This window comes from Chelonia mydas, chromosome 3 (genome assembly GCF_015237465.2).
Source record: "Chelonia mydas isolate rCheMyd1 chromosome 3, rCheMyd1.pri.v2, whole genome shotgun sequence".
Lineage (NCBI taxonomy): Eukaryota > Metazoa > Chordata > Testudines > Cheloniidae > Chelonia > Chelonia mydas.
In genome coordinates, this window is record NC_057851.1 from 168,980,555 (window position 1) to 169,052,643 (window position 72,089).

A 72,089-nucleotide genomic window follows, 5' to 3' on the forward strand; every position below is an offset into this window, starting at 1 on the left:
TATGGCTAAAAACATTGTTTTAAATAATAAAATATGTATCGTACTGGGTCTCACTTGCTATTTATCTTTTCTTCTTTTTTTCTTTCCTTATGTTGCATCTTGGCATATCTCTTCTTTCATCATCCTGTCTCTTTTTTCTCCACTCTCCCTCCATTCCTCTTTTCCTGTTTCACTCTCACTCACTCCTTCATTTTCTCTTTCAACTTGCTCCTCAGTTTCCCCTTCCGCTTCTCTCATTTCTCATTCCTCACTCTCTGCACATCTCTTCAGCCAAATCTACTCGGTGACTGCAAGTGCGCATCTCTTCTCTCCTGGCCTTGTCCAGCTCTCTTTCTTTAGGCTGGAGCCCATCGGCAGACATTCCTGGTGTGATCCAAGGCCTGTTGAAGTCAGTGGGAGGCTCTCTACTGACTTCAATGGAATTTGAGTCAAGCTCTCTGTGAAAATGGCCTAGATTGAGTGGCTGCTCTTCATGGTGGACAGAAGGTGGTCACTCTTCTTCGGATGGTAGCAAATGTAGGTGTTAGGGTCTATTGCAAAACCTTCTGTTGGCCTGCTTAATTTGAATGGATGATCAGGTGCATGTTGTTATGAAGGAAAATTGTGAATAGTGCATGTTGGTGACAAATCAGGTTACTGGGGGCCTGGTCTGAGCAGATGACCCGGAATGTAGCAGGGGCTGAAGCTGTCTTTTATCAACTGATCTCACACCTTAGTGAACCACAGGGCAGTAGGGAATAGCATCCAATGGAAATAGCTGTTTCATTGTTTCTGGAGTTTGAGTTGTGTAAACCTTACCTAATGTGTAGTGACTGGTGGGCAGAGGGAAAAAGGCACTGTCAGCACATATAGAAAAGAATTAACAGATCACCCTGACAGGCAAATGCTTGCTTACCTGGCCTGGTCTAGCTGCAATTGTCTACAGGGGCAGTGAAGGCAAAACACTAGGATACCTGCACAGCCTGAGGCTTGAGGGAGGGAGAGCAACCAGAATATTTTAGCTGATTTTAACAGATTTGGAACAGCGCTCCTCCCTTGCACTCCAGCCTGCTTTGACCACTGGTACTGCCGGAGGAGCATACTGCACTGCTTTGGAGTTCCTCTTTTCCCACGCCCCAGATCTTAATCTTCTTATACAAGCTTTCTGTAAAGACTGCAGTCTGCTGTCGGGAGTTTCTTTCCTCCCTCATGTTTAGAACATCCTGGGTTTACCCAGCCCAAGTGAGGTCTATGGGGCTCAAGGTTATCGGGTTCCCAGTATCTGAAACGTTTTGTGAGGAGGGGATAGGAGGTGTTATGGTTGTGTGGGAGGAGATGGACTACATGACCTTATAGGTGTTTTCAATGTCTCTCATTCCTATGACACTTTCTTATTTTCACCTTTCTCAGCTCCCAGCCTAATGCATTAGGCCTAAGTCTTCAAATACCAGATAACACAGGGCCTAGTTCGGACACATTTAAAGTGAAGAATCTCTTGCTCCTCAAGTAGCCCCTCTGGGCTTCATTCTGCCACCCTTGTTCACACTGAGTAGTACTTTACACCTTGACTAGTTCCATTGAAACACACGTTTTTTGCACAGTAAGATACTACTCCCCATGAGTAAGGATGGCAGAAACTGAGCATATTAACCACAGCGAGGCTACTTGCACCATAGGGTACTACTCAGGTGAGTAAAGGTGATGGAATCGGGCTCATAGATATTTTAGTGCAACTAACTGGATGAGCCAGTTGTAACTGTTGTAGAGAGCCCTCCTGTCACTCCCAGTTAATGTCTCCCACATGTAACTTAATACAGTATATCAAAAGTGATAATCACCAGGCCCTGCCCTTCTCCTTTGTAGATGATCACCCCATATCAGCTGTCTCCCCGGTTGGGTAGAATGGATGACTTTGTTGTTGCAAAGTCATTCTCATCCACCCTTCCCAAGGTAATTAGTATATTTCACATAAAGGTTCAGCATTCCAAATACCATGATACTAATCCTGTGGATAGTCGTTGTTGTTATTTGTGCACAACCCTAATGCATTATGCTAAATCCACTTACTTCCCATCCTTTATTGCGATCTGCCATCGTACCTACAGAAAAGACACCTACGCTTTCTGGAGGATGGTAGGCTATATGAGGTAGGATGTGTATGAAAACAGAATCAAGCTCTTCCTTCACAATAGCTTCTTTCATATGGCAGTGGTCTACTGCGTGAATAGTCTCTGTGCTAAGAAGTTAAAAACCCACAAATTAAACAGTCCTCAGATATGTTGGGAACTAACAAACTATAAAGGTTCCAAAAGAGCCTGTGTGGTCTAATATAACATAATAATAGTTATTGTAGATTCTCTATTTATATAGTGAATTGGGCACACTGTAAACAACAATCTGCACACATTTATAGTCTTAAAAATAAGATTAAATTATCTACCTTTATTATAGGGGAAAAATCACAAAGCATTTTAAGAAAGTGCATAGAAAATTTTATCTGTAGACAGAAGTGTGCATTCCTTGCATCACCCCCAAACTATTTTAAACTTCAGTTGACTTCACTGAGAGTTGTCTCTGTGTGTCGAGAATATAGAACCAGGCCCTAGATAGCTACACAACACTGAATTTAAATCACATTGCAGCTTTAGCTACAGTAACAATCAGTTTTCATGTCCTAGTGCTGCATGGATGACAATATTTAACTAAACCACACAAACTTTTTTCTAAAATATAACATCAATAAATATGCCATATTTCATTAGGTTTCTTTGAGGGTATAGGATTTATTCAGCTATTCCATAACTGTCTTTCTGTTTATTTTGTAGAAGTATACTTGTATAGCACACATTTTTATGCCAGACTTGCTTTGCATTTTTACAGTCTGCTAATTAGACCATTTTAACTAATTTGTTTGCATTTTGTATGAGCAAGTTGGGCTTTTGGATTGACTAATGTAATTGCAGCCAGTTTCTGCCAAATACAAATTACTCTTTCTAGTGTGAGCTAGAGAGAAAAGTAAATATTTAATAGACATCAATACCCTTGCAGCATTTTAGGGTTTTTTTCCCCTTATGGAAAGCTTACATAAATTCTTCAGTGCTTGGTTGCACTTTAATGTTAAAATATTATTTTTTAATCTTTTTTTAAATAATAATGAATTAGACATTTTAGTGACTCCACACGGGTTTTGTTCCTGTACAATTTGCAGTTTTAAATTCGGAGTTGCTTTAAGATCTTTTAATTTCACAGGTAAAGTTGACACACGCAACTTTTTGTATCCTGGGTGCTGTTTCCTGGAACTGTTCTCCTGGTACGGACTTGGTTTTTTATATTTCTAACTGTTTACTATTGAATCACCTTAGAGTAAAGTCAGTTTGTGGTGGTGAGGCAGTAAAGGGTGTTTTTTCTTTTGGTTTTTGTTTTGTTAGAGAGCAACATTGTTATTATTATTTATTTGTATTATGGTAGTGCCTAGAAGTCCCAAATCAGGATCAGACCCCCGCCCCTTGTGCTAGGCACTGTACAGACATACAACGAAAGACAATTTAAACCAGATGCTGCTGTGGTTGTGCAAAGCCCAAAGAGAAGTAGAGAGTGAGCTGCAGAGAGGCCATGTAAGGGGGGGCTCTCTATACCATGTATACCAGGGGTCTCAAACACATGGCCCACGGGCCGCATGCGGCTCGCGGAGTTATTTGCTGCGGCCAGCCAAGCTTCCCGTGCCCCCCCCCCCCCGAGTTATTTCTTGCGGCCACCAAGCTCCCCTCCCCCGCCACCTCCCCTCCCCACCCCAGCGCGCCGCGTCCCCGCTCCTCTGGCTACCTCCAGGCGCTTCCTGCCACCAAACAGCTGTTTGGCGGTGCTTAGCACTTTCCAGGAGGGAGGGGGAGGAGCGGGGACCTGTGCGCTCAGGGGAGGAGGCGGAGAAGAGGCGGGGATTTGGGGAAGGGGATGGAATAGGAGCAGGGAGGGGGCAGAGTTGGGGTAGGAACTTTGGGGAAGGGGTTGGAATGGGGGCAGGGAAGGGGTGGGAAGAGGCAGGGCAGGGGCAGGGCACCATGGAAGGGGTGGAGTGGGGGCGGGGCCGGAGGCAGCGCGGGGAGGGGTGTCAGTGATGCGGCCCTCGGGCCAATGTACTAGTCCTCATGTGGCCCTCGTGGTGATTTGAGTTTGAGATCCCTGATGTATACCATAGAGTTTTATTCTAAGGGTGGTATGAAGAGAGAAAGTCTTGAGGTGTGTAGGGGAACATCCAGTGCATTATCCTCCAGCCTAATCTCTCTTAGCGCTTAAGGGAAGAGAAGGGGTCCCAGCTACTACTGCAGTCCATGGATCCTTTTTTTATGTGGAATCTTCTCAACAGACTTGCATGATATTCTCAGTATTGCCCAACTGTCAGGAGGGAATCTACTAAGATACGAGTTGTTTATCCATAGAAGCTGTTGCTTTCCAGGGTGGTTTGAGGAAATTTCTACATATAATTGTAAAAAGGTAATGTTTCTTCAGCTATATAGTAGCTAAGTTCTGCCCTTTGCTGTGCTAGTGTATAAGGACAGTAAGAGGGTGTAAAGAGCCTCTTCTCTGCTAAGAGAAATGTGTCTAGTTCCCAAGCTGCAGACAGTGCAAGCTGACAATAGGTTGTCGATCACTTTGCCCATGATGGATGAAATTCACCTCTTTGCACAAAGCAAATGTAACATCTGGGCACCACACTGCAGTCAATGGAGCTATGCCAATTTATACCAGCTGAGGATCTGGACTTCAAAACAGGATTTAAGTGATGCATGGGCACTCTGCTGGCCCTCAGCAAAGCTGGTGAATTTCACTCACTAGGAATAGCAGCAAAAAGGTTCCCTGCACTGCAGTGCCCTACTACGTCCTTTGAAATCCTGCTCTGACTAGTTAGATTGTTGTGGCAGGACACGCCGACTTGTATCTCTTCTCTCCATAGCTAGGTTGGCTAGGGCAGGAAATGGCTGCAAAACTTTCAGATCAAACAAAAAATTGCTTTTAAAAATCAGTTCAAGGCTTTTCACACTTCAAATTACTCTAGATATTTTGTAAATAGAACTACAGAATCATTTTTGTTGTTCCTGCTGGTTTTATAGAAAACATATGGATAAGTCAGCATAATTTAACTAAGGGTCATCTACTCATTTTCCATTAGCGATCACTAGCTATCAAGTTTGTTATTTTTATTACTGGACTGTGCTTATATCATGAGCTGATCTAGCTACCACTGAAGTCAGTGGGAGTCTTTGCATTGACTTGAATAGGAGCTAAATTGGGACCTATAAAGGTAAATGGATGTTCTAAAGTACTTTAAATTAAACCCTTTGGGCCAAATGAGAACATCAGTCATCCCTTGTGGAGGTCTGAAATTTGGAGATATTTATGTGTTTAATTTGCATTAAATTGGCAGAGTGGAAGGTGCTTTCCCAATTTTCATCCTCATTAGTTTAATAGCATCTCCCATCAAAAAATGGCAGATCTCCTATTCTTCATGTTGCCCATGTTTTTCTTCTGAGATCCCGAAAAAGGGTGTATGATCTGTCAAAAAGTGGCAAATAAAAATATTCACACTGAACGACACCATCCAAAATGGATGGGTATGTCCAAAATATGTCTCACAATCCAGGGTCCCTAGGTGGGATTAGTTATGCTCTTTAGGATCCGTTTGTGTGTTAGTCATTAGGGATGACTCTGTGGCTACCTGTGCTTTTCTAAGTTTCCTTACCTCTCAGACATCATCCTTTGTACATGATATCAGTGCCACACTGCCCTGGAAAGAAGACCCTCTCTGGCCATCTCACAGTTTTATCCGGTGAAGCTGAAATAATAAAATATCAACAGTCAGACTCAGCACTAAGATGAGCTAAATCATCAACACCTTTCAGTTGAGTCCACGACATGTCAGTACTCATTTCTTCTTCAGATAGAGTAAGGCTGCAGATGACATTAACTCACACATCATTATTAATAAATAGGATGATTTACATCTACATAATCACTGTGAAGTGACAATAGTGGTCTGTGTCATCATCAGGATATATTGTCAGGCCCCTACATGTCAGCCTCCAGCCATAACCGCCACAACCAAATTCCTGCTGACACTCCCAGCACTACGACTGTAGCAAATTTGTCCAGGAACATGAAACAATATCCTATTTATGGGTGCCTCACAATCCTCTCATCTATTTATTAGGAACTGGTAATGGGTTATGGATGTGATAGTCCTTTTGTTTATGGCATTTGCTTCATCTGGATGGATGGATGGATGGATGGATGGATGGATGGATGAGCAAACTTCACAATGGTGTTAACCTTGCAGTCCCTAAGCAAGCAGAACTTCTACCTACTTCAGTAAAAATTTTGCCTGCTTGGGGGCTGCAGGTTCAGTCCCTATGTTTTTTGCCTGGTGATATTTTGCTAGTAACCCTAACCCTGCCGTCCATCCATGTGTGAAACTCTCTGTGAGGTCAACAGCAGTTCTGAATGTGGATCAGTGATAGGATCTGGCCACTAGCGTTCAGCTGTTTATCCACAAGTGATATGTTAAATCTCTGACATGCATTTTCCATTATGGTCACAGGCACTCTTTGGGAATAAGTAGTGGTTGAATATCCAATTTTTAGAAGACGTGGCCATAGCTCCCAGATGTTGAGATTGGCTGCTTCCATTAGTTCTATACAGTCCAGTTGTTATTTTGGCACCAGCATTTAAGATATAAGGCGAAATTTTCAAACTGGATTTTAAAAATGCACTCACTAAGGTTTGACCACATAAAACCATTTTGTACACAAAAGCATATTTTCTCATATTGGTGTCGATTTGCTTATGCAGAGGCAGATTGCTCATGCGCATTTTGCAGTTCCATTTTTAGAGCTCTGAAATGATCACTTTAAAATCTTATGCAGTTTTAATTTTTCTATGTTTATTTGGCATTTTTGTAAATGTACTGCTCATCAAAGGTGACGTATGGACAGCCTGGAGATGGAAGCCTCTTACTTATCGAAAAAAATAGATACTACCTCAGAAAAGTTCCTTCTGAAGTATCTGCAGAGACCATCTCTAGAAGTGAGAGGGAGCTTCAGATTATATACTCATTCCTGGCTAAACTGCAATTTCCTTACCTCTGTCTATGCTCCACTATTCTTAACAGGCCTACTCACATGAATACTGCAATTGCACTTTAGTTTTCAGTACTTGGCCACCATGCAGATCCTTATGAGAGTGTCAGTCGATTAGTACTCACTATGAGGTGGACACGTCCATTGTGAACTGGACTGACTCTAATCAAAAGTGTTTTAGGTCACAATTAGTTGAAATCCATTTGAATTAACCTGTCATGCAAAGTATTTCATAAATGTGTTATTTAAAATGTAAACAAAATGGCAAAGTAGTCAAAGGGACCCATTTTATGGTATTGTAAATCCAGGGTAACTACCGCACGCAAGCTTCTGTTCTTAAATGTTTATGTCCTACACCTAACTCAAGGTGCACTACAAAGAGATGCAATAATTAATGATACACTTCATTATAATATCACACATACTTAACTCTTCATTGAACACCTAGATCCCTGCTATTTTAATGTTTAAAAAAATCCAGAGGTTTAGGCACCTCCCAAAAAGTAAAGTACTCAAGTAGCAAGTCTCAACGTTTTTAATATAATACTTTGGTTCATCAAGTTTCTATGTTTTTTTCTAATTTAATAGACTCTCTGAGGACAAATTATACTTTCTAACCATCTATATCAAAATATCTCACCTAAACCATCCTTCAGTCTCCATCTGTCTGCTCATAAACCCCTAACCATCCTAAATGTGTCTGAAGAAAAAGATGGTCTTTGATGATACAGCTCTAGCAGAATAATGAGGGAAACAAACTCCAGAGCCTTTGACCCCTCATATAAAGTGCCCTACAACAGCTCCCTCTCATTTACACTGAGGACGTTCTAACTCGAGTGCTTCTACTGATATCAGGTGTGGAAGTATGACACTGGAAGAGGTAATCCTCCAAGTGTCCCCCCACATTAGCCTATGAAAATGTCTGAAATTATGCATAACGAAGCAAATGCAATTTATTTGCTTTCTCTACTATGTACATTATATTCCCACAATAGTGAAGTGTCAAGAGAGAGCCTGCTCCTAATGAAGTCAATGGCACTGTCCTCAGTGGGACCAGGATAGGGCCCATCATGTTAGCCTGCAGATGTTCTTTTTCCAATATCTGAATTAACGCCTTTTGTTTTTCGCTTGTGGTTTTCTTTCTCCCATTCTGTGAATATACGGCCCAGTCTTGAGCCTGCCGACATGGTTGTGTTAGGGCCAAAGGCCTCAGAAAAAGCATGTTTTCCCCCATTCTGGTGTCTGAAGCAGCCAAGGAGCTGTGCAGCCCTACTGCAGCCACTCAGCATTTCACACAAACACAGCCTTTTTACTTCGGCTTTGTTTGCTTTTTCAGGATTGGGTCTGATGGAATTTAACCTGCATTAGAGCTTTAGAAATGCTTTTCTATGCTAGCTCTCGATCTGCACAGTGTGAACCCACATAGCTTATATTACGAATCTGAATAGGCCCATATTGTAGGCATTGAATCATAATCTGAATTAGCTTGCAAATTCTTCATAGACCAAATCAGTTTTATGTTCATAGTAGTTCTGTTACATCCTGGGTGGGCACATGCCTGTGAGGTAGGAGCTCCGGGAGGCAGGGTGTCTTTGTTCTCGAGGCATAAAGATGCTTATTACATTAGACACAATCAAAGATGAACTGATAGAAATGCAGGGTCTGATTCTCCTCTCACTTACATTGATTTTACCCTAATGTAATGGTATTGACTTCAGTGGAGTTACTCCAGATTTACATTGGTGTAAATAAGGTCAGAATCAGGTCCACATGGTTGGAATGATTTTTCAAAAGGGTAAAGCCATTTGGATAACCTCACCCAATTCACTGGCATTATATGACACAGCATACCTGAGTGGTCTGCCAAGAAGCTGGATGACGCAACATTTGCATGTTTCATAACTTGACTTCTTGTTCCAATTGTTATCTGAAAAGGAGGAGTAATAGTGAGATGCTCTGACATGAATGAACCCCCAACTGGTTTTTTGTATTTTCACAGTTTCTTAAAAATTCTTGGGCAGTGCTGCAATTCCCCAACTGGGCACACTGGGAGGTCCTTATTTCACTTTTCTTTAGGTAAACTTCTACTGAACCTAAGAGAGATTGCCCAAGTAGGGAGTAAGTGAATCTGAGTATGTTGGTCCATTGACTTCAGTGTAAATTGCAGGCTCTCTGTTTAGGTTCTTGCATGGCACCTGTTGTTGAAATATCTGAGCACGTTAATGAATGTTAATGAATTTACCCTCACAGTACTCCTGTAAGGTCGGTAAATACCATTATTCATTATCCCCATTTTACAGATAAGGAACTGAGGCACAGAGAAAACGTAGGCAACTTTTCCAAGGTCACAGAGAAGGTCACATGTGGACCCCAGTCTCCTGAGTTCCACTTGAGTGTTTTAACAACAAGGCAATCCACACGAGGACCTATTTGTGACTGGGGCCAAGTGGGAAGAGATCAAGCAGAGCAGTTGTCAGGTGAAGCAGCCCCACCATGAGGTCTGCCAGTAGTAGGGAAGAAGGAGGGACAGTCATTGCAGATAACTGCCTCTGTGACCTGGGGAAATATGCTGCTGTTTCTTTTGGCACTGAAGAGGTGATGGGTCACTTGCAGCTAATAGGAAGGGTCAGGAGGGTGATTTTACGGATAAGCCTGATGTTGAAGGATTTCATAGAATATCAGGGTTGGAAGGGACCCCAGAAGGTCATCTAGTCCAACCCCCTGCTCGAAGCAGGACCAATTCCCAGTTAAATCATCCCAGCCAGGGCTTTGTCAAGCCTGACCTTAAAAACCTCTAAGGAAGGAGATTCTACCACCTCCCTAGGTAACGCATTCCAGTGTTTCACCACCCTCTTAGTGAAAAAGTTTTTCCTAATATCCAATCTAAACCTCCCCCATTGCAACTTGAGACCATTACTCCTCGTTCTGTCATCTTCTACCATTGAGAACAGTCGAGAGCCATCCTCTTTGGAACCCCCTTTCAGGTAGTTGAAAGCAGCTATCAAATCCCCCCTCATTCTTCTCTTCTGCAGACTAAACAATCCCAGCTCCCTCAGCCTCTCCTCATAAGTCATGTGCTCTAGACCCCTAATCATTTTTGTTGCCCTTCGCTGGACTCTCACCAATTTATCCACATCCTTCTTGTAGTGTGGGGCCCAAAACTGGACACAGTACTCCAGATGAGGCCTCACCAGTGTCGAATAGAGGGGAACGATCACGTCCCTCGATCTGCTCGCTATGCCCCTACTTATACATCCCAAAATGCCATTGGCCTTCTTGGCAACAAGGGCACACTGCTGACTCATATCCAGCTTCTCGTCCACTGTCACCCCTAGGTCCTTTTCTGCAGAACTGCTGCCTAGCCATTCGGTCCCTAGTCTGTAGCGGTGCATTGGATTCTTCCATCCTAAGTGCAGGACCCTGCACTTATCCTTATTGAACCTCATCAGATTTCTTTTGGCCCAATCCTCCAATTTGTCTAGGTCCTTCTGTATCCTATCCCTCCCCTCCAGCATATCTACCACTCCTCCCAGTTTAGTATCATCCGCAAATTTGCTGAGAGTGCAATCCACACCATCCTCCAGATCATTTATGAAGATATTGAACAAAACCGGCCCCAGGACCGACCCCTGGGGCACTCCACTTGACACTGGCTGCCAACTAGACATGGAGCCATTGATCACTACCCGTTGAGCCCGACAATCTAGCCAGCTTTCTACCCACCTTATAGTGCATTCATCCAGCCCATACTTCCTTAACTTGCTGACAAGAATACTGTGGGAGACCGTGTCAAAAGCTTTGCTAAAGTCAAGAAACAATACATCCACTGCTTTCCCTTCATCCACAGAACCAGTAATCTCATCATAAAAGGCGATTAGATTAGTCAGGCATGACCTTCCCTTGGTGAATCCATGCTGACTGTTCCTGATCACTTTCCTCTCATGTAAGTGCTTCAGGATTGATTCTTTGAGGACCTGCTCCATGATTTTTCCAGGGACTGAGGTGAGGCTGACTGGCCTGTAGTTCCCAGGATCCTCCTTCTTCCCTTTTTTAAAGATTGGCACTACATTAGCCTTTTTCCAGTCATCCGGGACTTCCCCCGTTCGCCACGAGTTTTCAAAGATAATGGCCAAGGGCTCTGCAATCACAGCCGCCAATTCCTTCAGCACTCTCGGATGCAACTCGTCCGGCCCCATGGACTTGTGCACGTCCAGCTTTTCTAAATAGTCCCTAACCACCTCTGTCTCCACAGAGGGCTGGCCATCTCTTCCCCATTTTGTGATACCCAGCACAGCAGTCTGGGAGCTGACCTTGTTAGTGAAAACAGAGGCAAAAAAAGCATTGAGTACATTAGCTTTTTCCACATCCTCTGTCACTAGGTTGCCTCCCTCATTCAGTAAGGGGCCCACACTTTCCTTGGCTTTCTTCTTGTTGCCAACATACCTGAAGAAACCCTTCTTGTTACTCTTGACATCTCTTGCTAGCTGCAGCTCCACGTGCCATTTGGCCCTCCTGATATCTTTCCTACATGCCCGAGCAATATTTTTATACTCTTCCCTGGTCATATGTCCAACCTTCCACTTCTTGTAAGCTTCTTTTTTATGTTTAAGATCCGCTAGGATTTCACCATTAATCCAAGCTGGTCGCCTGCCATATTTACTATTCTTTCGACTCATCGGGATGGTTTGTCCCTGTAACCTCAACAGGGATTCCTTGAAATACAGCCAGCTCTCCTGGACTCCCTTCCCCTTCATGTTAGTCCCCCAGGGGATCCTGGCCATCTGTTCCCTGAGGGAGTCGAAGTCTGCTTTCCTGAAGTCCAGGGTCCGTATCCTGCTGCTTACCTTTCTTCCCTGCGTCAGGATCCTGAACTCAACCAATTCATGGTCACTGCCTCCCAGATTCCCATCCACTTTTGCTTCCCCCACTAATTCTACCCGGTTTGTGAGCAGCAGGTCAAGAAAAGCGCCCCCCCTAGTTGGCTCCCCTAGCACTTGCACCAGGAAATTGTCCCCTACGCTTTCCAAAAACTTCCTGGATTGTCTATGCACCGCTGTATTGCTCTCCCAGCAGATATCAGGAAAATTAAAGTCACCCATGAGAATCAGGGCATGCGATCTAGTAGCTTCCGTGAGTTGCCGGAAGAAAGCCTCATCCACCTCATCCCCCTGGTCTGGTGGTCTATAGCAGACTCCCACCACTACATCACTCTTGTTGCACACACTTCTAAACTTAATCCAGAGACACTCAGGTTTTTCCACAGTTTCGTACCGGAGCTCTGAGCAGTCATACTGCTCCCTTACATACAGTGCTACTCCCCCACCTTTTCTGCCCTGCCTGTCCTTCCTGAACAGTTTATAACCATCCATGACTGTACTCCAGTCATGTGAGTTATCCCACCAAGTCTCTGTTATTCCAATCACGTCATAGTTCCTTGACATGACCAGGACCTCCAGTTCTCCCTGCTTGTTTCCAAGGCTTTGTGCATTTGTATATAAGCACTTGAGATAACCTGTTGATTTGGGGGTCCCTGCCTGATCAGTGCATTTCCAGCATTGAGGGATGACTGAGGGCAACTGGAACTGGTCACAAAATGAAAAGAAAATGTCATTTAAATGCTCTCTTTTCAGGTGAGGTGTCAAAATCTGAAATGTCAATGAAAAATCACATTTCAGAAGCTTTGGAGCATTTCCAATCACAGTGTTTCTGTGAAAGAAGAATCAGCCTGGATTTTAACATGTTTTGTATTGTCAGAACATACCAACAGGAAAACGATTGTCCAGAATGAACATATACAGCACTTTGCAATGTGATATAATAGCTCTTTAAAACATAGCCATCCTCTCTTAGATTTATGCTCTGCCCATACCATTTTTTCCATTAAGGATAGAGACACTTATGAGGCATATCTCCATGTGAATGGTAAGGTACTTTGCAGTCATTGTGTGAACTAGCAGGAAAATGAATATTGTCAATTTTATGCCATTTCGTTTGTACTGAGCTGTAGATATTTGTAGTGTTAATGAAGTTCTCTGACCTGCCTGAGCAGTTTTGGCTTTGAAATGTTAACACAGAAGAGCTTGTAGCTTCATTTTGTGTCATCTGCACCTATGTTTTAGAATGAATAGACCTAGGGGGGAGACATGCAGTGAGGGAATAAGTTAGAGAAATTGCACACAACATAAGAACATGCATGGCATGAATAAAATAAAAACTGAAGGGGAAAATAATATTCTAACTTGTCTGATGCTTTCCATGGAACATTCATTACTCACTTCTGCCAAAAGGTAGCAGTGAAACATCTGCTCTTCCTGGGCTATTATTATCCACTTCCATTCACTGGATCTGGATTTGAAAAATCCCAAAGACTACTGTGTTTTTCATCTGGGCCTTTGACTTGGCTCAATGTAAAGATGAAGAACATTTGCAAAATGTGTGTCTGGATCCAAATCTGGGTTCAGATTTCAAAGATTCTCAGAGTTTAGTTCCAAAGCTTTGGTTTAGGTCAGTATCTTGAAATGACATAACTGATGCACTCTGACACATAGCCCTGTACATGTTGTGTGGCAGCTAAAATGAAAAGAATTTGTTTTCCATTGTGGATACTTGTCATGCCAAGTAGAGCAGGAGATAAAGACGTAATGGTTAATCATTGCTGTACTTTAAAGTAGCAGCCAGTTTTATAATGTTATGTAATCTACGAATTTTAAAAAAATCTGAATGCCAGTTATGTTTGCAAATGGCATCAATTTAGCTAGGTCAAATGTAATGCAAAATGCTATTTATAGGTTAGTGGGAAGTCTAAAGGCCCAGTCCTGCTCTCCTTTCTCAGTCCAGACAAAACTCCCAGTGACTTCAAAAGTGAAGGCTCACTTCTGGTTTCAGCTGCAGAAGTGTAAATCTAGAGTAACTCCACCGGCGTCAGTAGAGTTGGTCGATAATTACACCAGTGTAAACTGCCTAAGGACTGCCAGATTTGGCCCTAAGTTTATTGCTTCACTGATTGGTTGAGGGGAGGATGGTATTCGTTCAGTTCCTACTCTTTGCTGAAACAATAAATGTAACAGGGCGTGGAGTTTTCTGAGACTGCAAGAAACATAAAACATTTTAAATAGAATGTAGATGTTGCAAATAAACATATTGGGAATGGTAAATTTCTGTATTAAATAAGCTTATTTGGTGCTTATTATGTCATAGTAGAAATATCATTCTTCCAACAGCAATTCTGCAGCATTTTTAAATACAGTGAAGCTGCTGGATTATATTTGACAATGCATGTTTGTTAAGAGTGTAATCATCATATTCCTATTTCTATAATTGCATAACAGGACCCACACCAATGAAAAGGAGAATGTCTTTTCTCAAATGAGATTTCCAGCTAAGATAATTTGGGCAAATATATAACAAAACGCTGACTTTTGGGACTCTGTATTTTCTTTAGTAAACCCACATTATTTAGCAAAAGCTTGATAAAAAAAAAAGTCAGACTATAAATGAGGACTCTCATATTTGCATATGTTCCTTCCCAGAGGATCTGCCAAGACTCCTTCTTGGATTCCACTCTTGTTCATCTTCGCCAAAGCTGGACAAACTTCCTGGAGGTGCAGGAGCTCAAGATTAATTCTGAAACAAATCCTAGACCTCAGATGCTTATCCAAAACCTACCTGAATTTTGGCCTGCTGGCTCCCTCTTCTTCTTTTCTATAAGGCCAGTTACCCATCAAAATGTCATTAGTGATTGTAATATTCTGGCTGGACCTGCCCCATGAACAATAACCACAAGAGAAGGGCACTAAAAGAAACAGCAAGCAGATTTTATTAAAGAAGATATTAAAGGAATACAAACAGTCCCCTGAGAAAGCTGGCTAACCTTCTTCTCTGAGAATGTTCTAGCTCTCTGTCTGTGTTCGCAGCAGGAAGATCATTTTTGGGTTCATTTAGCTTTACCCACTTCCATAATTATCCTCCACAGTCTCCTTCCTCACTCACATTCTCCCTCCACGCCCCCCCAATCTCCTGTTCCACACCTGCCCTCACCCCATATTTTCCCATCTTTCCCCCTCATTCTCTTACATCTCACATTCTCTCTCCATGCCATTTCTTTACCTGCCCCCTCAGTCTTTGTACAGCTTCCCACATTCTGATCTCCTCTCAGTATCCATCTCTGAGTCCCCGCTCATATCACCCTCCCTGTCTCTCTTCCATCCCATGATCTATTTTCACCTCACAGTTCCCAGTTCCATCTCCAAACTATATAGTACAAGGAAAACAACCTTCAGTGAGGCAAGCCAGGCTTCTGTCCCACTGAAAGGAAAGAGGCCATCTGTAATAGATACAAATGCAAACACTATACAGAATTAGCAACAGTTTTAAGTAGAGGCAGCCTTGTCTTATTGTCGCTTAGTCTTATTGAAAATAATAGGAGATGGTGGCCATTTTGATAAGGCCAACAATTCAAGAGAAGAAGGCTTACTGGTCTAGAAATCATGACCACCCTAAAAAATCCCCCAAAACTCACCTAACAGTGCTTGAGTGTGGTATTCTTTCCCTTCAGTGAATCAGGATGCAGGCAATTCCAGCATGAAAATATGCACATGTGACTTTCAAATTCTGTTTTGGCAAACATTTGTGCAAATAAACTCAGTTGCTTAGATAGGAACATAAGAACGGCCATACTGGGTCAGACCAATGGCCCATCTAGCCAAGTATCCTGTCTTCTGACAGTGGCAAGTGCCGGATGCTTCAGAGGGAATGGACAGAACAGGGCAATTTTGAATGATCATCCTCTGTCATCCAGTTCCTGCTTCTGGCAGTTAGAGGTTTAGCGGTACCTGGATATTCATAGATATTCCTCACAGAAGAGATGAGAGCATGGACAAAGTGTATTTGTTTCAAAATTCAAGCAAATGTTAATAGGAGGTTTTTTTGTCCTATTCTCCCAGCAGTTTTGAAGAGATGAGATGTATGTATACATCTCATCACCATTCAACTTCACGTAACAGTTGTAATAATTGTTATTTTACTAACATACCAACCTGATCCATTGAATTGAAATTAAATGTGTGTTTGGACAATTTAATATAAAGCCTTATTTAAGTATCTTTGCTTTATTTAATTAATTATTATTATATAATAATATAATATATAATTATTATTATAATATTTCATCAGAAGCTAAATGATATCCCAGAAAAACCTAAAAATTAAAATGAATAACCCTGATCCTGTCATAGCACCATTCCCATTTTCTTGTGCACACACCTGCAATTCCCAAGGAGAAATCCGAGCTGCAGAAACATCTTAGAAAATGCCCAAGAAACATCATTAGAAACATCTGCAAAATATCACCAGCTGTCACCCACTTCTTCCTACCAATAGCACTACATGAAAGAAGAGCCTGCTCATAATAAAACTGAGGATATTTTCAAAGAGCTCTATGAGAAATTCAGGTGCAGCTTTCAGGGAATCCTCTTTCAGCAGGAAGATGTACAGATATAGTCTATTGGTCTGAATATGGGACTAGATGCTAATCCTGGTGCTGGCACTGACAACCTCTATGGCTTTAGGTAGGTCGCTTGATCCTTGGTTTTCCTATTTGTAAAATTAGGATGATAATATTAAGCTCACTGCTATGTTTTGACAATTATTTATTTATTGGTGCAAAACATGTAGACAGAGACCAAAATGTTCATGATCCCTTATTCACATACAGGCTAGATCCTACTGAACTTTATGCGTGCGAGTAGTGCTGTTGAATTCAGTCGGGCTGCTCCTGTATGTTCAGTGACTCATGGCTGTGAGTATTTACAGGGGCAAATTTGCCAAAAGGCAGTGTGGTCCAGTGGACAGGGCACTAGCCTGGGACTCAGGAGATCTGGGTTCTATTACTGATCTGCTGTAGAATGTGAGCAAGTCGTTTCCCCTCCTACCCTTTGCTGGCCTTGTCTATTAAGACTATAAGCTGTTCAGGGCAGGGACTATCTTTCAATATATGCAACTAGCACAATGGGGTCCTGCTCACGGTTGGGAACTCTAAATGCTACTATACTAGAAATAGTAATAATTAGATATGACATTTTCTCTGCCATAACATGAATACATTCTAAATGAGACTGGCAAATTCAGAACAACAATTCAAGAGTTAGAGTTTGAGGAGACTATTAATGATGAGAAAGAAGGAGAGACTGCTCTGAAAGGTGATTCAAAGGAGAAGTCAGAGGGCCCTGGATACAAAAGTAGAAGGAAATTATCCCAGGCATAAGGGGCAGGATGATAGTAGGGCCTAGGAGGGGAGAATGAGAAGTTTAAAGGTGGTACAGTAACAGACAGAAAATAATAAAAAGAGAGATGCAAAGGAGTGACGTGGTTAGCGTGGTAGAAGCAAAACATTGCGTTAGCAGCTAAAAGTTGTTTTTAAGTGAAACATTTTTAAGATGGAGAGTAGTATAGAAATAAGTGTGATTGCTGTTACGAAGAAGTTATCCACCACTGACATCCACATGCAGGCGTAAGTAGCTAATGAAGTGAAACAGCAAAGTTATACCAAATAAATCTGATGACCAGGAGCAATGTTCTCTCCTCTCCTCAGCTCTTTGACCTTATTAATTGCCACTTTCAACCATCCTTTTCTCTAGCCCAGAGAGCAGACAGGTCATATTCATAGCAGATGGTTACCTTACCACAGAGTATGATTATATTACCTATGTGACATACTCAATGTGCAGTTTCATTTTGTGAAATGAAATCTCTGTTAATTTGACTAAAAAGGTATTTTGTAGCAGAATTGAGATAATACCAGCAATATCATTAATCTTATGCTAAGAATGTATACCAGGACACACAATTCTCTATATATGCTTTTTTCTCTCTGCTAGATTCTGATCTCATACACATCAGTGTGAACCCTAGGGTAACTCCACTTAAGTGAGTGCAGTTTCTCTGGATTTATAGTGGTGTAACTGAGATCAGAATCTGATCCACTCTCTGCCTCTCTCATTGATACATGTTCTATGGGTTTAAGTTGTAGCAAAATTAAGAAATCTCAGTAGCTTCTTCTATTTAAAAAAAGAGATTTTTTTTTTCTGAAAGCTTGCCATTCTGCTCACATTGTTCATTAAGTTTTTGTAATTGTTCACTTTGGTTTTTACTGTAGCAAATCATGGGTGTTAGCTGCAAATCAGTACACCAGGGTATGAGTAAATTAGGCAAAACAGTGGAAGACACCCAAAATGAGAACAATACAGATCACTGAACAACTGAACATCCACATTTGGTCCCTTCTTTATGGCGATATTATCATTTTCACTGCATAATAATACTTTTTGAGACAGTAAATCCTTGTATTCTTTTCAAGGATGTGGTTAATATAAAAACAAAGCAAGTGTTGAGCATTTAGTGGGCAAAAGGTTTTCCCATGAATCCTCTGCTTTGTAAAGTCAGTTTGGAAAGAATAAAATTGGAGACATACAGACAAGTACTGACCTGTGAGTGAGAGTAAAGCCTTCAGAAATCCGATTTGTGGTGGAGAAATACTCAGGTAAGCACTGAACAAATGTTTACAGATTACATTTCTGTGGATTCATAGTGTTGAAAATAGCAGTGGTTGCCTTTTACTTAGATGTCATGACAGCAATGAAGTGACAAAGAAGACAACTGACACGTCACAGACACATACACCTACTCCTATATGGTTGACAACATGGTGTGATTTCTCGCCAAAGATAACTACATGACTTGCTGAAGTGTGACTTAAGGATGCCCTGGAGCAGCAGCAATTTATGTACCTTTTTTGTGGGTAATTTCTTATAAGCCATAGTTTTACTTAATAAGTGATACTATGTTGCCTTTGACCTGAGGGAGGGGGCTGTTATGGATGGGATTTTCAGAAGCACTCAGTGTTGGCCTAAGTATGCTCCCTTTGAAGTAAGGAGGTAAACCAGCGATTAGATGAACTTACCTCACGTCAAATGGTAAGGGACTAAGTGTATTTAATCATGTATTTTATACATCACATACTAGTTAGTAAAATATATAAGCAAGTGCATAATCAATGGTTTCAGAGTAGCAGCTGTGTTAGTGAGCTGTAGCTCACGAAAGCTTATGCTGAAATAAATGTGTTAGTCTCTGAGGTGCCACAAGTCCTCCTTTTCTTTTTGCAGAATCAATATAACTAATACAATGGGTGGACTAGTTTTTAAGGTGGGCTTCACATAACTTCTTCGGAAGGAATGCAAAACAAAGTCATCTGCGTAAGTAAGATATCCTGTTCAACTCTTGAAATGTCCTTGGATTTGAGTACAGGACAAGGATGAGGTTACAATGAGCAGTCATGATGACCCAGCCACATATAATCAAGATGAACAAGGAAAGTCCCTAAAGTCCCTGTTAGATATTCAGATTTGTCATTATTGCTAATATGTAGATAAGCACATTATATAACCTAGTATGTAATGCAGAATCTTATATTTGGTCATAGATTTTGCTAATCATTAGTATATAACAAATCAGAGACGAGGGGTTTTGATAGAAATTAGGGTGTCACCTTGAGTATAAAATAGTGTACAGAGACTTAAATCTTTGCCTTTGTGTACAGATCACTGGCTGAGTTTATACAGATCACTGGGGTGTGGCACTTTCCACGTATACTCCTTGGATCTGAGCTCTGGAGTTAGCCATGGTTTTGTCTGCTACAGCAAGCAGTAGTTGTCTGCTTTGCTAGGTTTGAAAGGTAACCTGTGGCCCTGGTAGATGGTCCTGAAAACATCCTTACAGAAGCCATTGGGAGTTTTACCATTGACATAAGTGGAGCAAAGTTAGGCCAATGTTGAATACTCTTGAAAATCCCCACCTGTATCTTTTTCTCTCCCTTTTGTAATTTTGAACCTTTTCCCATGCCAGTAGAAAGAGTGTTTTAACATTTTCAAAAAAATACATAATTTATGTAGAAAAATGCATGTTTGGGGATTTTGTTGTTTGTTTGTTTGTTTGTTTGTTTGTTTTTGCAAGCAAACTACCCATACTGATGAGGCCTCCCATGGAGTACTGTGTCCAGGTTTAGGTGCCACACTTTAAGAACCATGTGGACAAATTGGAGAGAGCCCAGAGGAGGGCAACAAAAATGAGAACAGGTGTAGAATATCTGACATATGGGAAAGGTTAAAAATGCCGGGCATGCTGAGTTTTGAGAAAAGAAGACTGAGGGGTTTCAGAGTAGCAGCCGTGTTAGTCTGTATCCACACAAAGAACAGGCGGACTTGTGGCACCTTAGAGACTAATACATTTATTTGACCATAAGCTTTCGTGAGCTACAGCTCACTTCATCGGACGCATGCAGTGGAAAATATAGTGGGGAGATTTTATATACACAGAGAACATGAAACAATGGGTGTTACCATACACACTTGTGAACTATAAAAATAATTAAGTATGGGACTAGGCTTCCAAGGGAGGTGGTGGAGGTTTTTAAGAACAGGTCAGACAAACACCTGTCGTGGATGGTCTAGACCAGAGATGGGCAAACTACAGCCCACGGGCCACATCCAGCCCGCGGGACAGTCCTGCCCAGCCCCTGAGCTCCTGGACCGGGAGGCTAGCCCCCGGCCCCTCCCCCGCTGTTCCCCCTCTTCCGCAGCCTCAGCTCACTGCGCTGCCGGCACAACGCTCTGGGCGGCCGGGCAGTGCAGTTGCAGAACCATGGCCTGATCTGGTGCTCTGGGCAGCGTGGCTGTAGTGCTCTCAGCCACCGGTGCTCCAGGCAGTGCGGTAAGGGGGTGGGGGAGCTGGATAGAGGGCAAGGGAGTTCGGGAGTCTGGTCAGGGGTCAGGGGGTGGAGGGTCCAGGTGTGGTCAGGGGGTGGTGGATGGGGCAGGAGTCCCTGGGGAGCCATCAGGGGACAGGGGACAGTGGGGTTTGGATGGGGCAGGAGTCCCGGGGGAGCCGTCAGGGGGCAAGAAGCTGGGGGGGGGGGGTCAGATAGGAGGCAGAGGCTGGGCCAGGCCTGGCTGTTTGGGGAACACAACCTCCCCTAACCAGCGCTCCAGACAATTTTGGAAACCCGATGTGGCCCGCAGGCCAAAAAGTTTGCCCGCCCCTGATCTAGACATACATGGTCCCACCTGAGCCCAGGGGGATGGACCAGCTAACTTCTCGAGGTTCTTTCCAGCCCAACATATTCTATACTATATGCAAATCTTAGATAAACCAGATGTTAATGCAAGGCCCAGCTGTGCGTGGTTGAAGATAAAAGTGCTTAGCTTGAAACACTTAGGAGAGCTGTGCATGCAACTTGGGTTGTAGGACCAAGAATATAGTTTACTCTCAGATGGTGGTGAAGGGCAGAAGGTCATACCTGCACACATGACAAAGAATGGGCCATGTCATGTTCTCCACTGGGGGGAAACCCACCACTGGCTGAGTTTCTTTCAAATCATCCTTTCGGGAGGCTGCCTTGCTTCTATTGGTTCCCTGCCTTCACCAAGGCCAAATCTTCCTGCACTGGGACCTGGATACCAAGAAGACAGGTGCATTCAAAATTCCATAGACAGATTAAATAAACAGATTAGATTAGCTAGGTGTTCTAATGCTATATTCTGAAATAAGAGGAACATAAATCACTTGAGTATAAGTAACTGGCAACTTCAGTTGGAATGATGTATGCTCTTCTGTCTACGGAGAGCTACACATGACAGAGAGTACAGAGCTACCTACTGCCCATAAGTGTGTCTCTGCCTAAGTATCTTGCTCAAAATCCTGAGTTTTGGCAATACCACTCCTCCTTTGAGGATCCTGTCATCATGATATAGATACAGTGATCTGCACTTTCTGAAGGGTAGCATAATGCCAAAGCATCAAAAGCAAAGCGCTCAGGGCCATGTACTGACTTCAATGAGCAGCAGAATTTACACTGATCTTGGGAGAGCTCTGTTTGTGACTCGAAGGCAGAATGGGGCCCAAAGGCTGCTCTAAGCTCTTCAAACAGTCAACTTAAGTAGTAGTTGTATTTATTTATCTAGCTTTCACCATGATAGATAACAAATGTATATACTTAACTCCAGACCTGAAGTGTGGATCTGAGAGTAGAATTTGGCCTTTAGGTCATGTATTGACTTCCATCCATGCACACAGCTTTCATTGACCTCAATGAGAATTGCACATGCAGATAAACAGCAGTGCAAGGTCTAGAAATGTATTAGTTAACTCAAGTGTTCTTGTAACCCAGCCTGAAATAAACCTCGAAAGCTGTGAGTTTGCTTTAGTTAAGGAAATACGTACTCTGCATGGAGGACACCCCTTTTTGACACCCAGGAAAGAATATACAGTGAAATCCAGGACACAAAGGCCATGTTCTGATGCAAACTACCAGAAGATTAAAAAACCCTTGAAAATACTGAGTGGAAAATGTATCAAGTGCATAATATATTTTTTCTTAAGGTTGACAGTGACATTAAAGAAAGTTAGCAAAGGTATTCTTCCTAAAAATAAATATTTTTTAGACCTTATGGATTAAATTCACCACTATGCAGAGGACCAGCACAAAGCTTATGTACCACTTAACTCCTAAAAATGGAATCTTGGTCCCACTGAAGTCAGTGGCAAAACTCTGTATGGGCATAAGTGGTGCACAGGTCTTGTATTGGCCCTCTTCATGGGCGGTGGTGAATTTTACCCTTATTGATTTTTATCTTGGCTCATTTATGAGAAGTTGGATAAATATTGCATGGTAGGTACAAATACAACAGTTTATCCTTTATGAAGCCTTTTTCTCATTGGTAAAGGAAATATGATGGACCCACAGGTAATGGTGAAATCAAATAAAATGACTTTTAGCCACTTTTTGTACATGGGGAAACATATTTCATTCTAACAGCATCAGCAAAATGGTGGCTCAGACAGGGAACACATCCCTTATTCATAAACATTTCTGATTGTCAGCATTAGTATTTTATTCCTTTTGCTCTCTTCAGTATTAGGTGGAAAAAGATCCCCAGATTATTACAAAGATTAAAGAATTTATAAACCTGCAAAATGGGTATAATATTTCCTTTCTCCTACCCTTGTTCTATCTAGTCTATTTAGATTGTAAATTAGATTAGTCATGGACTAATTCCTATTATGTGTCGAGCCCTGCGTGGATACAAAATTTGTATCTGCATCTGACCCGTGATCTGCGAACATGGTCCGCGGATTTAAAGTGGATATCCGTGGATTTGCAGAGCTCTAATTAGATGTTGGTACATTTCCTAGCACAATATGGGCCCAATTTCTTTTGTGGCGCCTAGATGCTACCATAATATAAATAATAATTAATGATAGCTGGGGAAGGGTGTTCAATGATAATTATGAGCAAAGTAATTAAAACAAACATAAATCCACACACACACACATATTAATGAGAATACAGTAAGGCACATTTAGCATTTGTGAATACAGAAAATGCAGTAACAAAGCATAAAGAGAGAATGCAGATGTAAAATTAGCCTTTATCAAGTGTATTCTACTTGGTTTATGCTTGTCCAGCTCTGACTGGTGTAACTTATAATTAGGCTCTGCCTGGAGTTATATGGTTCCAAAGAACTGTGGATTAAAGAGAAACTCTAGAATTTCTCAGTTACTTGACAAGTTACAACCTGAAAAGCTACACTTAGACCATTAAAGATTTTTCACAGTGACATTTTAGTGCAGCTGGAAAAATATGCCACCTTGCCATTTATTATTTTCAGAGCATGGATAGAGAAAAGGAGGTTGCTATGAAGAACAAAATAAAATGGTTTACATGTACAGAGGTGAAGTGAAGAATGCTGATAAATATACTTCACTGAATGTCTGCAAATGTCACTCGAGAAGCCATTTGCAGCTACCCTAACAGCTTCACAAACCAACAAAGAGTAGCAAAACCAGGCAAAACGAGTTGGGCGTACTCACTTCCACATGAATAAGCAATAAGCACTCTCAGAAGTTACACCAGAAAGTTGTTAAACTTGATAGATGAAGCTTTTCAAAACACCTTGTCGTGTACTGTATCTGGCTATAAAAGACTATGGATGGTTTAGAATGAAGAGACATCGTTGCTCAGAATGATGTGATTTAAGCATTTTTGTTCAAACTCTTGTATTTGACTTTGTATTAATAGGATGATTTTAACAAAAGAATGCTTCATCACAACATTTCCCCCCCATAAGGGCTGGTCTTTTTGTCTGAACGTCTTCTGACACTCATTCTATTAGATTATTAGTCTTTTCTCCTTTAAGTATCGACCCTATTTACCACTCTAACAGAAAGATTTATAGTTACACCAATTAGTTGATGGTAGATAGTAACATCACTGCAAAAAAAAGACTCCTATGTTGAAAATATTCTAACAGTAGTTATCTAAATCATCCAAATATAAGTGAAAGACCCTCCAGATATCTCCTATCTTCCCAGGAGCATCTGATTTGTAGATCAATGGATCAGCTCCATTTGTTTTATAGACATGATGACCTGGAAAAATGCTCATTGTGAAAATTACAATTCTTGAGAGAAGACATCAAGATTCCTTCAGATTTATTATTAATTTGGATTGTCTGCAGCTTCTTGAAGGTCTGCCTTTCATGATAATAAATGGAAGTGAAGATCTTTGACTCAGAAAATACCTCCATGGAAATAAGAGAGTTCTTAAAATTTCAAAAAGTCTGATTGCTTTTATAATGAATTTTTCAACATTGTTTTCCTCCTAAAATTCTCCTTCATTCCAAGTTATCTTAGCAGTCATGAGGAGACTAGATCATTTTGAGATAAGCCCCTAAATATCCCTGCCCACAGAAATTAAGGCCAATTCCGTTTTCATCAATGAAATACAGGGACATATAGCATGCATGCATAGGGTCATACAAGGCCTTCTTTGTTGAATGTATCTCATACATACTGAGGCTCTCAAAGGTGATAATGGAAATACTTCAATTAAACTTCTCTCCCTATGTTCTTGTGAATGTATAAATAACCTATTTTATAATGACATCATAAGAATTTAGGAGTTAAATATGTGTAAAGTAAATTTGCTATACTTACAGATCTTGCAGATGGATTGAGGGGGAAACCTTCATTCTTTGGTGTCGTATATTTACAGTACTTATACAGTGATTTTGTTTCATGGAAAACAAGACTTCATTGCAAGTTTCTTCACCCTGTTCTTGCGAAATCAAAATCAAGGGTGAGCTTTATTAGTCAAATTAAACCTTGTCTTACACTTTAAAAGTTAGATCTATAAATGACCAATGAAAAGTAGAAACTCAAATTTTGCGATTCGGGCATCACTTTGTGAACTTTACTGGATTGGGGGCTATGACTCCCTACTTTTTTTTTTTTTACGGTTTCTTTTGGGAACAGAAGTTGTTTCTGAAACAAAATAGACATTAGGCGACATTAATAATGTTGTCATTCTGTAGCAATTGTGAAACTTCTCTGCTTTCGTTCAGAATTTCACTATCAAATTAAAAGAGATACCACGATCTTAACCAATTATAATAAGACCGAAGGACATAGCAAATATACATTGCAACAAAGGAAAAAAGTGGATATTAATTTGTTGCCTTGTCATCAGGTGCCTGATCTAAAGAAATTTTTTATAACTGGAATGGTCAGCATCAAAAGCATGTGTTCAGTAAAAACACAATAAAACTTACCTCTTTTTGTGCACAAAAAGTCTCTCTCTTCATGCATAACTTTTTTTAAAGAAGCAGCACGCTACACACATTCATCTTTTGGATGTGCATCAACAGAGGGAATAGTATAGCTTCTTCAAAGGTTTTAAGAAATATTCATTGCCAGACTGAAAATGTATTGACCCAGTTCCCAGAACAGACCAACACTTTTAATAAATGTGCTTGTTTTGTGACAGGCACAGAAAAGAAAATGCTGCTTAGAAGCCTGCATCAGCTAATTCAGGTTCCAGTTCCTATTTCTCCTACCCTAAGCAGGTAGGCCACTCTGCATATTGTGGGCCTGATCCAATGTCTACTGAAGTCACCAGAAAAAGTCCCACTGATTTAAGGGACTTTTGATCAGGCCCTAAATCCCAAGGGCTTGAGCCTGCAGGCCTTCCATAGTCAAAACTTGATTTACAAAGCCATGTTATATTCTAACTGAAGATCATTAAAACTTCACTGTTAACATGTGGGACAAAAATCTGCAGTTCTTACTCAATCAAAATCATCTCCATTTGGAGACATGGAAGTTTTCTCTCGGTAAAGACTGCAGGATTTGGATCTGTATTGCCCCACAATAATGAAGAATCATAGTTTCCTCTCTAAATATTTTTTTGGTACATGGGGCCTTCTAGGTAAAAAGGAACATATAGTTCCAGATGGAAAAAAATCATACTTTGCCCTTTTTTATTTTAATGGCCAAACATTGTAATGCTAGCTAAACAGACATTCTTGTCTGCTAATAGGTTCCTTTAGTTTGTAATAAATAGGAATGCTAATGACTAAAATTTGGTATTTGGTATGCATTAGCTTTTGTAAGTCTTTTCTTTAAGGCCTCATTGACATTCAATATGGCAAGCTTCCTTTGAAACATATTTATAAAATAACTACAGTATAATTAAACCAACAAAGCCATCTTTTAAGTAAGCTTAATAGCTCAGTTTTTCACTCTGTAAAATTTTTATTTTAAAGAGGAAAAATAGTTATGCCTCAATTCTATGGTATATTTCATTTTGCATCTAATATTTCCTTTGCATCTGCAATCTGTGCATATCTAATTTTTGACAACTATGATTACTAATAAAGTGTTCATGAAAGATATGCTTCATAGCTTCTTCAACAAGAATAATGTATTTTTGTTAATGGGAACTGTAATATATCTTGACAGATACAATATATAAAATATGCTTTTTTCTTAATTGTTAATGTTGTGGTACTGCATATACACGAAGTGGATCAACAGATGTGGCAGGTAATAATCAAAGTGAATGCTATTTTATAAAATGTAACTAAAAATATTTTAATGATATAAAAGCAATAGATAAATAAAAGCAATTACATTTAATTTTGCTTTCAGCTAGTGATCAATTTATTGTTAGCTTTAATAGGGGAGAAAGCTCATGCAGAAAGCTAATGGTAGATTCCCTGTTAGCATTATTCATCAGGGTCTCTAAGTAGTACTTATTCTGGAATATTTCTCTGGCAGAGTAAAATGTTCTACCTAAGGGTACTTGGCCCCTGATAAACCTAATTCATAATAATACATCTCTCATTCAGAAAATTAAAGTTTACAGAGTTCTCAGCGGTTTGCAAATCTTTTCACTCTGTAAAACAATGATTGTGTTTTCTCAAGACAAACTAAAAAGTGATACATCAAATTATAATAGCATAGAATCTCTCGACTGCTTCTTAAACTCGGTCCTCAATAGTAGTAATCCTTAGACCCCTCCTACTGTATGGTGAATAAATACAGTTGACATCACTGTTATAATCTTTATTTAAAACTGTTACCAAGGTTACAAATTACCATCACTGTGTGCAACAGGTCCCTCTGAAGCAGTATCATTACAGATTAACTGTAATATGTAGGATTATAATAAAAGGCATAAGGGATTATGCACAAGGAAAAAATGTTAGTAATAACACAAATACATCTACTTTATGGAGTGCATTGGTCTACAAAAGCTGCACTCTCAAGGCTGAAAAACAAAATGTGGCTTTTTTATCACTTGGGCGTTTATGGGGACGCATAGTTAAACATGCTAACTGCATCCTGTAGTGACTTTGCAAACTTCAGAGAGGGAAGGGGAAACATGGTTTCTCTCGATGTATAAATGTGCTACCGCGGAAAGATGTTTTCACAGTCTCCACTATTGGTGAATTATCTAGCTGATGAGGAAATATGCTCCCATGATGTGGCGTTGAGCTACCGTGACAGAAAATAGAGTCATATAATGCTCAACGGAACTAGTCCCAGAGCTATTGGCCCGAGTCGACTGGCAGTAATACTGCGATATCGCTGAAGTCAATGAGGCTACACCGGTGTAAATCTGGAGTAGATGAATCTCAGGGACCGTGAAACTGACTCCGATTTATTTTGTCTCCTGTGAGAGTGGGAGAAACACCAGCCTGAAGGAAAGAGTGTAAAAGAGAAATCGAAATATTAGATAACTTTGGCTACTCTAAAGGTCATCGACAAGCCTTCCCCACCAACACCCAGATCCCAGTCCGACAGGCTGCGGCTCAATCGCTGTATTGTGCCCTCAATTTAGTGAAACAAATGCAAAGTATTAAAGTCTTTGTAACTAATTGCACGCTCCCATTTATAAATAGTTACCTCCATATAGATGTACAACAGCAACGTACCCGAGGTATTTGGGGGGGGGGATCCGATTTATGTCCACAGCTCAGCCCCCACCCCACCCCGGAGCATAAGTCTTCGCATACCTCCGCCACTGCAGCTGGCAAGGCTCGGGGGTGCAAGCCACGAAAGGAATAAAAACGAACCGGTTCTGGTCAGGAAAAGAGCAGGATCGAAGTTTGTTAGCAAGTATCTCGCCTTCCTGTTTGGAGCCCGGTGTTACTGCTCGTCCCGGGGGGCCGTGCCGCTCCGCTCCCTGTCTGCCCTTTCTTCCACGGGGGCGGCTGAGCCGGAGGAGAAAAGCCTAAAGACAGAGAAGATGGTGAAGAGGTCAGAGAGGGGAGGCGAGGGCCGGGGTGGTTTGGCCGTGACCTTTTGGAGCCCTGGTGTATTTTCTCTTCGGAGCTCGGGCTCAGCCAGTTTGAGATGAACTTGAGAGCCTAGTTTCCCCCCTTCCTCGGCAAACAATCCCTGACCAAAATTAGAAACACCCCCCCACCCCAGCCAGCCCTGGGCCTTGCGGGTGGTGGTGACGCAACAAAGCGATTTGTTTTCCTCTTTGGGGCGATTTAGGGGAACTAGAAAAACAAACATCGGTCCGTCTAATGACATAGGTGGAGAAAGCTACTAAGGGAAAGAAAACGGGGCACATCCTTTTAGAGGAAGGAAAAGGGTTCTCTGAAGAGAGAAAACAAAAGCCGTCAATAGTCATTGTAACCCCACCATGAACCAAGGACCTCCTGGACACACTCAGAGCGCTAACCTCCCAGGACTTCCCATTACCTTTTCATGACACTTCACTAATGCTCACACAATAGCCAACTGAGCAGTGCGAGTCAAGATATTTTAACCTGAACTAAACAGTGTCTCCAGACAATAGGTTGCAAAGCAACATCTGGTACTACACATTAACCATGATGTGCAACAGCAGACGCTTAACGTCTGGAAGTTTATGTCAACAATAAGCAGTTCAGGAGTCTGCTGCTGTTCAGCCCGAAATCTTAATAAATGACTATTAGCTGGTGGTTCTTAGGTGAGCATCTCAGATCCGTCCTCTCAGGGAATCCTGAGCAGCTTGATCTTGATCGAGCCGTTTGGATTCGTATTGGATTCGAATCTATAGATACACCCACGCACGAATCCAATAGGTGCGTCTGTCTCTAGGGCCAAATCATCTAGTGGCAAGTGCAGGAGTCAAATGCCCCAGAACTCCGATCCAGGCAGAAGAAAGATAGAGCTGAGTCAGTGGAAAGCATTTTGCTCCTTCGTGTATATTTTCGTGGGGGCACGAATGTCATCAATCTCTGATGACGAATAAAAGTGGACATAAGTAAATGACCAACTTCATTAAAGCGCTTGTTTAAATGAGGAGGACTCTAAACTAATGAAACGACGGGAAGTGACTATTGCGAACAGCTGTTCCTCATACATATTTCATTCTATGATCAGATAATACGTCCTACCACCTTCTCAATTATTCACAGATAAACATTTTCAAGACGTTTTGACATCTGTCTTAGTGCCTGCTATTAATTTAGTAATCACTGTAGTTAAAGGTATATGGGACTGCGCCTCGCAAACTCTCCTGTTTGATTTACGAACAGGAGATATATAATATTCGCCCCCCACAAAAGCCCCTCAAAGGGTGAAATTCTTTCCTTGTGGCCCTGGCACTCGTTTCAAGGGCGTCTCCCGATTGTTACCAGCCTAAGACAACACTGAGCGAAGCGACTATTTGCACGCTGTCATTGTGTGGTATTCTGCTGTACACAGGAGAAGTGGCGAGGGCGGGTTATTACTGCATCGTTGCATCCTTTAGGCACAATTGCGCTCCTTGATCCCAAACTGCTCTTGGGGAGCTGTGTGCTCAGAGCCATTTAATCCAAGACGATATTTTTAGAGAGAGCGCTGCACCGAGCACGCCGCCCTTTCAGACCTTGCGTCAAGCTTCGGAGGAAGGGTGGCTGGCAGATGAAATAACGTATAACCGGTGGGAAGGCTGCTGCCCCTTTACAGTCTGGCGAGGAAGGCTGAAAAAGTTGCACTCGTCAATTTGTTCCCCAGTTGTTTACAGAATTGCTTCTACTTTTCGTCTCTGAAAGCTGAAGATCATAACTATGTGCGCGCAGTAACAAACAACGCGCCATAGAACTGTCTGCATGACTGTCCTGGAAGTTTCAGAGTGGCAGCCGTGCTAGTCTGTATCAGCAAAAAGAAGGAGGAGTATTTGTGGCACCTTAGAGACTAACAAATTTATTTGAGCATAAGCTTTCCTGGGCTAAAACCCACTTCATCGGATGCTGCCTGCAGCTCTGTGTGTATATATATATATCTTATGTGTGTATATATATATATCTTCCTACTGTATTTTCCGCTGCATGCATCCCATGAAGTGGGTTTTAGCCCAGGAAAGCCTATGCTCAGATAAATTTGTTAGTCTCTAAGAGTCTCCTCGTTCTCTTTGTCCTGGCAGTAATACACTTACCGACTTTAATGTTCACAAGAATTCCACTGCGTTTGCCGCCTCTTTCCAGTCCGGGCCCCCCTCCCCAACAAATACAACCCATTAAAGCACATTTAGCAAACCAGCCTGGCAGAAGTGAATACAGGTACAGTTAATAAGGAGGATTCGTGTAGTTTGATGTGGCTTGATTTTATTCTGGGAATGAAATGCACAAGTCCCCGATCAGAAAGGTAAGTGATCTGGTCCTCTATACTCTTTGGGAAAGTATGTCCGGAAAAAAACCCTGGCTGTATGGAGTCTGAATCTACTAAAACTTGTTCTTTTGTGCCTATTTCCTGGCGATAATCCCTTTTCTTAAATAACAACTTTCCCTAAACAACCAGATGTTGCTCGTACCCATTAAAGATTGAGTCAAACGAATGCAGGGATAAAAAAAAGTCTTTCCAACTCTCTTTTCAGAAACTGTTTATTAAATGCAAGTCTTCACTGCCCTCCATAGTTTTTATCTGATAAAGTTCACATACAGAAAGAAACTGGAACCTGCATCACATTTCCAGATAAATACGATGTAAATATAGAAAGACGTGCATTTTTTCTCCCACAAAGGAACTTAATTAAAGCTAGCCTGAGAGCTGCAATCTTGCCAGTAAAATAGGGACTTGCTTTGTAAAAGGCTTAGAAATCATGTTTTAAATAGCAAAACTGTACATTAGGAGAAGAATGCGGTTCTCAAGCTAAACCTCAGATTCACATTCCATAGAGGGTTTTGCGAATGTGACACTCAGACACGCTCTTGTCCCCACAGACCTCTGCATAAACAAACCACACCCAAATATTGCTGCACAGCTTCAAATCCTGGTTATCAAATGAAATGTAGTTGACATCTTTATAGAATGAGTAAAAATAATAACAATACAGCCTTGCAAAAATGCGCCACCTTCGCTAACGGCAGCCAGAGGTTGTTCCTGAGCTTGGCTTGTGTGTTTGTTTTTGGATTTTGTTCCGCACAACGGAAGTTACAGGGAGTTCATTTCATTTTAATCACCAAATAAAAATAGAGGCCGTCCTGCGAAAAAAGAAACAAGGCAGGCATTTAGAGGTAACGGGGCATTTTGGTAAAACGGAATACAGAAAGCTCAGTCCCACCTGTTTTTGATCCTCAAGATACTACCTACAGCTGAAGACCTTCCCTTTCTTTGAATCGTCTGTACTAATAAATGGGTTAAACGGTGAACTCTGAATCTCTGCTTCTTTATATGTTTTGAATCAACGCACGTTAAAGTAATAAGGGGAGGTCGGGTGTGTCTGTGTGTTCACATTAAATTAGACAAAGTTTTTGCCATCTTCTCACGCGAGACCGTCCTACGCTTTTAAAAGTCCACTCCAAGTCTGCCTGGAAACTTTCAATTACCCCCATCTGTTTAACCACGTGTCACCGGCCTGTACCTGACCGCTGGGCTAAGCTAAAGCGCTCATCAGCCCCTGTGTACTTCAGTATTGTACCTGCATCTCTGTTTCTGCACAGTGCTCCCACCCTCCCCCCAGCTTCCAGACTTCCTTCTCCCTATTGATTGCGCTATGTCCAAACAGGGCAAAAGACGAGAATTGTATTCGACAGATGCTGCTCACTCGTGAATAACAGGTTCAGTGCATGCGGTATCTCTCGCCATTATCCTGTAAGTTAATATTGAGTAGCAATAGCTGTCTAAATATCAAAATCTATTTATAGGGGATGCAGAGCCGTGACCTCTTCATCTGACCTTCAGTAACTGCAGTCTGGAAAAAGGACAAAACTATGGGAAAGCATACAATGAACGTGTGTGTGTGTGTGTGAGAGAGAGAGAAATGGGCGTGGGTGCTTTGTTATGAATTATTTAGAGTGTATTTGATTCCTAGAATTGCCTCCAGTTTTCAGATATGGAGTGTATAGATTCTAAATGGCATTTGCAGGACTTATGATTGTACGTTGTGTTAATTTACCCGCTAACGGATATCAGTAGAACTTATTTTTCTGGGTTATAAGTCTCGGTTAAGTATTAGGCGTAATGCTATAGTCGTTTTAAAAACTAGGAGGGTGAAGAATGCTTCACAAAGCAACTCCACATACATTTCGGAAATAATTTTACAAGTTTTGGAAACTTCATCGGCATGTGGGGGGGGGGAGTTCCTTTTTCCTTAAAATAAGGACCCAGCCTCATCGTGTCTGTCTCAACAAGGCAAAGATTTTAGCAAAATCGGGATAGGGTGTGTGTGTGTGGGGGGGGGGGGGTTGATCGGTTTAATTAGCACAGTAGTTGTTTTATGAATGACTTTGGACTACTGCCTGAGTGAGGATCGGTTAGAATTTCTGAAAAGTGATTAATAAAAAAAGAGAGGCTAATCCTGCAGAGCCAGACGTTGTCTCACACGAGGACATGCTATCTCAGGGCTTCCAGTTTCAGGGTGTGCTTTAAGGCATTTTTTAAAAAAGAGCGGTAGGGCTGTTTTGCAATGTGGGGTCCCCGGGCAGAGATGACTATTATAAAGCCCATCCTCTCGGGTGGAAAGAGAGCTCAGAAAGCCCTGCTGTTCCCGTGCAGCCGTCCAGAGTTCGCCCAGTCTGAATTAACAACTGTGTAAAACTAGATCAACTGTCCAACTGCCTTCCCTCCCCCCCGTCTCCCCCCGACCCCTCCCCAGCTCAGCAGCTCCCTGCCTTAATATGGCGCCTGCAAGGGAGAGAAGCACTTTCTTGATGTTTAGCAGTTGAAAAGTACTCCCTGAAGGTCACATCAGGCAATTTGTCCGTTTCCTGCCTCAGATCTTCAGGGCTATGCATTTGCGTGTCAGGGGGGCTAGGAGGTAGCTTGGTGCGCCCTACGCACGCTTGGCTGTCAGGGTGTAACCCAGCCCAAAAGGAAATTTCATAACCAAGCAGCCATCCTACTGATAAAAATAAACGGGACAGAAACACTGGGGCAGATCTCACAAGCCAGATGTGCCATTGTTTTTAATTGTTGCATTTATTTATGTATATGAGACAAAACAAGAATTCTGCGTTGGTTCTTGTGGCTGGAAATTAAAAAGACTAAAACCTCCTTTGTGACCCTATTAAGACTCATGAGCGCCATCCTCAGCTGCTCGTGGCTGCTCTAGGGAAAAGAGCTACTGTTCTTCGGGGAGAGTAGTTTAGGAGGAAAACTCCGTCTCCCTGGATTGACTGAGCAGCAAAACACCCTCCCCCTCAGCTAGCTAAATGCTTCTACCCAAAGCAGGGCTGCTAACCACATTAGTCAAATGTTCTCTGCTTCACATTTTGGGGTTTGGCAATTAGCACTCTTCTCTTGCAGCAAAGGAGAATAACGTGCATATGATTAATTTTTTTTTGATCCCACTGAAGAAAGTGTCTGAAAAAAAAAGAAAATATTAGGTAGATATAATCTCCCTCTAACTCTCTGGTCTTGGTAATAGATTAGGCTACATGATACTACATTCCAAATAAAATAAACAAGGTCTTAGAAGAGGAATCTCCTCTTCCTAAGGAATATTTACCCTATGGTCATTACACCTTTAATAGCCCTCGCTTACCTTACCTTGCAGCAGGTAAGAAAGCTATTGCTCCCCTCTCTCTCTCTCTGTGCCTAGAACCCGGGATTTCAAACTCAATGTCCTCGATTTTAAAGTGCTATATACCAGATAATGGTGGGGGGACAGGCAGGGTTGCAATGTTATTGACTGCAGACAATATATAAGATGGAAACGTTTAAGACTTTTAACTTTTTGTTGCACTGACACGCTGTATTTTTATCAGATACTATTATGTAGACAGCAGCATTGTACTGTAGCTGCCTCACAGTTGCTGGATCGTTTCTATCAGATGAAAGATTTTGAATAGTTTTCTTTCAACAATGCATCCTTTTGGTCTGGATACAAAGAATGTAGGCATGGTATACACTTAAACAGCTCTGTCACACAGAAAGATTAAATAGAGTATATATCGAAGTCTGTCTACATCATTATACGTACAGGGAACAGAATGAAGTTTCCCTTCACCAGTGAAGAAGCCCATTCAAATCTGATGTCCTAGTAGCATCTTCCAGATTTTTCTTATCTGTGATATTCGCTAAGCTGTTAAAAATCTTTACAGCTTGGCTTTAAAACCAGCTGTTTCTTAAGGAAGGAGTGAGTCTGATAACAGAATCTTCTAAGAAAATCTACTTCTCTAGGTCTATTAAATGGCTAAATTATACCATATCTATCTATCTATCATACACATAGTATATGGATCTGTGTGTGTGTGTATATAACAAGTGTACGTATGGATGCATAGATATATAGATTTTTATACATACCCGAAAATATATCGATATAGCTACATAAATATAGCATAATTTATAAGACATACAAACCACACACATACACACACACGTGTACATCCATCCTTGTACACACACACACGTGTGTGTGTGTGTGTGTGATATTAGAACACCTATTCCTTCAATGAAATACACATTTCTTTTTAAAGACTTGCCCTGCCACTCCCAAGTCCCCAGGTTTCTTGCTTGAATACAGTTTTTGTCAGTGGCGGCTTCATGTCGGTTTAGAAAAGTTGAAGGCAGAAGGTGATTTTGCACTGAAAGGCTCTGAGCCTTGGAGTTTTTTATTCACTGCTTAATCAAGCGACTTGACCAAACTGCACGTGCTGAGTCCAACTTTTCTCTTCCCCTTTTCCCAGCTTTGTGCTATCCACTGATTGAGTCCTCATATTAAGCTCGAGTTCCTTTCTAAGCGACTGCTAAGAAGTCAAGAGCATCCTTGCTTGCTTTCTCTCTATGGCCTTTCATGCCCTCAATTTGTTATTCTACTGACACTTTCTTAAAGTTAGCGCAGAGCATTGAAACATTAGTGACAAAAGCCCTGGAAAATCTCTCACTCCTCACTGCTAAATCCTCTAATGGGTCAATGCAGGTCGAATTTTTATTTGATTTCCAATAATCTCTAGCAGTTAAAAATTAAACTTACCTCAGATCAGCGTTGTACCCATGGTGTATTTTCCTGCATTTGTACGCCATTGACTCTCTGATTTCATACCACATGTACCCACTAATTTATGAATGAGTGTATATATCTGTATTTATCTGTATCTATGTCTTTATATCTCCAGTAAGTCTTTCATTCTGTGTCAAAATACCATCATGTCACTCCATGCCAAAAGTATATTTATCCAGTCAAATAGCAACTGCAAGAGGCATCTTCTTTATCAAACCTTCATTTTTGTTGTACACGAGTGTTAAATATCTTTTCATTTCTTTTACTATTTTAAAATATGTATCAGAGTAATTGTTACTTGGAGGTCTTTTATGTATCTAACACTCCTATGGTTCATACGTTTTTTGTTCTTTTATTCTTGTGCTGGGAGATTACATACACTAATTTCTTGTGACATCTAGAAAGCATGTTTAATATTTTTTAAAATTCCTGATTCTTAAAGTTTGTCACAATGATCAAAGATTTTAGTTAACGTTCCTAAAACCTTCCACTTTTTAACTGAAGAATTCTATTTATCTTAATTTGCTGCCTCGGAGTTTGCCAAATATTTGTTTTATTCTGTGGTTTAAATAAGTTTCAGTGTGATCCACCAATAAGCATTTCCACTAACTTGGGGTCAAGTGGATATAATTTACATGATAAAGAATAATGCCTGTTTTGGCCAGTTTGAAACAACTTCACCTATGCCATCATTAAGGAGAATTTGACACTTTTAGTAAAAAAGATAAATCATTGGTTATGTATAGTGCAGTTTCCCTATTCGAGTTACTGTACAAAGGCCAACTTCTTAGGCTCTTGAATTTCTGTATCATTTATAGCCTTAAGGAGGGCAAATTTGTACCTGCTGTTATTTAAAGTTTCACATATTAGCTTGAGAAGGTCTTACCAGGCCAGTAGGTCGTTTATTTATTTCGAGTTTAAAGGCAGTCTTAATTAAAGCAAATGAAATCTAAAAAATTAAGCCATTATTATGGACCACACCAACCCAGTCCAAACTCGGAATGGATTATTTCCGGGTTGTATATAAAAGGAATTAGGTTTATCTCCTGCATATCCTCTGGCTTCTCTCCTTTTTTGGGGGGGGGGGGGCCCGCTGGGAGAATACTTTATTTAACCATGTAGATGCCTATGACCCATTGGTTGGCAAGGTGGAGCAGTGTTCAGGACAGAAAAGTTAAAAAGGAAAGGGACAAGCCAAGGTGCTCTCTTGGGGCTCAGAGCCACCTGTCTTCTGGTTTCTGACACGTTGTTTCTATTGCATTCCTTTAAGAGCAATTTTTAAAAATCAGGTTAATGCTGTTGATGTCCCTATTTCTTCTCTCTCTTCTTCAGTCATTTTCAGTTGAAGTGATACCACACATACACACACATGCACATTATATTATGGATGAGACCATCAGAGGGTGATCTTGTTCCATATATACCTTACCTTCCCGAGGATCCTCGAAAAAGTTCGAACTCTTGTCTTCTGGGGTGCAGAGTTAAGAAACAACATTTTTAGCTCGTCCCTCGTCAACAGCCTGGGTCCGGCAGGCTCTTCCTGGAAAGAAAGCCTCCTGCAGGCACCGGGCCACAAACTGGTGAGCTAATGCTCGCTAGCTCTGCTCACCACAGTTTGCAGAGGTTGTGAAAGTTAGGACAAGAGAGAAGAAGGATCTTTCCTTGTAGATCTATGCTGAGTTCGGTGAGGATCTTGAAATCTGCTAGAAGTACATAAGTAGGGGGACAAAAGGGAAAGGGCTCCAAATAGATCTTTCTCGAGAATCTATGTTTTTTCGCAGATTGCAAGCTCATTTTTTAGAGTTACAATTAGCCCAATTTATTTACTTTTTTGTTTGTTCACAGCTGAATGGTAAAGCTGGGAACACTTCATGTTTACAACAGGCACAGTCTTGCAATTGTTAGGTATAGTTCAAGCAGCGTCTTACACTGTTGTAGCTTTGCTCAGTCACTGAGAGCTATGGAAAGCATATGGGAATCAATATATAGACAGTGTGGCGGGCAGATAATGGATTAGAATGAGTGAATGTCATAATTTGTATGATGGGTTTTCTGTTGTTCAGATCGAGCAAAAATTTCTAGTGGGTAAAGGTTTTAAAAAAGTCCTGGTGCTACAAATATCACAAAACACCCGATTCTCTTCCTCCCCATTTCATTTTAAAGGTAGGATTTTCAGGAAGAAGCTAATGACTTTCATTTAATTGGCCAGGCCCTGATGTAGTGGATTGTTCTCCCAGCCCTGTGCCTTTGTTGCTTTTGGGGAAAATAAAGCTAATCAAACCTTTTGTCATGGCCAAATTCTCCCTTGGGGTCTTCCAAACATTTGTTTGAATAATTTACCTCAAGAATTGAACATACTAATTGATTTTAAAGTGCTAGTCCAGAGGGAGGAAGGGCGCAGGGGCCCCAAATCACAGGCAAAGAGCAAATGTATACCTGACAGCAGCGAAGCGTCCATAATTTGATACACCTCATTCTGCAGTGTGTGTGCACTTCAGAAGGCGAAGGAAGAGTGTGTCCGAATCATTTCAATAAATGTTTTCTTAAGGAATGTTTGATTGCACTAGTTTAAAGGGGCCACATCCATGGTGCCCTGGGGACTTTGCTTTGATATTACATTGGCGAGTAGATATTTTTCCATTCCAATAAATGCACGTTGTCATCTAGCTCTCAGAAGCTCTGCTGTCTGGCATGTGTAAACTCTTCTTTAAGAAAGAGAAAGGGGTGGGGGGGGGGCGGAATCCAGGGGGCTGCAGGTTCTATGTGCTTCAGTCCCATTCAAAGAAGAATTTTGATGCGATTCATTAGAAGTAACGAGTTGACATAAGGTAAATCTACATTGAGGGGGCCTTTCTTTCAGTGTATAGGGAAGCTTCATTAACCATCGCTAACAAGGCGTGCAAATGCTCTGATTGGGCAGCTTTCTTATAACGCCAGGGCCTTTGCAGGATGCCCACCTAATGAGGGTCACTAAAAGAGATTGATAAAATATTCAGATTTTCTGTCACACCAGGAACTTTTTATTAAAGGGGAAAGTTGAGGCAACTGTGTCGTTGTTTACCTTTTGAAGGCACAACCGCATAAGAAGAAACCCAGCTCTCTTCAAAAACCTTATCTCCGGGAGAGGATTGGGTTTTTATGGTGTTTTTTGTTTGTTTGTTTGTTTGTTTGTTTTTGGTAAACCCTTAATGGTTTCCTATCTCCTTCCCCCCTCCCCCAACCTAATTATGTTTTCCTGGGGTTACTGTTCTGAAAAATAAGAAAGAAAGAAAAAACTTGACTAAAATGTTCTGGTTTTGACAGAATTATTAAAATCCGCCTGATGGCTTAATGACATGTCAATCATTTCAGTGCTGCTGGTTGTTGTTAATATGTCAGCATCTGTACACATGACTGTTAAACATGCTACTTTCATCAGTGTAACATTTTACAGGCTGGAGGGCTTTTTTCTCCCTCTGTAATTTATTTCTACTACTTCTCATTGCTAGGTTACATTTTCTAATTAGAGCTAAGTATTTCACTTAATATTTAATTTAGATGTACAGCACATATATCATACCTAGATCAATCAATCAAGTGTCCCTTGATGATAATGCTGCATCATTAAGAGTTGTATTTAATACAGAAGCCAGATGATGTATGTATGCTTATGCTGCTAACCAGACACTTTCAAAAGGAGGAATGTGAGTTTGTCGTTAGGAGACATACTGCACGGACGCTCACTTTTGAGCTAAGCGCCTAATCGAAAAAGTTTGCTGCTTAAAGAACTCTGGACTTTGGAACGGCAACACATTTCACTCCTTAATTCCCTTCCCAAATAAATATTTCATATTTTCCACCAATGGACGTGTTTACCCAAAGGAAGGGGAGAGGTTAATCTCGTAGCTTTGGTATTGTTTCGGGCAAGTAATAAAATACCCGGCCTGCCTCTCACACCCACCAAAACCGTTAAAAATGATTTGCCCACATTTTTACACAGCATATACCGCACTCATTACATCAACAGGATTGAATTACAGGAGCCGAACGGGCCAGCCCTGACACAGACACCAAATACGCGGTCATTTATCTTGGGAAATCGTGGCTTTAAAAAGGGAGGATAATTCCAAATAATGCGGCTGTACAATATTGTCGGCACTTGCCACTTACGAATGACAAAAATTCAATTAAATCCTCATAAAAAGTAGATGGATGTGATCAGTTCTCCTTTACCTGCCTGATTCTCACCCTCCCTCTCTTAATTTCACCCGCCTCGGCCCCGTGATACTGTATTTTAGAGCTTCCCTTCTAGCTAGAAGATGACCAGACACAGATAGGGCACCGAACCCCTGTTTGAACCAAAACACTCCGGAGTGCCGAATGAGTCATTCTCGAGTCAGGCTTGGGGGGCATTTACTGGGCAGCAGAAAATCAGAACCTAGTGGGAGCTACATATCAAAGCAAGCAGTAAAGTAAAGAGCCCACCTCTCCTTTCTCTCCCACAAAAGGTCCCCCCGAAACAGGGCAGGCTGGAAACATCAGCGCCTTGAACAGAGACACACACAACTTGACATTAATTTCTTGGTGCATCAGAAAGGAAACCAGATTTCTCTCCAGCTCTTCCCTGCAAAGCCACATGTCATTATATGAGCTAAAACAATGAATCATGCGGGATAAAATAAGATTAAGTTGAAATGGAGTTTAGCTCCCAAGCTTTCCCCAGCACTGTAAAGATGTCTATCAGTAAGGAGAACACTCTTATCATTTCCACGGACGCCTAAGCCACAAAGTGAGTAGGGAATTGGGGGTGGGGGGGTCAGAAGAAAACCAAGAGTCTTCCCTGCGGGTCTTGAGTGTGTGAATAAGAAACTTACAGGATCCGGAAAGGATTTTCCGAGTCGAGAGGGGTTTGCTTTCCCAGTCCTCTTGTTTGCTTTCCCTGCTGCTGGCGATCATGGCTTCGTATCTCTTCCCCTCGACAGTAACTCACTAGTTCAGCTCGTCCGGATTCAGCGGCAATATGCAGAGAGCTCGCAAGATTCGGGGGCTCTGAATTAGCCAATTCCATTGACAGTTTTCAGCCAGCAGCTGCAGTCATTAAAAGCCATTTACACCCTGGCCTCCTCACACAAAGATAGAGCGCCAACAATTATCTGCTTGTACATTTAAGGACATGAGAATGTGTCCCTAACAGGCTTAGGGGAGAACTGAATCACCGGCTACGGTAGGAAAACACTGAGTCCCATTCCCAAGATTTGTCTAATGTATATCGTGCCATAGTAACTCGCTTTGATGAGTTAGCTGCTTCAATATCCTCAAACATTTTAGGATGTTGGATCCAACTGTGCAATAGCTCACGGGCTGAAATATCGCTTATGCTGTAAGACATGCAGAGCTCTGTTAAGACCTTCGTATTAGCTAAGAGGCACGTCCGGTTTGTTTTTTTTAATCTGATCATGGTTTGAGATTCACTCCAGAACACATCTTTTGCAAACAGAATTCTCAGTAGAAAAGCAGTTTGCTGGTCTCGGATTATACCTGAAACAAGCTAAAGCAGATTCTGGTGTGAGTTTTTGTAGCTTTGCAAAGTTCAGCGGGAATCCTAGTACCAGGAGCATCGTCTAAGCATGTGCACAGAATATGATTGTGTGAAAGACTAGAAAACAAGAAGGGCCTTTTTGATATGATCCTTGAAATGAAGTTTTGGGGTAGTTTAATTTTCAGCTTTAAGAAAATCGAATCAAATATTAAGAAACCCCTCTCAGAAATCGCCCCCCCCCCTTTTTTTTGTAATCCTTTACATAAAAGGAAAGGATTACAAAGAAAAGATTTTTTTCTGTATTAAAATCTTTGGCTAAACATATTGTTGTACAATTCATACTTTCAAGTCGATTGGTAGAGGGGCTGAGTCGCCTCCTTAGCTGTGTCACTGGAAATATGAGCCAGAAAGGGAAGGGAGAGGGGGAAAAAGTTTCCCCCAAGTATGTTAACAGAAGTGTGTAAGCAGATCACTAAAAATTAAGAGGGCCAGTTATTTTCATTATGAATAACATAGCACACCGATGCCAGTTTAGTGAAAATGTGATGAATGTGTAATACAGCGAGGTTCTTCCAGTCCAGCAGCTCTTCCAACTGGACCTATTCATCTGCCACTTGGAATTATTTCATGAGGAGTGCGCTGTGAAAGGGATCACCACCAGTTCGGAGTCCAGCTAAAGAACTTCTACCACCCATAGCAGCATTATTATTATCCTTCGGATAGGCCAAGTCACGCTATGTTTTCACATTTTAATTGTAATATCTCTTCCCCCTCTCTTCCCTCCATTGATGTCTGAAAGTAGTTTGGGCTCCATTCCTCACCCCTAGATCTGCATCGGAATGCAGAAAAGATCTTTAAAAAAGTTTTGAATTCCTCAATGATTTTTCTTCTAGAAAGGCGGCTTAGGATAATTATTTCAGCTTTATTGAGGGCAGATTAGTTGAAGTCTGGATGCTGCGTTTCAATACTCGTTGTACATGCCTTTACAATGTCGGTATTGTTTGCTACTGTGTGTGAACCTATTCAAAATATACACTTTTTAACACCAAGCAAAGTCCTGTCTAAATATACACAGTAAGTCTGGAAAGACGTCCATGACCCGTACAAATCTCTGTAAATCACACTTCCATAGCTACAGAAACTAAACAAAAGAGTTACCAGCTCAAGATGCTGATTAAATCTTCTTAAAAGCAACATACCTAATAGTAAATATAGATGCAAGGGAGCAAGATCCAGGAGCCTCGCTAGCCGTTGGAATAATATGGAGCTAAAACTGCAAGTTGACTTTCTTTGCCCACACTTTAAAAAATCAACACATTTAATTTAATCGTCAAACTTGTTTCTTTCTTTTCCCCAAAGTTTGGGGCAGAAACGGTATGTAAAGGAGGAAACAGATGTTAAAACGGCGGCTGGCACGTACGCGAGAGGCTAGCTGAGAAGAAAGAAACAAATGAGAGGGTAAAAAAGAGGGATATGGGAAAAGACGGAATGAAAGAAAAACCAGAGAGAAAAGCGAGAAGGAGAAGAAAGCAGAGGAAGAGAAGGCATTAAAGGAAAGAGAGGCATTTAGCTGGGAAAAGAAAGGCAGAAGAGGGTTGAACATGCCAGTTATTCGAAATGCTTTTCTCTAAGTTAAAGCCCGCAGACAGGGCCCGTTGAGAGCACGGATGCTCCTGGCAGCACTGCATCCCTGCAGGGGACTCTGCAGAGCCCGTTAAACTTGAATTTTAGCAGGTACCCTGTTAAGTGAAGGGCGGGGGAGACATTCTTGAGGGAACCAGAGCTAAACCCAGAACGTACTGTGTGTGCCGCTTCTGGGAGGGTCACCGGCATGAGGATGGGTCTAATGATCTCATCTTTCTTTTCTTCCTCGGCACTATTAGTGTTCAGATAGGCAGAATGAAGTGAAACTACGTGCAAATCATGTGTAAATTGTCTCAGTTAGGAGCCCTTTATCCGAACGTGTATCCCAGCCTGGCCCATTTACTTTCCCCCCATATCTCCTTTAGCTTTAACGAGGCTCGTTAAGATCACAATAATATTCCACCCTCTAATTGCTCATCCCATTCAACAAATATGTGCACACTGCTTTTCGCATTATTTGATCCCTTATTTAGGAGGGGTGTGGAGGGGGAGAGACGGAGAGAAGGGGAAGTGCCGAGATTAAGAGTTGAAAAGATACAAAAAAAAAAAAATCCTTTTCCACTAACCACCCTGCCTCCCTTCCCCCCGTGCCTTTGCGCGAAGTGGTAAAAACCTTTCTTACGTACTCACTAATGATTGGCAGGGCTGACAGTGATTGGCAGGGGGTGCTATGGCAACGCCACAACGACACTCAGAAGACCAATAGAAAAGCGAAACAAAATGTTTCAATGCTGCACTCACTGTGGATTTAGGGGAGATATTATGAGGCTGTTGTCATTAGGGCGATTGCTGTTGAATCATTGAATCTTGACTCGGTGGCGGTGCTGGGTTGGGGTGTGTGTGTGTGTGTGTGTGTGTGCGTGCGTGCGTGCGTGTGTGTGTGTCTCTATGTGGCTGTGTGTGTGTGTGCGTGTGTGGATGCGTGCGGGGTGTGTGTGTCCTTTTCTCCCTTCTGCCTGCCTTGCTTTCTTTTCTCCTTGATTTATTTCCCCCTCTCTCAGGTCATCCCATGGTTTTCAGGTCCCCTTTAGAGCTTTATCCCACCCATTTCTTCTTGCCAAACTTCACCACCGACCCGCATCACCGCTCCTTACTTCTCGCCAGCAGCGGCGGCGGCGGCAGCGGCAGCGGCAGCACGGGCTGCAGCCCCGGCGGCGGAGGCAGCTCCAGGGCACCCCAAGAAGAGTTGTCAATGTTTCAGCTGCCCACACTCAACTTCTCCCCGGAACAAGTGGCCAGCGTCTGCGAGACGCTGGAGGAGACCGGAGACATAGAGCGGCTGGGGAGGTTCCTCTGGTCGCTGCCCGTGGCGCCAGGGGCATGCGAGGCCATCAACAAGCACGAGTCGATCCTCAGAGCCCGGGCGGTGGTGGCCTTCCACACCGGCAACTTCCGAGACCTCTATCACATCCTGGAGAACCACAAATTCACCAAGGAGTCCCACGGCAAGTTGCAGGCCATGTGGCTCGAAGCGCATTACCAGGAGGCCGAGAAGCTGAGGGGTCGCCCGCTAGGGCCGGTTGATAAATACAGGGTGAGAAAGAAGTTCCCGCTGCCCAGGACCATCTGGGATGGAGAGCAGAAGACGCACTGCTTCAAGGAGAGGACTCGCAGCCTCCTCAGGGAGTGGTACCTGCAAGACCCCTACCCCAACCCCAGCAAGAAAAGGGAACTGGCGCAGGCCACCGGCCTCACCCCCACGCAAGTAGGCAACTGGTTCAAAAACCGAAGGCAAAGAGACAGAGCAGCCGCTGCTAAAAACAGGTCAGTGCACACGGCACCCCCACCCTGGGAGGAGAGCGAGAGGCAGGGCTGGGCTGATTTCTAGGCTTGGTAGTGCTCCCGGAGTTCTGTATTTGGGCCCCAGCGGCGGGGGAGTTTGTTTGTTTATCCTGAATAATAATTCATAAAGAATCAAGCCGAGTCCTGCATACCAATCTGCTTGCTCCAGCTGCAAAGCTGCAGCCGGCAAAGGAGTTGTTATGAAGCCCAGCACCAGGAAGCCTTCGCCGCTGGCCCGAGCAAAGTTTATTCGCACGCACACACTCGTGCCCGGGGTGTCTAAGAGTCTATTCTTTTTAAAAAAGACTTTCCTTCTTTCCAAACCCGTGTGTGTGTTATTCGGTTGACAAACGGCCTCCCCAGATTGCAGCGAAGGTTCTCTCCTTTCCTGGTGGATTGGTAAAAGTGACGGGGAGCCACACAGTACTGAGCGTGGTGTGTGTGTGTTTTTTTAAATGTCACTTGTGTTGGCACATTTTAGTGGAATCTCCCCCCTCCCCCTACACACACACACACACACACTAAACAGTTTAAACAAACATCATAACTCAAAGTGTGCTTCTGCAAAGAAGGCAGCTGCTCTCCTATTGTTCTTATTAATTATAAAAAACAAACAAACTAATTTGCCTCGGAAGGAAAAATAGGGGAAAGCACGGAGGCACTGAAAAGCATTTTCTTTCGCTTTTATATTTATAGGTGTACACGGGATGATTAGCTATTTGTGTGCGGATAGTATAGTGTGTGTGTTGTGTGTGTGTGTGTTTGTGTTTAAAGTGTCCACTTAAAGCCAACCTTAAATTCAACTATTTCCTGTTTTGTCTCAACGTAGTTTTTATACGTTATTTTAAAATTTAAAATAGACCTTTCAATCGGCTTTACAGACAGATTTAAAAAAAAAATACAAAGAGTTATGGCTGGAAGTGTGTAAATAGAACTTACTGTTCTTTTTTATATTGTCTCCCCCTTCCCCCTTCCCCCCAATTCCTTTGAATTGTACTATTGGTACTGGTGATTCCGAGTCCTGAAAAAAATACAAAGGGCAACTGCTTCACTATTTGATTTCCATCAACTGGAAGGCAGAGCAGCTAAGTACTGTAAATAAACAGAAGTTGCATACGGATGCTTTTGTTGACTGAACGCTGTTGACAGCGGAAAGAATACACCAGGAATTGTAATGGGAGAAAATAACCAAACACGCCAAAATTAAACAATTTTAAAATGACTGGAAATTTTAGAACGATATGCATTTCTCTGCTCTTTGCGGGCATTGAAATGAAGAAATGCTCGGGGGGGGGGGGGGAATCAGGTGACTGAGGGGTGCGTTTTGATCAACACTGGGAGTTGTTTGTTATGCGTTGTGAATGACTGGTCAGCTCAGGACTTTTAGCTTCTTTCCCCTTATTCTTGAATTAGATTTCCTCTATATTTAGAACCGAATAACCAAGCGCAGGAGAATGGTCAGAATACGATGATGCAATTGAAGATTTGTATTTGGTTGTATTTATTTGTCTATGTGAAATCAAATGCCTTCCCGTGCGGTGACATTGCGAGGGACAGCAGTTTGGAGTCTTTTGTTTAGTTGCTTGTTTTTTCAAAACGGAAGCAGACTTTAAATTAAAGCGTTCTCCCTTTTAGAGGGATAGAAAAAAATGCATTCTAGATTTGTCGCTAAACACTTGGGAGATGTTGCTTCCCTCACCCCTTCTCCAGAGCACCAGTGTATTTCTTTACACGGTTTAAAAAATGTTCTGTATCTAGATATAAGCAGACAAGATAGGTCAGTTTCACCTACAATTCTTTTCTACTCCAGGGCACTCTTTGTAGCTTTCCATATCCACTGTGCGTTTGATAAACGCACACATATTGTCTTAGCTTAGATTAGGCCCACAGTACCCTGGTGTCTGGTGGAAAAATGGACTAGTGGCGGTGGGGGGGGGGGGGCGGGGGACAAAGAGAGAGATTTTAAACGAAATCTCAGGCGCAATAAATTAGTTCCCCATCGCCATGCTTTTCTAAAGTTGGGACCTCTCTATTTATATCTGAGCTTCAGCCGATCATATCTGAAGTGGGCTTTCTCCGATCTGTTTTGAAACACTTGCAAGAGGCTGTCTGCAGCTGCGGTGACAGGAAGCCGAGGCAATGCAGTTCACGGCCGACAGCTTTACCAAAACAAGACTGAGGGGGGGGGGGGTTTCACTCATTGAACCTTGATGGCCTGTGTACACAGGCATGCATATGTATGTGTGTACACGGTGCCCGGGCAGATAGCGCTCTGTAGGTTGCAGATCGCTAGGAAAAAGCCAGGCAGGCTGAGATGAGAAGGTGACCAAGCGTGGGGCTCCGAGCCCGAGAGGGAAGCGGGGGGACGCGGCTGGAGCCCGTTGCGGAGGGAGGCTGTTTGTCTGGTGAGTTGTTTGTTTGGGGAGGTGTGTTTGCAAGGGCTGGGGGAAGCGGGGAGCTGCTGCCTGCGGCCGCCTGTGACTCGCTCTTCCTCTCTCAGAAGGACTGTGTCGTTGTTTTGTCTCCCCGTGCGATGCAGGCTCCAGCACCAGGCCATAGGACAGAGCGGCATGCGATCGCTGGCAGAGCCCGGCTGCCCTACACACAACTCGGCCGAGTCTCCGTCCACGGCGGCCAGTCCTACCACCAGCGTCTCCAGTTTGACAGAAAGAGCCGAGACGGGGACCTCCATCCTTTCGGTAACCTCCAGCGACTCGGAATGTGATGTATGATACCGGCAAACAATCCAAACCAACCAGCCGAGCACCCTCTCCCCGACCCAGACCAAACAGACCAAGGGCCCCAGAATCAGGACACACAGACCCACACGCAGCAAGAGAAACGCCAAGCAAACAAATAAACAATAGCAAACAAACAAACAAAAAGAGAATCCACCGACACCATCAACAGCCACCGCCGCCACCAAGAGATGGAGCTAAAACTTCAACAGACAGTCACTGACACTGATGCTGCAGCGGGGGGAATAATAATAATTATATTAAAAAAAAAGTGACAATTGCATTCTTTTTAGGACAAGCACGATTTCTCCTTTGCGCTTTTCCATGGACGCATTTCACCCACTTGCATGATAATGATGATGCTGATGATTAAATTTGTATCTGGGAAAAATATTCTCTATAGTAAAGAAACAAAAACAAAAAACAAACAAACAAACAAACAAAAACTCCGATCGAATTTGTATAAAAACAATAAAAATTAAAAAAAAAATAAAAAGGAACTCCTTGAAGAGGGAAATAACAAATGTTTATCGCCTTTTTGTTGGTTCTCTCCCTCTCTCTCTCTCTCTCCCTCTCTCTCTCTCTCTCTCTCTCTGTTTTTAAGTCCAAGTGATGGTCCAGCCAAGATGCAATCTTCTGTTTTTTTGTTCAGCAGACAATCATTTTATTCGTAAGCACCTTTTTTTCTCCCCTTCTGTCACTGCCTGTGTGGGTGCTGGTTATAAATGTGGGAAAAAGAATAGTTATGACTGTAACAGATTTTTATTTTTATTTCAAAATTTTATATGAATTATGTATATCTTAATGATGCGGTCATTCCCCCAGTTTGTAATATATGTGTAGAAATGCCTGTATATGATATTTGCTCTTTTCTTTCTTTTTTTCCTCGCTCTCTCTGTCTCCATCTCTCTTTCGCTCCTCTCCTTTCTATTTTCCTTGACTCGGTGTTCCTTGCACAAACTTAGCTGTCACGATCTGACCTGCTAGGTTTTAAAAAGGGACCTCAGCGATAGAAAACAGCTTAGAGTGCAACTGTAGTTATCTTATGCAAAAGCTATTTTGAGTATTTCATAGCCGCTTTGGGGTCTCTTCTTAAACTCCACGTAGGACGCTTATACTATTGTTTCCTTCACTGCGTGTTTATCTATATGTACAAACTTTCTAAATCAAATACAGTATTCCATTTTCTTATCTATTCAGCGATGTTGGTGTTTTTGTCTATTGCAAATTATATATCTGTATCTATATATTACTCCCCACGTCCTAATGGAGAAATTATTTTTTAATCTTTGCTTGGTTAGGTGAGCCGCGATGAATTATTCAAGTTTATATCTACTGAAGCGCTCAGGCTGGTTAGCAATGCACGCCAGTGGAATCTGGAATTTACTCGTGTGTATATAGCAGCGAGGCGGGTTTGGCTTTTTTGTCTGGTTTTCGTTTTACTTTCTATGTGTTTTGAAGTAAAGTGCTGTGTTTGTCGCCCATTTAAAATTAATTTTAAAAATAATATAAAATCACTTTTCATTAAAAGTCTGCCTTAGTGAAATGGACAGTGTCTGTAAAGGGGAAGGAAAAGAAAACTTCACGTTTGGATAGGCAAACTTTGCCCCCTTGAGCTGATATAACCACTGCTCCGAATGTGTTTCCAAGACACAGTGATGTCCTTTCAATCCTGCTTTCACACCACTGGCTCAAGCATTTTTTCATTTTTTCAAAAAACTCTGAGCCTAAATGATCACTTTGCCCATCTATTGGGATTAGCAGGTTTCTCCAGAGAGCGTTTAAGATGTTTTAGTGTTTGTTTGTAGCTTTAAATGAAAACAAAAACTATAAACTACTCTCCCTAATCAGGTTTCAGCTCCTCCCCTTGAATCCTAAGTATATTGTAATGTGCTGAAAGAAGCCTTTATTTGCATGACTAACAGTATTCCAGCATCACCTTTTGCATTAAAGTTTTGCTTAGCCCTCGGCAGATTATTCAACCGTGAATTAACAAGAGGTGAATTCTAAACTTGTTTTTACTTGAAAATACAATTTTGAAACTTATTAGGATTAGTGAGAAACGTGCCTGGAATTTCTTGACCATATCAGAACTAATTTTGACTTCCGATTTGACTTTGTTTTGGCTGCATTTTTTCCTCTATTTGAAGGTCCGGGCTAGTTGAATGGGAAGTTCCTGAAATTTTAGGGAAAACTATAGGCATTCCAAAAGGAAGTTTTACGGGGAGAAAGAAAAGCCCATGCCCTATAGTTTGGAATTTAATTCAAAGAACTTTACCGATGATTTTGAAAAAAAGCTGAAATGCAAATATATTTATAGATCTTTTATATCCTTCAGAAAATCCTATGTGTATTTACTCAGCTTCCTTTCAGCACAAACAGTTGTTGGGAACGTGTTTATTACCATCGATATTTTTAGGGAAGGTTGCCCAAAAGCTTTAAATGAAGGAATAGCTAAGCAACAGTAACTGATGTGTGATCACTTGAAATACTACCGAGAAAGAAAGAGAGAAAAAGAGTGTGTAGAATGTTTATCTTTATCATTTATGGTCATCGTTGTTAAGCTGTACCTTGTTACCTGGAAGGCTTCCAATCAGAAGGTCTTTACTTTGCTGCTCTGTTATCATACACGTCAGGGCGTAAAGTGGGCTAGAATCTGTTTAGACGCGTCTAGGAATTGCCCCCAAATAGTGAAAATCAGTGAATTTGCTCACCTATATTTAAAATCCCATCTGTACCCTTTCTCTGTCCAGCTCCCTGAGAGAGCAATCCCCTGCTAAGGAAAAATAATACAAATAATTCTCAAATGGATTCAGCATTTACACTTACACATGCATTCCCGTTTTTATTCAAATTAAAAGTGCATTTGAATTTTACATAATTTGAAATATGCCTCATTTTGTAGATACACCATATTTAATATTCAGGCATACATAAAATAATACCAGCGTTCTGTTAAAGTGGCACATACCATAATATGCTGAAAATTAGTTTTGCTAAATTCATTGTATATTTAGCAGCATAGAAGGATTTTTTAAATAACGTGACGTATGCAAAACTAACCTTGATTTGAAGATAAGTGGGAAAAGAGAATCGTATTATGTCTCATGGGGAAATTAAATTATATTCTTAGTCCTTCATCTTCCCCCTGTAGATGCAAAGAGCAGGACAAATACTAACATGGGGCAACATACTCCAAAGTCTCTGCATCTTCGCAGGCAGCTGGCGTTTGAATTGAGTCATTTATAACTGTTTTCTTCGTCAACCCCAATACGTGTTAGCAAGGAGCAAAGGCCCTTGTAGAGAAAATCACAGCACCTAGGAGTTACTCAAGATCATTGCCAGGGCAGCTATCGACATTATTTATGAATTTTTAAAAGTGCAATATTTTTATTTCTCTTTTTGATGAGCCTCATTATGCCTCTGCTATTTGTAACAGAATTAAATACCTGGAAAGATTCAGAGATGTGAAAGTTTCTTCTTCATCGTTTTAGAACCTAGAAAATGCATTTTTAGGCGTCAACTCACAGTAATATCACGCATGAATTTGGCGAATTTCTCTAGGTCTTAATCTTCATTTTCATGCTCAACATCATAACAATAGTTTGTCATTTGTTTTCCTGGGATACCCCCAGATACTCCTTTAAATAGGAATATTTTCCCCGCAGTTTATAAAACAGAGCTAACGTTTTATAACTTTTCTTCCCTACATCAGCAACTTTCTTCCCTAAAACTTCTGAGAGTGATTTTCAATTTCTTTCCTTTTGTTTTATTTTTTCAGTCCAGAAAGTTAATGTCCCTCTTTTAATGTACGGAACAGTGGCGCTTGGTAATGTGGAATGAGTCCATGAAACCCAGCTCGTTTTCATAATGGGGCTGCAGGCCCAAATATACAGATTTGTAAAGTATTTGTCTCCAGTATTTCCCTCTGGCAGGGTGTGTGTGTGTGTGTGTGTGTGATATAGTATATAACGTATGCATCCGTACACGCACATAAAACCATATATTTGTGTTTATTTGTATTATATCTGAAAATGTTACCGCTTATGATACCCTGTTTCAAACCTGGCCCCCATAATAGATAAATGATGTTGTTTTGGGATTTGCATTAAAAACCTGAATGGTTGATTGAGGTGTAAATCTATGAAAATCTGCATTTAAGCCTTCTCACCCACTAAATCCATCTGCCCTGGTAAGATAGGGCCTATCGGAAACTCCAAACTGGGGGTGGGGGGAGGAGGGGAACTTACCTCTTCACTTCCTCTGGACGATCATTATTGACAAGCCCTCTCCAGTATTAGTTTATTATCCGTGACAAGCTTGACTGTTGGTTAAAATGAAATTACTCGGAAGCTGAAGTGCATTTTCATCTACATTTAAGCGCAAGCCATAGGATAGGAGACAGATGGCAGAGACCTCACAGATCCAGAGCCCACCGGTGCCTCATCGGAACTTTCAATTCATGGCACAGGGGATATGATCTTCCGCAGGAGAGACAGGCGGAACTCCGGTTAACCAGAGCTTATTGGGATGAGTCAAAAGGGGAACGGAAAGTGAGTTTTGTAAACATAGATTTATACATTGAAATCCTCTGCCTCAAGCCTTGCAAAGATTATACGCACACAGGCAGTCTTGCATTGCAAGATTTTTTTTTTTAAAAAAGCATTAAGTTAGACACAAGGTTACAGTTTAGTTGTGACAACAATTCTTAGATTTTGTGACAGACACATCCACGCGTTATTTGTGTGCTTCTGTGTCCATACATAGAGATCTCGACTTGCGGTGAGCTCCACCTTTCCGAGAGTCCTGTGAAAGAAAGTGTGCACGTTCATCAGAGGGCGACCACAATCTCTCTCTCTCTCTGTGTGTGTGTCTGCAGCGTCTTTGTCTGAAAAGCCAATAAAGTCACCTGAAAACCCTCCCTGTTTTAGCTACCTAAATGTCTGCCAGGGGCCTGTAACGCTGTTTCGTGTCCTTTGTGTGCCTGCGATACCATCGTTGACCGTAGTCCTTTCCCGGCTACGACGGGTTTTCGATAATCTATAGATCCCCCTCCCTGATCAGTTACAGCTGGCTTTTAGAAGAAGCTGAATCTGCTTGCCCGTTGCCCTTAATCTTTAGCATACCCAGATGAGGTTATAGCCCCGGCCCAACGTGAAAAGAATTGTGGACGTTGGTGCCCTGGTATTGCTCTGATTTCTCCGGTTAGCTGAGCACAACTTTCTATTCGTGTTTATTCATGCAGTTTCTTATTGAGCTCCACATTGCGCTGGCCCGGATTCGGCGTGCAGGGAAAGGACAGACAAACACTGCCTCTGTGAGCGCGCGCGCGCACCCTCCCCCCCTCACAGCCACGGAGTCCTGTTTGCAAAAGGACACGCGGCCTGGAGTGGGAAGCTGCAGTCCCCCAGCCCTATAGAAAGACCAATTAGAAAGAAGTTTGCAAATGGTAAAAGAAATGAACAAAATACTCAGTTGCAAAATCAGGACAGATGATGCGGGGGGGGGGGGGGGGGGATGAGAGAAGGTGGTGGGAAAAAGGCATTAGGAATATTACCAGTGATACGGATAAATATTACACTCTGGCAAGGTAATCGCAAGCCATACAACTAGAGCGATGGCTCACATTGGTGATTAAATAACGCTAAGGTGGATTTTGAAGCTGTGAGTGTGTGTGTGTGTGTGGGGGGGGGGGATTGTTTAGTTTTATTTTAAGACGTTTGTGAGACAGCAGGCGCCAAAGCAGTCCAGCATCTAGGGACGTGCAGGAGAAGAAGAATGCAAAAGAGTAATTAATAAGTAAAGGTTAGGTGTAAATATCGGGAAGTGTGTGGTTAGAATCGCTTTCCTGTAATGGAGATGGAGTGGCAGCAGCATCCCTCCGGATGGCAGGTCCTTGGTTGAACAGGTCTGAAGACTGGGGGAAACTACACTGGAAGTCAAGATTTACAATATCCACAGCCGGATTTCGATTGACTTTAATTTCAAATATAGCTATTAGAGGGAGGCTTAGCTCTACTGCAAATATTTGCCTTTTCTCCACACAGAAACATCACGAGAAGTTCGTTTAATAAGGACCATTAAAGTGTATCTTTCAATGACTGGAGGAAAATTTGGTTTCCCCCTGGAATAATCTATCTAGCAATATTTGTCAACAATACAATAGTTTAGTAGTTCAGTAGATGTATTGATTTCTGACCTCTCTCTCAGTGTGTCTGCGTGTGTATACACACGTGTGTGTATTTGCATATATAATACATATATGTGTGTATATATGCACACGCACACACACACACATATATGTATTCTTTCTCATCTGAAGATTAAAGTAGCTCTTGTAATATCTTGTAGAACATTAAACATGCCCTTTAATATCTAAATAGGTCAGCAATATAGTTCAATAACATTGAAGGTGCCTGTATATTCTCTCTTCAGTCTGTGATAAAACATTCTTTAAGACTATTGGGATTTAAAACTGTAATTCTATTAAATAGTAATTGAAGGGTCGCGAGAGGCTATGATACAGGATCAGCAGTGTGTAAGCCGTCCGTTTGAACTTTAATTTGGAATCATAGGCAGATGGGATCACGGCCTCTTTGTGATGCTTGCAGATTTAAAACTAGCCGGCACAGGGAGGGGAAAAAAACCTGCAATGCAGATTCATTCATTAAACATGAAAGGTTAGTGCGAGAGAGGATAAACGTTTAGACGTTTAGGTAAATACAGAAATATTCTGTCCCCGTCTTCCCTTCCCCTTAACCCCCCAACTACCTCAGTTACTGATTTTCTATTGTTATTGTAAATAACTTTTGTTTATATCCCCAACGGGGATGAACTGTCTCTGAATTATTTATTTATACCTGGAATCGCATTTTATCTTTGAAACTTTCATTCCACATTGTTTGCTAATGGCTTGAAAGATTTTTGTCTGGTTTGGTCTTTTTAAGAGGACGGAGGGAATAACTTTCACATGAGGAAACAGAAATCTTTTTTCCTTCGCTATCTGCCACATGCGTCTTGTTTCACTACTTATTAAATACAATTGTCTTCTCCAAAGGTCTCGGGAAACAAAGCCGTGCTGAATGTTTGCGGACGTTACAGAAAAGGAATGCACTGTGTGTGGGTGGGTTTTGTTTTTGTTTTTTGGTTTCTAAAAACTGCGTTAGGAATAGATCTCTCTGACTCGGAAGGTAAAAATAAATACAAAATTCTTAAATGAAAATCAAGCATGTTGCTATGTAAAATCTCCATTGTCTGTTATCCGGTACAGGTCCAGCGGAGTAGTGTGTTGGGGGGTATTGCATTGTGCTGGTGAACTCTTAGGCCTCAAGATCGTGTCGTGCCACCTTATCTGAAAACAAAAGATTTTCAAGTTGCAAGAATCAAATCTCACTAGCAGGTTTTCTCAGCCTCTTGTTGGTGTCCTATTTAAACCCCCCTCATTGTTTAGTTCTAAATATTTGTAAAGCAGACAATTTATGAGTTCACCTAATTAACACATCCATACTGTATATTCGTGGACCAAAGAGTACAGAGAATTTCTAATGCGATGGTTGCTTGTGATAGTCATTTCTGTGTTACAGGAGATTACAGCAATACTGGAGCACTTCCAGATTGTAGATGGTTTTAGATGTTGAATTTTCAGATGAGTATTTACCATCATAACTAATTTAAGACCATTATTAAATAGAAATTCTCAGCAGGGCTCTTTAATGATGGAACACGTTACTAATTACAGAGTTTACGCTCTGTTTTGGCTAAGCAGTCTAGAGGGATGGGATTGTGCTTTGCATGCAAAGCCAATATTACTAACGAGGAGCGTCAGACCCCTCACATTTCAATCATACCATTAAAGAAAGCCATTCCTGCCTTATCTGTGCATTTAGATAACACACGCATTTTGTTTACCAGATTCCCAACAAGTGGAAATAAATAAAATACTGAATGGGATTTTTTGTTTCCACTGTGCTCTTGACCTGTTACAGCCCTACGCTAGCGGTGCTGTGATATCTGTCCACATTCACTCTACAGCTCAGGAAAGCTGAACAATTTGTGGTTGTTCCGCAGAGTACACCTTTGTTCTCAGGTTAGTGCTGTTAGCTTCCTTAGCTTCCCTGCCACAAAGTGTATCAGCCAGGCTGAACCTGACTAGTGTAGGTATATATAAAAACACAGACAGCAGAGGTGTTTGATCAGCATACGCTAAAGACTGGAGAGTAACTCTTATATTATTTATAGAAATACTGGGTGTCATTTATACTTTTCCTGCCCACCCAAAGGTCAAAAGGCGCAGGGGGTAATGTTTTGCTCCTGAAAAATACCAATTTCATTTTCCACTCTGTGAGCTAGCTTCGCCTACTCCTCAAGCCATTCTGGAGAAATTGTTATGCTCAGTCAAAGCCAACGGAAGTGGATCCTCATCACTGAGTTGTTCTTTAAAATGGGATGGGTGTGTGGGAGAGGGACGTGTATATCGCCTTCTGTAACGCATTGTCTTTTAAGCAAGGAGCGAAGACAGAGGTGTCTGTCTTTTTCACATTGGCTTGAGACCTAAGGAGTTACTTAGTGCAGAGTTAGTCACAACTTCAGAATTCTAACGTCTAGCAGCCTACCCTGTCTTTGCTGTCTTTGTCCCCTGGGTCATTTTGCACATGCACAGTTGACACTCATTTGCCCTGAACGTTTATGTTGAAATGCAATAGCCAGGGGCATAAGAACATAAGAACGGCCATACTGGGTCAGACCAATGGTCCATCTAGCCCCGCATCCTGTCTTCCCACAGTGGCCGGAACAGAATTACCAGCTACATAGATTCACACAACATGTTGGGGAAGAGAGAACGCAGCTTTTGTAAAGGGAAACGAAGTTAAATATATATGAGAATAAGTTACATAAATGCAATATATATACAGTGGGTCCCCTGAATTCATACTTACTTTTACGGACAATGGGAATTTCCCTGCAAACTCCCCCCTCCCAACCTCCATTCCCACTGTCTCTTTAAGTTATGATGGCACTGTTACTTTCAGACCTACCACGACCATGTGGTTTCGTTGTTCATGAAAGTATTAGACACCTGGGATACTTGCATTTATGTAACTTATTCTCATTCTCTCTATAAATTATACTATGGGATGATATGATTCGATAAGAAGATTAAGAAGCCCTGAAAATGGTTTTGTTTTATCTTGCTATTAAAGTCAATGGGAGCTTTGACGGAGTAAAGACTACAGGATTGGCTCTATTCATCTGTCCACCTATCCTCTCAAGTTTAGGCTTCAATTCTGCTTAAACTATGTATTTATTGACAAGCGCCAGCTACCTATAGTGATATTTTCCATCCATCCATTACAGAGTAGGAAAATCAAATAAGTATGAAGACATAGACCAATGACCAGGGGCTTCAAGGGTTGTTTTTTTTTTTTTTTTTTTTAAAAAGCAACCCTTAATGCCAACTAAGCAATAATCTGAACATTAGATCCTCCTGATGGATTTGAGTGAAATTAAATTGTCTTCCCCTACTGTGTGCTTGTGAGCGAGTCAGGCTGTGTTAACTGTTCCAAATGGATTCTCTCGGTTTGTCTACTTATGTGTTTTACTGTAGTCTGTCTTGTCAAATAACACGGAATGTGGCATTCGGTGGAAATCTGGTCGGTGTTCTGGGGCCTTTTACTTCTAAAAAATGGCATTTCATCTTGCCAGTGTGTGTTTGCGTTTGCTACCAACCTGTTTGCAGCGTGAAGAGAAGGAGCAGGAAAGGAAAGTGCACTCCCTGTTAGTGCAGTGAGCACTTGGGCGTTAGGTAAACCGCGTGTTTGCCTGAGACTATGGCTCCCAAAATTCCCTAGTGAAACAACACAATATAAAGACCTGTGTTTACTCTATACACACGGTATAGACAATGAACCAGAGACTCTTCCTATATGTTCCCTTCACAGGCAGAGACTCGCTCCACTAAATTCACAGGGAAAGCAAGTCATCTCACAAGAAGGAATTGTGTAGTTTATCCAAATCTTATCGTTCCATTAAGGGAATAACATTTTCTCATAGGCCCACTGGCATCTCTGCGACGGTTACAGCTCTGCAATCTGCTCTTCTTCTTCCTAGATCTGACTTTCCTGGTTAGAAAACAGGTTAGAAAATGTCGTTTATTTCATGTAGACATAGAAATCTCTTAGAGTTCTTGAACTTCTTTTAACCCCACTTGGAGGATGCTGCCTCCCTTTTGTGTCCCACTTAGCTATAAAAAAATGGACAAGGGTTTAAAACGGGAATTAGTATCTAAACAGATGTAAAATCCAGCGACGTCTTCACCGTTTGCTTTACTTATCGAGTTCCCCACTTCCTTCCCCCCTGTGTGTCCCTGAGTGTTTAGAAATTGACTATGATTATATTAGTTGGAATTTATCTGGAAGGTCAGCGCTGGAGCTACAGGGAGCTGTTTACTAGTGATTTGTACTCTGTTGAAAAAGCCCATTTAAGCCCTCTTAAAAAAATCAGTCCCCGGCTTGGGTCCCCCATTAAGCTTGTGTTGAGATTGTGAAGGCCTAGATTCAAAAGGGAGGGGGGGGGGGAATTCTTCTCTGCAGGTCCTGACCCTCTGTAGTGGGCTCAGTGAGCCAATAAAAAAGGGAAATTTCCCCCGCCGCATCGTCATTGGAGGTATCTGAAGTGCAGGACATGGGACTGAGGGCTGCTGGAGGAGGGGGATGAAGGGGCTGAGCAGAACTAGATGCTGCCAAAGGAGCAGAATGAGCAGAACTAAAGAGTTAAAGAAAATTCCCTCAAGAGGCTCCACCAAATGGTGACTGCCAATAAGGAGAAGAAGGGAATTGGGCGGACGGGCTGGGGGGCGGGGGGTGGGGGGGCTGGTAGGTGCCCAGGAGAATGAACCGGATGCCAGTTGGCAAACATAGTAGAGTAGAGGGGTTACGCGGTTAGGCAAAGGAAGAGGGGGAAGAAATGAAAAGGGAACATTGGAGCTGGGTGGGAGTGAGCCAAACAGGGTCCAAACAGGCGAAAAAGGAGGGACTAGTGAGCGTGATCCTGGGCTCCAGCAGGGTCTTGGAAAACCCCCTTGAGCAGTTGGGCTGCTCCCCACAACCATTTCGGAGAGGGTTAGAGAGGAGCAGGGTCTGAGCCCCGGGTCTGCTGGAGGAGGGGAGAGAAAGCAGCCAGAGAAGGGGGGAATTAAGAAACCAGCAGGGAGACGCCCTCCAAAAAAGCAAATGGGGAACCGCCGGAGGAGGCTGCTGGGGGCCCATGGGCGGTCGGATCGCTGGGGAGAGTCGGGAGCTCAGAGAGCTCGGCCTACGGGCACAGAGGCACTGGGACGAGCACCCCTGAGCTGCGCACATGGGGACTCGCTTCCTCTACCACTCACAGCTCTAATGTGGGGCTGAGGAGGGGGAAAGGGTGAGAGACGGAGCATGAGGAAGCCAAGCCCCCTGTGTTCTGCGCTGCCTTGCTTGCCTGCCTCCATGTTCGGGTCAGGATTTTGGGAGCTGTGCGAGAAGGTCACTTGCTCCTGGAGATGATGAATTGCTCTGTAAATCTGTGGCGAGCAGGTCTAATCCCCCTCTCTCTGTTGCTCTGCACAGCGAGGGCTCCTCCTGTCTCCTCCCCCTCCCCCTAGCGACCCCCCCTCGCCGGAAGGAGGGAGACTTGGCCCCCTAAATCCACTCTGGTCCTCGCCACCACCTACAGCGACTCAGCCCAGCGATCAGGAAACCATTTAGAAATTGACTCATTCTGTAAATAATCTTTGACGTCCCCACAAAGACGCCCTTCGAGAGGAGTTTATTAGCAAGGAGCCATTAAAACAGATGTCATGTTAGCTTCCCTGTGACATTTGGGTGACACATCTCTCCCAATGAATCGCTAATTGTCTTCCCCGCGCTCCATTGTCTGCGCTCAAGAGAGTTTCTGCCACAAAATAAGGTCCCTTGCAGGCATGTGTGAACCATCCGCAGCGCATCGCTGCGGCCTTCTCCTCGGCCTCTTCGCCCTGCGCTCAGGGGCCTTGCCTTGGGAGCCCAGCCCAGCGCCCGGCCAGGTCCTCCCTGCACTCGGGGGGATTCCCCCACCGCCACGCCCCCGAGGTGTCTGCACCGGGAGCCTCCTCTCCTTACTCTCGGCGCCCCGAACCCTGCCTCGTCTGTCCGGCGCCTTGGAGCCTCGTCTCCCCCGCCAGGCGCCCGTCCCCACTTCCTCTCACCCAAGAGCCTCTCCCCACTGCTCTGCGCCTTGCTCGCGTCTGGGGCCCTCACTTCTTTTGTGCCCCTATGGACTGCCTTCCCCCCTTCCCCTCCCCGACTTTCCTCAATCCTGGGATCTGTCCAGAGCCTCCTCGCTGCCCCTAAGCCCTGTCACACTGTCCTGCACCACGGAGCCAACCCCCATTCTCGGGCTCCCTCGAGCCCTTCCCCAATTTCCCTGCACCCTGGGGGCCCATCTCCACTCTCCCGAGCCCTGGGGACCTTCCACAATTCCCCAGCGTTGATGGTTACCCCCCGTTCCCCTGCGCTCTGGGGCCTCTTCCCCTCTTCTCTGTCAGCGGAGGCATTCTTCACGTTCTGCACCCCGGGGCCCCTTCTCCTTTCCCCTCCACTCCCTCTCCACCGCCTGCACCCAGGGACCCCTCTCTGTCTCACTGGTTCCCTCGCATCCGATGCAAAGGGAAGGGCTAATCCGCTCCCCGGGACACCTATCAGCGCAGTAGAGGTGCAGGGCAAGGCGGGGGCCTGGCCTCACATTTCTGCTCCCCTTTATATGACACTGTTCAGTAGCTCCTCTGAAATGTTTATTTTGCTTGGAACAAAAGGTGTGTGCGCGCCGGGGTTGGGGAAGCTGCCAATTCCCAGCGAAGTACCGGAATGGCAGTGACATATGTCATTCTGTGTAGACTTCGGATGTGAAAAGCAGGGGTGTGCGGCACAGTCATCTCCTGCTTTTACCCTGATGGAGACACTCAGAGCAAACTGTCTAAAGACTTTGGGGTTGATGAGACTAAACAGCCATAAAGAAGAGCTTTACAGCCGACTGGCTGCCTGAATTTGCCTTACATAGGTACCTAGGTTTTCATATTCAGATCAGCTGTCTGTCTGGAGATAGATTTACAATCCCTCTCTCTTTCTAACTCTCAATAGGTAAGAGAGAGCTAATCCTCCCAGCTAGATAGACGCAGGAAGATTATGTGAGTGCAAAAATATATACATATGTACGACTAATTCATATATACTCGTTTGCAGGCAGGCACACGGGCACACACGAAAATAGATCACTAGCTAGGAAAATACAGAGAAAATTATGTGAATGATTATATATCTATATCTATATATATACCTATTTAAATGGGGGGGACTCTATCTATCTATCTATCTATCTATCTATCTATCTATCTATCTATCTATCTATCTATATATATCAAAATACCTAGCTAGCTATAGACTCCCATTTAGATAGATAGATTAGATTAGATAGACGATTCAAAGGCGCACTCTCACATACATATATATTAGTCTTAGGTGTATTTTAGTTTATGTATATTTCACTCACATAATCTCTCTCTGTCTCTCAAGATATCACACACATAAATACACAGGATTTATCTATCCAGAGATATTACAGAAAGGCATCAGATTAGATAGCTTTGTTGTCTTTTTAACACGACACTTGGAATGATTTTGCTACTGAATAAAAGGACCTGCTCGGTATAAAGTGCGACATTACCGTGGTCATCCGAAAGGGTAACCGTTCTTAATGTGTGCAAACTACAGTCCTCGGTCAGTTACCAGACTGTGGCTGGTTTGTTTTGGTAAACGTGGGATGTTTTATTAGTGGCAAAATAAAAACGGAGCCAGTTTGGGATTCCTGCTAATTAAACCACCAAGGTCCCTAGTGTTTTCCACACTTCAGCCCTGGAGGTCATTGAGCCCACTGGGTCACTAGCTGGGGAAAGGGGACAGAAAAGTGTAACGAGATGACCCGTTCAGTGGGGGTTTGTTTTGTTTTGCTGTTTGCAGCCTGCTCATCTCGAGTAGGTGCAGGCGGCAGAGGGGTTTGGAAATGTGTTTGATCTCTTGTACCGCAGTATGAATGGGCTGGTTTCGCAGCTGGCTGGGACGATGCCCAGCATCTGGGAGTGCCTCTGGAGCCTTCTCTGGGGCTCAGGCAGAGTGACAGACAGCGAATTCCTCGCGTTCAGGGGAACGCCATTCAAACCAGATACAGGCTGATTGCATCTTCAGGGCCGGGGGCGCTCTGGTGTGCGAGCCCTTCGCCCTAACAAACGAGGTATGGTACAGAATGTATTTCAAATGCCACCGAACCCTCCAGTGAATGTAAACAGCGCTGTCGCGCCGACGAGGAGAAACCGCTACCATCAAAGAATGATAAAAACCCCCTTCCAAAAAGCTCAGGGCTCTAGCGCATGGTCTCTGTAGAAGCAAGGCTCAAATCGGATTCCTCCCACGGCAGCAGACGGATTGGGTGAATTTTCAGTATCCCATCCCCAGCTAATGTCCTGGAAGTGTCGGTCCGATTTGTAATCATTGTTTCCCTGTTAGCAATACAATACAGATTGATCTGTGGTAGAACCATCCCCTCTGGATTCGTTCTACAAGGATTTTTTCTTCTTCTTCTTCTTCCCCCTTTCGTAAGGGCACAGTCAGTCTGCTTCTGCCTGTAAAATAGTCGAGATTTGTCTCCACGGGGGGCTAGCTACGAAAGTGTGACACTGGGAAAAGTTCGAGGAGACATGTAGCCGACACTCCCCTGGCAAATGCAGCCTTTCCCTCGGCTACGGACTTTTATGTCCTTATGTCACTGTAGTCGAGGAGACTCTGGATTTTCTCTGCAGGTCCAGAACCTGTTCCAGAGACACTGGACCTTCCACCTGCCCGCTGCGGATTAGGTATGAGTCAATCAGTCACTCACTTAGAAAATTAACCTATATCAGAGGAAAATGGCTCATTGGCGGCAAATATGGATCCTTCCTAGGAACAGCTCCCCGGCTTGTATTGTTCATATGATGCCGACTTCTCCCAAGGCAAAAGAAAGCCACTCGTTAGGCTCGTGTACTGTACTAGAGGCACGTCTTGGACGGGGGAGAGAAAACTCCTGAGAAGCGAAGCTGATCTGGATGTTTTCAAATATATATTCAACACTGATCTGGAGCCAGTCCCTTCCTCCCCGGCTGCCTTCGGAGCCCGGCACTTGAAGTGATTGTTATTACAGAGGCTAGAGGGGTCATTTTCTAACAGGGGGGCTCACTGTATCTGAGCTCCAAATTATCCAGAGAGGACAGATGGCCCTTCTGATCTTATAATGAGAGCAGGGAGTGATTATCAGTCTGAACCAAAAAGGATGCTCTGGTGACATATTTTCACAGTTCTGAAATCTGTGCCCGCATTCAGGTCTCGTTTCATATTCATCTCCGTTTTATTCAGGGACCGTTTGGGTTTTGGCTAGACTGTGTGTTATCTATCTATCTATCTATCTATCTATCTATCTATCTATCTATCTATCTATCTATCTATCATGAACATGTGCAGAGACACAAAACAAAGGAAAGCAAAGGTCACTTCACACTAACTTTTCTTCCAAGTCAGGCTTGGCAAAATATTTCTATGTCAATACATTTGCCAGTAGACAGACACCCAGCTGCCCCCTTGAGTCACTGATTTTGAGAATGCGAATATGTTTTTGGCAGTTTCCGGTAACTGTTGTATCTCACATTCTTAATTATTGAAACACATTGCAACTCAATCCAGATCCAAACTTCTTTTTGACTTTTCTATCCTTGTGAGTGCATGTCTTGTTTTAATGACTTTCAATCGGCCCAGGCTTCCAGTTGCCCAGATAACAACGGGCAGAATCCCTTACACTGCAGAAGTTTGATGACCAGGTAAATGCCACTTGTTTCGATAGAGAATTGCTGTGAGTTTTGAGGCTAAGGGGAATAATCGTTCTTCTCCATTTACCATAGAAGGCAGCAGTGAAAAAAACAAACATCGAAGGGAAACTGGGGAAAATTAAAAATGATCCATTAGGAGTCAAAGGAATCAAAGCTCCATCCCTCTGCTCAAATTCCTCAGAGATGAGTTTGCAATTGCAAAAGAAGTTTGGACAGACAAACAAATTAAAACGTGGAACTGTTCAGTGGTTACACAGTCATTTTACTCTTTTGTTTACACTGTAATATTGCATTACCCTCTAATTGCCGCATATACTTTTCACTCTCCAAATATGAAAGACAAATATTGAACCTATCTAAAGTTGGACCACTTATCAGACTAAATGGATGGTCAATAAAACATTTTCAGTGTGTTTATGCTGCCATCTACTGGTCATATAGTATTGAGTTATTTCTTCAAAGAAACATTTTCCATTTCCCCACAGGGTAGAAGAAAACGTCCCTTGCAAACAGAAAATGCGAACAAAGAGACATCAATCTACTTTTTAAATAAAGCGTAACGTCCCTATTAGCCTTAACCAATAACTATTGCTTCATAACTGTTCTCTCTATCCAGGCTACTGGCTCAGAATAGTCAATGTAAGAGTTGTTTCTTTTTGATGGACAAGATTTCAATTTAAAACTTGTGCTTCTCATTTGTCAAGAGTTTATATTTTTTTAGTGAGATTCTTTTCACAGTGAGATTCACAGAATCTTCTCAAAGAGAAAAACTCCAAGATGGAATGAAATATTTTTTCTACGATAGGCAAAATTTTGAGAAAATATATTTCACAATAAACAGATCTATTTTGATATGCTGTAGCTAATTATATGGGAGTGTATTGTGTACTCACTTGTAGTGTGAAAGAGGTAACTAGAAATGTCTGCTTGTGGAGCAAGTGAGCTATCTTACTTTTACACACACGCATTCTCGGAGATTCAAGCCTTCAATATTATCCATTTATAGAATTCAAGGCCAGAAGGGACCATTGTGATCATCTCGTCCGACCTCCTATATAACACCAGCCATAGAACTAAATGCAGGCTACAGAAGTGTGAATGCCTGTTTCCTCCTGGGATGCTGCTGCTGTCCTGTCCATGCCCTAAGTGACCTATACAAAGCATACATTTGTGATATTTGATTCATATTTAAATTCATATCTCAGTTTGTTTACTGTCGACATTTGTTCCCTAGAGATTTTTGTTCTGACACAATGGCTAGTGTTTAAGACTGGTAAGAACCGACAGTTTTATAGATTGCTGTATCTGACCTGCCAGTAGGTGCTCATGTTATATGATGATCTCGGTCATCATATTGAAAGAACATTAAGGTCACAGTCCTGAAAAGACTAATACATGTGTTTAGTTGTAAGAAGTGGAGATAGTCTAATTTTCTTCACTGGAATACTAACAATGCTTAAAGTTAAGCACATACATAAATTGTTGAGGAACTGAGGCCTAAATATGCAAAGATGCCAAAATAGGGATAGGTAGATGTTGAAATAATTATACTTTTGTTACCCACTGATACCAACAAAATATCCTAAGAATTGGACCAGATGGTCCCTCGAAAAAGATGTTATTAATGTTCAATACCAATTTCTACCCCAGATTTGTCAATATTTATAGATGTTTCCTATCCCTATATCTCTTTATCTATCTGGACCTTACCCCCAAAATACCTGAGATGGCATATTTCTTTTGTAAGAGCAGCATAAATTGTTGTTCTATGAATATTTTCTCTTTAATGTGCTGTATTTATAGCAGAAGCATTTTCCATGGGATATTGTCTCATATTATTGTCTCTCATTTAAAACTGCTATTTTGAAATTTACACCAATATATACAAATTATTTTGTGACATGAAAGATACACTGTATATACATGCACCATATATGATGTTCTGAGAGAATATATATAGAGAGAGATAGAACATAGATATAGTAATACTTAGCATTTCCAAAGTGCTTTACAAAGGTGAGTAAAATCTACATTGTACAGATGACTCCTACCCTGCCTTTCTTTCTCCTGTATACCTTCCCCAATTCTCTTTAAAGATGTGTTAAGACAAACAATGTGCTTGAATTTATGTCTTTACAAATTTTAGTTGTTTTTTAAAGGAAATCTGTAAGTGACACCTATTCACAGTATGTCATAACACATACCCCTGGGGCAATACTTTACTCACGTGAGTCATGCCTACTGTGGCAGGTAGCTTCAATGAGACACATTGCCTGGGAATCTCATGAAATTCTCCTTCTATTCACATACCCCACATGAGGCCTCTGTGCCACTTATGCCCTTGTTTGAGGACTTAAAATTTAAGTGATGCATAGACCTTGTGCTGGGCCCAATACACAGGAGTGAATTTTATTCAGTATGAGCAAGGGTTTGCAAACTGGGGCCTACATGGATCAGGCAGCGATGTGCTGATCACCCCACTATCTCAGTGTCTTCACTTCTTATTTTTATTGTTAACAGTTTGAATTTGAAAGTCAAATACCTTCTGTCTCCAGCATATTTCAACCAGCAAATTGTAAGACCGTATATTTCATTTACATGCATTTAACATCATTGTCTAAAAATCAGTGGAATGTATTTGTTGTTTTATACACATAGCTTTAACAATACAATACATAAAAGTCTGCAGTGACACATAAACATTCATTTTGTATCCCGATTGTCACTTTCACTTAGACTTGCAAAATGTACTAATGCATTATGATATAATACAGATATATGCTGCAGGGAATATTTGCTATGTGCATTTAACCTGTGAGTATCTCTAAAAAAAGCTGATGCTCAAATAAATTGGCTAGTCTCTAAGGTGCCACAAGTCCTCCTTTTCTTTTTGCGAATACAGACTAACACGCCTGCTACTCTGAAATCTAAATACCTGTGCTTCACAGGCTAAACAGATGGCGAGAGAATCACTGGCCTCCTGCACATGAGAAAGTTACTGCTGGGTAACACAATGGATGGACGGGTGGGTGGGATCAGGACCTGAGATGCAAGCTTGGTCTCTGCACAGGAAGCGTGGTTGAGGCAGCCTCCCAGCCTTAGAGGAGGTGGGTGTGAGTGTCCTGTGTCATTTTCCAATTATACATCTGGATGAGTCAGGAGTGGTAGTGATGAGCTTTGTGTTGGGAACCTCAGCCAGCTCTCCTTACTTAAGAGAATGGCTAACACTACCCAGGGGGACCTGGAGTACGGGAGGCCATAACTCAAGGATGTTGAAAGGATGAGGGTGGTCTATGGGATCCTGAAAGGCCCAGCGGTGCTGTTCAGCATGTGACACTGTGAAAGATAACCACGAGCTTGAACATTTTGCTGCTGCACTAATTCACAGTAATACACTTTTTTTTCAAGATGGTTCATGGTACTTCTGGTCCTAACATACAAGTGCTGCCTTTCAGTCAGCAAAAGTCCAGGGTTCATCACAATTAGAACTGGTTAAAACTTGGAATTTTGTTTTGCGAGAAATTCTGACATTTCAAAATGTCCTTTTCTCCTGAACTGGAACTAAAAGTTGAAACTTCCCACCCAATGATATTTCTGAAAAAAAAAATCATTTCAGAAATTCAAAACAATCTTGTTGAAATGCTTCATTTCCGTAAAGTCAAAGGGCTTGGTCTCAGCGTTATCATTTCGAATATTATGTACTATTATATTAATTAATCAAAACAAGAAAAGTCAAATGAAGTGCTTCAGCTTGATTGAAACAAAGCTTTTCAATAATTTTATGTCAAAAATTTGTCAAAATCAGTAGATCAATAAATCACAATATTTTGGACCAGCTCTGGTTACAATGTAAGAGATGTGGCTAGCAGAATAAAGAAACTGATAGCTCTGCAATATAATCATTCCAACCTAAATTGTTCAGTCCTGTTATTATGAGTTCTGTATCAAAATCATGTATAGAGCACCACTGATCTAGATGACATAGAACAATTCCTGTGAGAACTTAAACATCTATTTAAATACTATACAGAAATGAAGGGGAACTGGAATCTGAGTTCAGGGCACTTGTAGTCGAATAGAAACACTGTTTAATCAATATCATTTTTCACTCAGTAGCTTTTGGTTGTTTATTCATTTATTGTTACTGTGGTGGGGGGGGGCGAGGGTGAGGGTGGAGGGGAGGAAGACGGTTAACCCTGGGTAATGAGAATTTACCAGAGGATTACGTCACCTGCATCTTAATACCATGCAATCACATAAAAGGGAAAAGCTTTGTAGCATACCCTGAAGGTTAGGTTGTGCAGACCTTTACTCATGATAGTGAGCATTTAAATCAATGGGACTACTCATGTGAGTAAGTCCTCCCCACGTGGGGAACGGGCTGCACAATCTATCTCTGGCTAATCCAAAGAAGATGTAGTTAAAATGAATCTCCCTGGTGTTCTATGCAGTGTTGCTGTAGCCATGTTGGTTCCAGGATATTAGTGAGAAAAGGTGGGTGAGGTCATATCTTTCACTGGACCAACCTCCCTGGGGCTAGCACCTAAGTGAAAACCAGGCCAGCAGACCCCTTGTAGAGCTACATATTAGGATGTAGATGTCCACACTCCTGAAAATGTTTCTTTCTCTCCGTGGGGTTGTCTTCTGAAGATTTTTAATATATTCAAACTGTTCACCTGCATAATTTCTGGTAAGCTACCCATTTCTCCTGATTTTTCAAAGCGTGTACCACTTGGGAAGAACATATAGAGTGAAACAGAAAATGAATCCACAGTTTCATAAGGGACCAAAGTACATCTGTCCTAAATTGAATGCTTCAAACTGGATAGATGGATTCTGAGTGGCTGCCAATCTTAGCACTCTAATATGCATTTTTAGAAAATATTCCAAACTCCCTTCCCTGCACCCCATCTCAGGCTTTCAAATATATTCAAGTGGCATTAACATTAGTTACACTGTTTCTGGCCTTCTTTGCCTTCTGTTTGGGCTAATTTATTTTAGAAATCATAAGTAGTATACAGACTATTGTGCATTTTAGAACTGGAGTTTTGGCATCATGCAAAACAGATGGTTTTGAGCAATCTGGATGATCAAGTGTTTTCCAGTTTCCAAATGTTCTTGTTTCAGCATAAAAAGGCCCATAAATATTTAGAATACAGAGTCTATATGGCCTATTTATGCCTATTTCATGTAACATTGCTTTCCTTCCATCGAACTTTGTTATTCCACCTATCACTGCAGCATTTCTAGTTCTCAAAGAGAAACATTTATCTTCCTCTATCATGTTCTTGTATCGCAGACATCTAGAGCTAATCACCAGCATAAAATCCATTTTAACGCTCTCGCAAATTGTGAAATATAGAAAAAGGATTAGGAGAAGATAAATAAAGAAATAAGCTATGCTAGTGTTGAGAATTATTCCCAGAATTTTAAATGCTCGTTAAAGGCTCTTCTGTATCTCACTTCAATAAACATCATGCTCCAGTTACTACTTCAAACCATAGGGGCATTATCCTGTGCAGCACTTATCAATATTTTAACATGTGAAAGTCAAATGATGTTGAAACATTGAACTATATTTCCATCTGTGCAAGCTAAAATGGTACAAATGCATCCTGTGTAATGGAATACTGCATCCCTAGCTGCTCTCTTACAAGTGATACCTGATTCCTCTGTATTTTCTGTAGTTGTTTCCATCAATTCTGATGGTATCCAGCGAAAGATATCCTTTTATAATTCAAGGTTACAGCATTAAAGAAATCTTAGCCTGACTTGGTGTACATCCACAGAAAACATCCTTAGCATGCTGTTAATTTGGGGAATAAATTTTGGCTGCCCTCAAATGCCTACATTTGCATGTGTAGTTTGCCCTTGCAGTTATTGCACTTGTGTGTGCATATGGCTGTTGGCTCAAAAGTCAAAGGGCTGAACTGTGGCGTCAAGGCACAGCCTGCAGGGCAGAGTCCTGCTGCCCAGAAGGAGCTCCAGGAGGCCTTGTGTTTCTAGTGTGCACAGTGCCTCTGGGAGCAATGCAGTAATCCTCTGGAAGCACGAAGCAACCACCACAGGGCCAGTTCAGCTGGTGGGTGCAGATGGAGGAAAGGACAATAGCCTTACCCTCTTACTTCCCCTCCCACTAGCACCACTAGCCTCATTGATTTCTTGTGCTCTTGGAGTGCAAGGACTGCGATCAGGACCATGGTTCCTTGAGCCCTTGTTCACCTGCACAAAGCTGGGAACAATCTGTCCCCAAACTGCTGCCTAACTCTCTCAACTCTGTGTGTGTTTATGAGCCAAAATGTCCCCTCTACCTCCTAGAGACCAAAAGCCAGGTGGATCTTGGCAGGGAGAGGGCGTGGAAGGGATATTTTTCTTTATTCACGAGCTTTTAGTAACCAAGTCTTTCCTTCTTAGACAGTGTTACTGCAATTTTTGGAGCATGGGGTATTTCATAGGCTGACAAATCAGTAGATCTAGGTGCACCACATATTTTCCTTCCATCCTCAAATATTAGAAAGTTGCATTCATACTCATGGTGGATCATAGAAAAGAAATAATTGATTCTTCTCTTTTGTGTCATCTGCCAGCATTCTCTTGGTTTGCCCTTTGTGATTTTGCTTTCAGATTTCTGAGCATCACAGATGACAGAGCTAGAAAGGTTCTCCTGGCTTAGCTAGCTCATCTTCCTGTAATAGAGCGGGACTATCTTCTATGGTAAGCAACTAAGGCTGAGATTTGTAAAATTGCCAAGGGGATCAGGATGCTCAGTTCTCATGATTAGTGGGGACCATTGTGGGGGGCTGCAATGAATACGCTCCCTCTAAGGAGCCAGTGGTCAGGGAGGAAAAAACAAAACAATCAGAACTGAAAATGGTAAAACAGCAACTGCAAAACAAAGCAAAAGGAAAAGATTTTACTGAAAATTGACATTTTTGAGAAAATTAGAAAGTTTCCTCAAAAATGTCCATCTTTTAGAAATGGCCAAAATTTCAGCCAGCTCCAATCAAGTGAAAAGAACTGGCTGTAGTTTTCTAGGAACTCAGCAGTCCTCTGAGCTCCTGTGCGCTGGGATTCCAGAACTGTGGCTGGGGAGAGGCAAGAAGGACATCGATGTCTTAGGCTGAGCTTTTCAAAGCTCCCTGAAGTATTTGGCTGTCCAGTTCTAATTAATCCCTTAAGCATCTTTGACAATCTCAGCCCTAGTCATGGATGCTATTGGGTTGATTCATCCTTGTCAACCAGGACTGTGCAGCTAACATCCTGGTTGAGGAGGGCAGCTGCAAGTCCAGCTATCTTGTGGAGGAGTTTCCCTAAAATATCTGTAGAATCAAAAGGCCTCTTCCAAAGGGGAAAGTCAGGCATGTTTTATAGGAAGCATCTTCAAAATCATAGCAAGGGGTGAAACAGGATAAACTAAGACCAAGTCAAAGCCTTTGCCCCCAAAGGTGAACAAAACCTGGATGGGTTTTTGATTGCGGGGGAAGGGGGATAGGGCTTTCATTAAGGTTATTTTGTTCCCCAGCCTCTTTCATTTTCATCCACCCCTGACCTTCCAGTTATTGTCTGCTTTGACTAACAATTGAGACTGGAATTTTCAAAGTATGCTAAGGGAATTAGGCACCCAATTTCCATTGACTTCCAAGGAGATTTAGACACCTAACTCCTTTAACTCCTGGATTTTGAAAATCCAGCCTTATTCTTTTCCTGTAATGTCCTGAATGTCCCAACTTTTTGTTGCCTTTTTATTTTTATTTTGTAGTTAATATACCTATTTATTGTCTGGATTAATAGCAGCCTGGATAGTACTTGCTGCAGGTAGTGGGGTGTCCAAAAGGATAGAAATTCCAGATGGTAATGTCCACTTGGCAGAAGAGAAACTTGACCAGCTAAGGCAAATATTTGCCTTCCCTGCAGGTGACTCAGTGTCTGTGCAAGGACAGACTCTGGGCCCCATCTGATGTCCAATGAAGTCAATGGGAGTCCTTCCATTATCTTCAATGGGCTTTGGATCAGGGCCTTGGTTGGGTGCAGTGAATTGGGTCATTTGTGTCATTGAAGCTTTTTGGGCTCTTGGGGAAATGGTCTCAGGACTGGCTTTGGGCCCTGGAGAGGAGCAGCAGGCTGTAGGCTGCAGAGTTCTTTATGATTGGGTGTCATTTAATTTGGCAAGGTCTGTCTGCTTCTGTAAAGGTGTTAGTAAAAGTACAACCTGTTTCCATCTACCATATGGTATCTGACCTCATTCAGGGCATGTGCTTGGCAAGCAAACACAGTGTGAATTTGATTTAGGCAGGAATTCAATAATGGTCATATGTTTCCACACACTTTGCTTTGGAGATAGGCCAATATGCACAAAACAAATGTATAAATAATAGCTTGAAATCTCCCCTCTCCCCCGCCCTATACACAGTTCATCCTTCCATCTGGGTGGTCCTTGGAAGCCCAAAGGTGACCGTTTCCTTAAAAACAGGCATGATTAGCACTACTATGCAGAACACTCCTATCAGTGGAACACTTCCCCCCCCAATCCTCCACTCACTTTTTGTGTGTGCATGTAAGAAAACATAAG

At 42.2% G+C, this 72,089-nt stretch overlaps 1 protein-coding gene and 1 long non-coding RNA gene across 2 annotated transcripts; one reads left to right on the forward strand and one right to left on the reverse strand.

Moving 5' to 3' along the window:
- Positions 1-27,623: 27,623 nt before the first annotated feature.
- Positions 27,624-41,022, reverse strand: LOC122464853. The gene is made up of 3 exons (XR_006289248.1): positions 40,776-41,022; positions 28,517-28,734; positions 27,624-28,198 (listed from the first exon to the last, which is right to left on the reverse strand). It is a non-coding gene; the product is annotated as an uncharacterized LOC122464853 (long non-coding RNA).
- A 2,797-nt stretch (positions 41,023-43,819) lies between these two features.
- SIX3 (SIX homeobox 3) lies at positions 43,820-48,799 on the forward strand. Its single transcript, XM_007060581.3, has 2 exons — positions 43,820-44,848; positions 47,406-48,799. The coding sequence occupies exons 1-2, from the start codon at positions 44,094-44,096 to the stop codon at positions 47,596-47,598; spliced, it is 948 nt and encodes a 315-aa protein (XP_007060643.1). The 5' UTR covers positions 43,820-44,093; the 3' UTR covers positions 47,599-48,799.
- Positions 48,800-72,089: the final 23,290 nt, after the last annotated feature.

What these genes read in the sequence shown, in the direction of transcription:
- SIX3 (XM_007060581.3), top strand. Translation starts at nt 44,094, where the DNA reads ATGGTTTTCAGGTCCCCTTTAGAGCTTTATCCCACCCATTTCTTCTTG. An exon ending in GCAGCCGCTGCTAAAAACAG is followed by an intron (nt 44,849 to 47,405) that starts GTCAGTGCACAC and finishes CGTGCGATGCAG; the next exon opens with GCTCCAGCACCAGGCCATAG.